Raw genomic sequence first — 71,757 nt, 5'->3', positions numbered from 1 at the left:
TTTGTCTTGTGCCGGGCGTGGTGGCGCACGCTTGTAATCCCAGCATTTGGGAGGCTGGGACTGGAGGATCATGGTTCGCGGACAGCCTCAGCTACTTAGTTAGGCCCTCTGCAACTCAGTGAGACCTGGTTTCAAAATAAAGAATAAAATAAAAATAGGGCAGGGGGTGTATCTTGGAGGGCAAATGCCCCTGGGTTCCATCCCCAAACCCACAACAAAAAAAGAAAGAAAAAGAAATTGTCTTTATAAAGTAGTATCAAATTCTACCTTAGGCCGGGTGTGGTGGCGCACACTTATAATCCCCACACTTGGGAGGCAGAGACAGAAGGATCATGAAGGTTCGAAGCCAGCCTCGCTGGCTTAGGAGACCCTGTTTCCAAATAAATATAAATATAAATATATATATATGTATATGTCTGGGAGTGTAGCCCAGAAGTAGAAGGGTTTCTAGGAACCCAGTACCACCAAAAAAAAAAAAAAAAAAAAATTCTACCTTAGTAAATTCCATCCCTATGCACATATATTATATCATTTTCCTACTACATCATGAGGAAAGTGTATCTAAAGTGTTTTGCTATGTGAAGCACTATGGCTTCTCAAGAAAAGCCATTTGTGCAATTTATAGTTTGAGTTACAAAGAAAACTATCTGCTTTTTAATTGTAGAATACTACATATTCTTAAAAAAATGACTTTTCGAGTATGATTTATCCAGACATGGGTATTTGGTAGACATTCCCCCAAAAAAGGAACAAAGTGAGTCTGTCATGTCGAGGAAGACAACTGACACTACTTGTTGCCAATGAAAAAATCTGAGGTTTCAAATGAATATTAGAATTCTGTAGGATATATCTGCCATGTGAGCTCAATAGTGTCTCAACACCTTTCTGATAAATTCAATGATAATAGTGTGATTTTTAATATTGTATGTGGAATTATGTCAATATTTGGGAATCTGTATAACTTAGATGACTTAGATCTGTATGATTAAATGAATATTTTCGAGATGATTTGTGTATAATCTTATAAAGAGTCATTCAAAGCACAGGATAGACCGGTGAATTTTAATGTCACAGAACATGACCAGCTCATCCGTGTGGTTCAGACCATGGCAGCTGTGACCTTGAATCAACTACTACTTGTTGAGTTCCAGGGTAATAGCAAAGAAGAACAGGGCTGGGGATGTAGCTTAGTGATAGAGTGCTTGCCTGGCATGTGTGAGGTCCTGCAAAAGACAAAAGAAAAATAAAGACTATCCAGAATTAGCTGAAAAGTCTGTTAACTATTACACCTTATTCCATTTACCTTTCCATGTGACTTGATTTTCTGTAGATTTCTAAGAAAGCAACATATATTGCAACAAATGCAGAAGCAAGCTGGGTGTGGTGACTCTCGCCTGTGGTGCCCAGTGCCGTATGCCACCTAACTGCACTGGTGATGGAGGGACCATCCAGTGAGTTCCTATATTTATAGCAGTATCATCTCTCAGAGAAAATCAAGAAGGGAAGCTGTGCTGTCAGGGCAATTTCTTCACCCCCTGACATTTCTTCTTTTGGTCTGTTTTGGACCAATCTAATGAAGGTTATTATTTGAGAACAGTCAAGGTCAACTTGAACCTACAGAGACTGGTATTGGAGACAAGAGCTCAACGCTAGGAAGGCATAGAATCAGTGTCTGTTTGTGGGGAGTGGTAATTTCTGAATCCTCTTTCCTGTGCCAGAGACTTATGCATGTTCTTCTACTTAATCGTCAGAATACCGTCAGTGAGGTAGGGGGTGATATCACCTTCCTATCATGAGGAAACAAAACATTGAAAAGCATTAATATGCAGGGTGGCTGGCTTCTAATGAGCCCATTGGCAGCTCCTGCTCCCTCCCCCGCTTCCGTCATCTACCTCCTAAGAACCTTTCATGACTTGCCCTACCTGCCTTATGTTTGATGTTCGTGGTATTGGTACCATGATAAGTGTTTATGGATTTCATGGTGACTGTTGCAACTGGAGGTTATGCAATCCACCACCATGACAGCTACATCTTAGCTATCCCTGTGGATGAGCTGTCACTCACATGGCTTGCTGATCTGCTTCCGAAGTCTCCCCAGTGGCTTTGATCTAAGAAACAGACAGCACCATCAATGTAATTATCTTAATTTTGTGTGGCAGCAGCTACCATTCTGCAGCTATCAATGTGGAAAACAGATGCAAGTAGTGTGTGTGTGTGTGTGTGTGTGTGTGTGTGTGTGTGTATGTGTGTGTGTGTGTGTTTTCTTTCTTTCTTTTTTTCTTCTTTTTATACTGGGATTGAATCCTGGGGCATTCTCCCTCTGAGCTGCCCCCAACCTTATTTCTATTTTATTTTTTATTTTGGAACAGGGTTTTGCTAAGTTTCTGAGGCCTGAGACTGGCCTTGAACTTGCCATCTTCCTGTCTCAGCCTCCCAAGTACTAGGATTACAGATATGAGTTTTGAGATGACTTGAGTGACAGTTTGCCAAAAGTGTATATGTAGATGTTGAATGTCACTGGGTTAGGGGTTCTGATGTATCTCAATCTTGTCCACTGGATGCTTATCAAGACGTAGGTGTGATGCCTTCTGCGAGAGGGAGAAGAAACGATATTTGAACTCCTTTATTTAAAAAAAAAATTTTTTGGGGGGTGGTACTGGGGTTCCTGGAAGCCCTTCTATCTCCAGGCTACACTCCCAGACCTATTTTATACTTTTTTATTTTTTTGGAAACAGGGTCTCTTAAGCCAGTGCAGCTGGCTTCAAACTAGCTCGATCCTCCTGTCTCCGCCTCCCAAGTGCAGGGATTACACAAACGTGTGCCACCACGCCCGGCTGAACTCCTTTATTTTAACTGTCAATATCTCACATTCTTACTTAGTTATCACAATATCCTTGCATGGTTGTGTATTTAATTCTATTTTGTAAGCAAGGAAGCAGATGCCCAGCATTTGAGAAGCTTTCTCAGTGTAGCTGTGTCAGGCCCAGGCCTGTCTACATTCTTGTCAAGAATCGCTTTCCTAAACAAGTAAAATCCCCTCACAAACAGGGGTTCTCTAGGCTAGCTCTGATCTCACTCCATAAACCTCTCACCATGATGTTTATTCATTTAGAAGATGTGTTTGGGCATCTATTTATGTGCCAAGCATTGGCAGGGGAGAAAAATATTTAGAATAAGACATAACCTCATCCTTGATCCTTCCGCCCTTGCCCTGCTGTACTGGGTATTGAACCCAGAGCCTTACAAATGCTAGGCAAGCACTCTACCTCTGAGCTACATCCCCAGCCCTTTATTTTATTTTAGTTATTATTTATTTTCTTTTACTTTATTTTATTTTTACTAGGATTACAGATGTGTACCACCACGCCTGGACACAACCTCTTTAAGATTATGGTACTTCTTTGCATCAGTTTCTCTGTAATTTCAGTGTAATTAGGTATCTGTAAAGGCTGTAGGATCCGAGTGGCTGTGACAAGATGTTGGATAGGTATTTTCCCAGATGAATGAAAGTAATGGATAAGAAATTTATGTCTGTAAACAAAAACAAGTTAGAAAGCATTGTTTATTCATTTAGAATAAATCTAGTAAGGAGTGCCTGGCAGAGAGAATGATGAGACAAGAATTAAAAAGTAAAGAGGCTTCATCCTACAGGAAGTAGGGATCCATGGGTTGCTGTTCTGTTTGTTTGTGGTACCTCTGAGCTACACCCTCAGCCTTATTTATTTTATTTTATTTTTTACTTTCTGCGGCACTACAGATGGAACCCAGTGGCATTCTACATCTGAGTGACACTCGTAGCCCTATTTTTTATTCTTTATTTTGAAACAGGGTCTCACTGAGTTGCAAAGGGTCTCACTAAGTTGCTAAGGCTGTCTGCACTGTGATCTTCCTGTTTCAGCCCCCCAAATGCTGGGATTACAAGCGTGTGCCACCACACCTGGCTCTTGTTTTCTATTTTGAAACAGGTTTGTATTGTGGCAGGCCTCACTAAGTTGCTGAGCCGGGCCATGAACCTGCAATACTGATGTCTCAGCTTCCCAAGTACTGGGATTACAGGCATGCACCACCATGCCTAGCTGTCTATTTTTTAAATGAAGTTTAAAATAATCTTTAAGTACTGTGATTTTTGTCTATAAAAATATTCACTTAAAAATTTGGAGACCACAAGAATACAAAATAAAAAAATCATTTATAATCACATATGGAAATAAACACTATTAATATTTTTATGTATCCTGGGTTCTAATTTGTTATTTGAGAATCATTTTTCTTATATTATAAGTTCTTAATAGACTTTCCAGTTTCTATAAAATTTCATGTATTAACCATTCTACTAAAGTTGAACAAATAGTCTTCTGTCAGTATTTTGCTATGATGGAATAACAGGCTAAAATATTTTTATTATACATAAAACTTTTGTTGCATTAAAAATTATTTTCTTAGTGTGGTGGCCACATGCTTGTAATCCCAGAATTCGGGAGTCTGAGACTGGAGGATCATGGTTCTCAGACAGCCTCAGCTACTTAGTGAGGCCCTCTGCAACTCAGTGAGACCCAGTTTCAAAATAAAGAATAAAAAATAGGGCTGGGGGTGTAGCTTGGAGGTCGAACACCCCTGGGTTCCATCCCCAGACCCACACACACACAAAAAAAATTATTTTCTTAGCTGGGTGTGGTGGTGCACTCTTGTAATCCCAGCAAATGGGAGGCTGAGACAGAAGGATAACGGTTTGAGGACAGCCTCAGCTACTACATAGTGAGGCCTTTGCAACTCAGTGAGACCCTGTTTTAAAAAGAATAAAACTGGGTGTGGTGGCGCAGGTTTGTAATCCCAGCAACTGGGAGGCTGAGACAGGAGGATCAGGGTTCGAAAACAACCTCAGCTACTTAGTGAGGCCCTCTGCAACTCAGTGAGAACCTGTTTAAAAATAAAAAATAAAAAATAGGGCTCAGGTTGAAGTTTGGAGGTAGAATGTCCCTGGGTTTCATCCTTAGTATTGAAAAAAAAAAAAGAATAAAAAATAGGGCTGGGTGTATAGCTTGGAAATAGAATGCCCCTGGGTTCTATCCCCAGTACCTTAAGAAAAAAAATTTTTTTCCCTGGGACAGATTGCTGGGATGGATTTCTAGGTGAGAGCATGAACATCCCTAAGGTTCTAGAGCCTTTTAAATGCTGTGCGCAAATCAATAACTCCACAAGTTCAATGAGCCCCCTGCATTTAGTGAATAGTAAACAATAACAACAGGTTTTTAACGATAACATTTGCCCACTTGAGAAGTTAAAAAGTATTATTTAATAATATTTGTTTTTCTGGTCGGGTGTGGTGGCTCATGCTTGTAATTCCCGCATTTGGGAGGCTAAGACAAGAGGATCATTGTTTGCAGACAGCTGCCCTTTGCAACTCAGTAAGACTCTGTTTCAAAATAAAGAATAAAAGGGCCCGGCGTGGTGGCGCACGCTTATAATCCCAGCATTCAGGAGGGGGAGACCAGAGGATCAAGGTTCGCAGACAGCCTCAGTTACTTAGTGAGGCCCTTCCCAACTCAGTGCAACCCTGTTTCAAAAAATAAAAGGACTAAAAAATAGGCCTGGGGGTGTAGCTCAGAGGTAGAATGCCCCTGGGCTCCATCCCTAGTACCACAAAAAACAAAAAAATAAATGAATAAATAAATAGATTTGCTTTTCTGATTATTGAGGTATAACGTTTACCCCCACATACTGCATTACATGACCCAAATTGTATTTAATATGTTGTATTTCATTATCTGATTTTGGGGGCATTGGGAATTAAACCCAGGAACATTCTACCTTTGAGCTATACCATGTATGTATGTATGTATGTATGTATGTATGTATATATGTATTTATTGCAGTACTGGCACTTGAACTCAGGGGCATTCTATCTCTGAGCTATACCCCCAAATCTATTTTTTATTATTTATCTTGAAACAGGGTCTCACTAAGTTATAGAGGGCCTTACTAAGTAGCTGAGGCTGGTTTCAAACCTATAATTCTTTTTTTTTTTTTTTTTGCGGTCTTGGGGATGGAATCCAGGGGTACTCTAACTCTGAGCTACACCCCCAGTCTTATTTTTATTTAATTAAATTAATTAATTAATTTATTAATTTATTTATTTTGGTGGTACTGGGGTTCCTGGAAGCCCTTCTACCCCCGGGCTACACTCCCAAACCTATTTTATATTTTTATTTGGAAACAGGGTCTCCTAAGCCAGCACGCGCGGCTGGCTTCCAACCTGAGCGATCCTCCTGTCTCTGCCTCCCAAGCGCGGGGATTACAAGCGTGAGCCACCACACCCGGCATTTTATTTTATTTTTTGCGGTACGGGGATGGAACCCAGGGGCATTCTACCTTTGAGCTACACCCCTAGCCCTATTTTTTATTCTTTATTTTGAAACAGGGATTCACTGAGTTACAAAGAACCTCACTAAATAGCTGAGGCTGTCCTCAAACTGTGATCCTCCTGTCTCAGCCTCCCAAATGCTGGGATTACAAGCATACACCACCACGCCCAACTATTCTTCATTTTGAAACAGGGCCTCACTGAGTTGCAAAGAGCCTCACTGAGTAGCTGAGGCTGTCTGGGAACCGCAATCCTGTGTCAGCCTCCCAAATGCTGGATTACAGCACGCACCACACCACACCTGGCTCAAACATATATTTCTTTTATCTCAACCTTCCAAGTACTGGTATTACAGCCATGTACCACCATGCCCAGCTTTATTATCATGATTGTTTACTTACGTTCTTCATGGACTAATAATAATAGTAAGTGGTGACCCATATGCAACAATTTCTATGAGCTCCTGCTTTGGGCACTTTAAGTACCAGCTTATTTAATCATACAGTTCTGTTAGACAGATTTTACTATTATTTCCATTTCACAGATGAAGAAACAAAGGCACAAAGACTTTATTTTTTATTATTTTTGCTTACAGTGTTAACTTTTTATTAGTACTATCAATTAACTTGCACAGTGATTTATCGTATAATGTATTTGTTGAATGTTCAGGTACATTTCTTTGCTTAAGTTTTACACATGCCTGCTGTAGCAAAAATTTGTGTGTGTAATTATGATTTCATTTATTTATTTTATTTTATTTTATTTTTATTTTTTTATTGAAAGTAAATGTTATACATTTAATCTGTATTTGGTGCCCTCTCCCCCCCTCGTTTCCCTTCCCCGCTCCCGACAATTAATACCCAGGCTAACCTTGCTATATTCGTACTTTTACACCTATTTGGAGGTAGCCCCTCATCAATCAAGTTCAGCCTCCTTCCTCTCTTAGTTTTCCATTCGAACTTTGCTGAGGTTTCCCTTCCATTATCTGGAGTCCCTCTGGTGTCCCCAGTGCTCGCTCGTTTGGGCATATTAGAGGAAACATATGTCCCTTCTCTTTCTGTGTTTGGCTGATCTCACTCAACATAATGCTTTCCAGCCCTTCCCATCTTCTTACGAATGATGTGACTTTGTTCTTCTTTATAGCTGAATAGAATTGCATTGTGTGTATTTCCCATAACTTTGCAAACCATTCTTCTGTTGATGGGGGCCTAGGTTGTTTCCAAATTTTGGCTATTACAAATTGTGCTGCTATGAACATGGGTATGCATATATTATTGTAGTTCTCTGATTTCAACCTCGTTGGCCAAATACCCAGGAGTGGTATAGCTGGATCGTATGGTAGATCTATTCCCAGTTTTCTAAGTAATCTCCACACTGATCTCCATAGCGGCTGAACTAGTTTGCACTCCCACCAACAGTGTAAAAGAGCTCCTCTTTCCCCACATCCTCACCAGCATTTGTTGTTGTTTGATTTCTTTATGCTTGCCAATCTGACTGGGGTTAGATGGAATCTCAGCGTAGTTTTGATTTGCATCTCCCTGATGGCTAACGATGAAGAACATCTTTTCATGAATCTATTGACCATTTGTATCTCTTCTTTCATAAAGTGTCTATTCATTTCAGTTGCCCATTTCTTGATTGGGTTGTTTGTTTTGCTAGTGCAGAGTCTTTTGAGCTCTTTGTATATTCTGGATATTAGCCCCCTATCGGAGTGGTGACTGGTAAAGATCTTCTCCCATTCTGTAGGCTTCCTCTTTAGGTTCTTGATGGCTTCCTTTGACGAGAAGCAGCTTTTTAGTTTGATGCTGTCCCACTTGTTGATTCTTGCTTTAATTTCCTGAGCTTTGGAGGTTTTGTTGAGAAAGTTACTGCCTGTGCCTATATGTTGTAGTGATGAGCCTATGTTCTCCTCTAATAACTTCACAGTCTCTGGTCTGATTTCTAAGTTTTGATTCATCTCAAGTTGATTCCTGTGCATGGTGAGATATAGGGGTTTAGTTCCATCTTTCTACAAATGGATAGCCAGTTCTCCCAGCACCATTTGTTGAAGAGGCTGTCTTTTCTCCAGCGTATGAGTTTGGCCCCTTTGTCAAAGATTAATTGACTATAGGTGTGTGGATTTGTTTCTGTATCTTCTATTCTGTTCCACTGGTCAGTGTACCTGTTATGGCACAAAGACTTTAGGTAACTTGTTCAAGGTCATACAAGCAGTAAGTTCAGAGTCAAAACTTGAAACTAAGGAATCTGGCTCCAGTGTCCCGGCTCCTAATCAATGCTGAACTGTTCTCTGATGTAATCTGTTAGTCATGGTGCTTCCCACTGACAACTCCTACACACACACACACACACACACACACACACACACACACACACACCCCAGGCTGTTTCTGCTTTCTAGAACTGCATTAGTACTGTTGTGGTACACACCTGTAATCCCTGTATTTGGGAGGCCTAGACAGGAGAATTGTAGGTTCGAGACCACCCTCAGCAATTTAGCAAGACTGTTAAAAAAAAACAAACAAAACATAGTACTGGGGATGTAACTCAAGGATAGAATGCCCTTGGGTTCAATCTCCATTACCAAAAAAGAAAAGAGGCCGGGCGTGGTGGCGCACGCTTGTAATCCCCGCACTTGGGAGGCTGAGACAGGAGGATCGTACGGGTTCGAACCCAGCCTCAGCTACTCAGTGAGGCTTTCAGCAACTTAGTGAGACCCTGTTTCCAAATAAAATATAAAAAATGGGTCTGGGAGTATAGCCCGGAAGGAGAAAGCCTCTGGGTTCCACCCTCAGTACCACCAAAAGGAAAAAAAAAAAAAAAAAAGAAAAGAGGAAGAAAGAACTGCTGCACTCCCTGCACCACCAGTGTGCGCCCTGCTCTTGTAGAAATGGACGAAAAGGAGGGAAGATTAGTGGTTGCATAGCATACATGGACAAATCTGCACACACTTCCTATATTCAAGTACATTTCAGTTTTTCAATAAATGCGAGGAGGGTGGGAAAGCTGATTGTCCATTTAAGAAAACAATTCACACATTTCATATCCAGATTTATTTATTTATTTATTTATTTATTTATTTATTTATTCGGCTCTGGGGATGGAACCCAGAGCATTTAACCTCCAAGCTACAACCTCTACCCTATTTTTTATTCTCTATTTTGAAACAGGGTCTCACTAAGTAGCTGAGGCTGTCCACAAACCACAGTCCTCCTGTCTCAGCCTCACGAATCCTGAGATTACAAGTGTGTGCCACCACACCCAGCGCATCAAGATTTATCTTAAATAGGAAGTAGAAAGTGTAATTCTGTATCCTGTAGACTTAGGCTCAAATCCATGCCAAAACGGAATAGTTCACTCTCTGGTTGAGTTGTTAGAATCAAATAGGATGATATCTGTAATACACCTAATGCAGTGTTTAATTAACTTCAATGTATTCTTCTTCAATGTATTTAGGCATGAAAAGAATATATATATATATATATATATATATATATATATATTTTTTTTTTTTTTTCAGTACTGGGGATTGAACCCAGGGGCATTCTACCTCTGAGTTGTACCCCCAGCCCTATTTCTTCTTTTTTTTTTTTTTTTTTTTTTTTTTTGCAGGTCTGGGGATGGAACCCCGGGACATTCAACCTCTGAGCTACATGCCCTGCCTTATTTTTTTTTTTTTATTCTTTATTTTGAAACAGGGTCTCACTAAGTTGCAGAGGGCCTCACTAAATAGCTGAGGCTGTCCTCAAACCGGGATCCTCCTGTCTTGGCTTCCCATGTACTGAGATTACAAGCGTATACCACCACACCTGCCATGAAATTTCAATTTGGTTTCTTTCAGGACAATATAAGTCTGTGTTTAATTGAAAGTCTACTCAGTTGTTAATTTTTTTATCCTTTCAACAAACATCTGCAGGCCTCCTTTTAATACACATGTGATATGCCCTGCCTTTCATGGGCTTCTTATGATCTGCTGTGGTCATTAGTCATACTCACCACAGGTGGATAGTTCTTGCTCCTCTGAGCCCTTGTTTCCTGTCGATAGCATGGTGATCTAATGAGGATACAGCTCAAATGCTTAGCTCCTGAGACATAGTCAGTGCAGTAGTAGCTGCTAACTAAAGTAGCCACTAAAAATGACTCACGGAGAGTTTTGATAACATGGGGAATTTTCTAAACTATACTGTTCAAAGGAAAAAGCAGAGTTTAAAATAGTTTTTGTAAAATAATCACATCTTGCTTTAAAAGCAGAGTTTAAAATAGTTTTTGTAAAATAATCACATCTTGCTTTAAAACACATAGGAAAATGGCAGGAAAATACACACTACTATGAATGTGTGTTTTCCTTGCAGTGTGATAGGCACTGAGGTAACAGGTGAATAAGATCTGATTCCTTGCCGGGCGTGGTGGCATACGCTTGTAATCACAGCATTCAGGAGGCTGAGACCGGAGGATCGCGATTCTTGGACAGCCTCAGCTACTTAGTGAGGCCCTCTGCAACTTAGTGAGACCTGGTTTCAAAATAAAAAGTAAAAAACAGGGCAGAGGGTATAGCTTGGAGGTCGAATGCCCCTGGGTCTCATCCCTAGACCCCCCCCCCAGAAAAAAAAAAAAGAAAAAAGATTTGATTCTTCCTCAAGAGAAAGTTTTAATAGGGAAGACAGTCACAATCTAGTAGAGGATTAAGTGGGGGAGAGCTCAAGGGTGCTATAGATTTTTGTCATGAAGAATAGATGGTGGTACCAGTCATGGAGAGAGGAGGTATGATTAAACTGGGGAAGGTGATAGCCTGTTTTTGGCCATGTCTTGATTGATGGGGGTATTGAGGCTGGTGAGTGTATTGATCTGAGTGAGCTGGAGATACAGGTTTGGGAAGGTTTCAGGCTTTTGAAATGAATAAGGAAATGCCGAGAAAGTACGTGGAGTGAAACAAGAGCCTTATCTTAATTGCATTCAGATGGCAAGATTCTGAAAGACTCTTTGTTCGATTTTTTCATTTCCTATAATATAAATGTGTTCCTATAATGTATGTGCTTTAGTTACATTGTCTGGCCACATGTGGTAGCAACCCCAGAATAAATATGGATTAAACTAGATAGAAGCATATTTCTCTCTTTTCCTACAAGAAATCTAGACAGCACTTTCCGTGCAGGGCTTCTGCGACCCTCCAGGGTTGCATCCGACATTGCATCCTCTTGTCCCTGTGTTCTGCAGTCCTCAGCATTTGTCTTCTGTCTTATGCTCCTCAATGGGTGCCCAAACTCTAGACCTCAGCTAGAAAGGTTGAAGAAAGGTGTGCCCTTTCCATTTAAGAACATTTCCTACAAGTTAAACATAATAGTTTGCTCATCTCCTATTAGCTAGAATTTAGTAACTTAGCTATATGTATGCCAGAAGGAGTCTGGAAAATGAGATCTTTGGAAGTTGTGTGCTCTGAAGTCCAGTGAGTGATGTTGATAACATCATGGTCTTGCCTTGGAACAGCTGCGACTGGTTCAACTGAAGAGATTAGCACAATAATATTCATGCAGAGCATACATTAGTCTTCAGTTTAAATCAAAAGTATTTTATAGGTGCAGTGGCTGCACGGCTCTAGTCCCAGCTACTTTGGAGGCTGAGGTGGGAGGGTCACTTGAGCCTCAGAGTTTAAGACCAGCCTGGCTCCATAGCAAGACCCCTGTTTCAAAAACTCTTTTGGGTGAGGTGCTGGGGGTGGAACCCAAGGGCCTTCTACCACGGGGCTACACTCCCAGACCTATTTTATACTTTATTTGGAAACAGGGTCTCACTAAGGTGCCAAGAGCCTCACTAAGTAGCTGAGGCTGGCTTTGAACCATTACTCTGTCTCAGCCTCCCAAGCACTGGGATTACAAGTGTGCGCCGCCACGCCCGGATCATAATATGGTCTTTATATGATGATGTGAGATGGGGAAATACTTTGCCACTTTAGAAATGCCAGGGGCTGAATAATGAGCTAGAGGCCTAGTGTACGTTTTACCTCTGAGGAAGAGGAAACTCACTTAATGGTTAACTTTGAACTCTGTCAGGACAGAAGGAAGTAGTCCAACCTTATTTCTTTCAACAAAGCCTCAGAGAGTTCCAGAGATTATTGTAAGATTATATTTAATTTTAATTTTTTAATTTTTTTTTTTTTTTTGGTGATACTGGGGGTGGAACCCAGAGGCTTCCTACCTCCGGGCTATACTCCCAGACCTATTTTATATTTTATTTGTAAACAGGGTCTCACTAAGTTGTTGAGAGCCTCACTAAGTAACTGAGGCTGGCTTCGAACCTGTGTGATCCTCCTGTCTCAGCCTCCCAAGCGCAGGGATTACAAGCGTGAGCCACCACGCCCGGCTTAATTTTAATTTTTTAAAAACTATTTTGCAGCACTGGGGATGGAATCTGGGGGCATTCTACCTCCATAATACATTCCCAGACTATTTTTATTCTTTATTTTGAAACAGGTTCTCACTAAGTAGCTGAGGCTGGCCGTGAACCTGCTATCCTCCTATCTCAGCCTCCCAAGTACTGGGATTCCAAGCATGCGCCACCACGACTGGCTTGCATTTTAATATTTTAAAAACTAAGCTGGGTGTGATGGCAAATACTTGGAATCCCAGCATTTGGGAGGCTGAGACAGAAGGATCACAGTTTGAGGCCAGCCTCAGCTACTTAGTGAGGTCCTTTGCAACTCAGTCAGACCCTGTTTCAAAACAAAGCCTAAAAAATAGGACTGGGGGTATAGTTTAGAGGTAGAATGTCCCTGGGTTCCATCCCCAGTACCAGAAATAACTTAATTTTTTAAAATTTACTTTGGTGCTGGGAATTGAACCCAGGGGCATTCTTCCTCTGAGCTATACCCCCAGACCTTTTTACTTTTATTTGGAAACAGGGTCTTGCTAAATTGCTAAGAATTTGGCTAAGTTGCTAAGGCTGGCTTTGAACCTGTGACTTGCCTTAGCCTTCCAAGTACTGGGATTACAGGCATGTGCTGCCACACCTGGCTCTAAATAAGTATTTTAAATCATAAATAAAAGCCAGGCGTGGTGGCACACGCTTTTAATCCCCGCACTTGGGAGGCTGAGACAGGAGGATCGCACAGGTTCAAAGCCAGCCTCAGCTACTTAGTGAGGCTCTGAACAACTTAGCGAGACCCTGTTTCCAAATAAAGTAAAAAATAGGTCTGGGAGTATAGCCCAGAGGTAGAAAAGCCCCTGGGTTCCACCCCCAGTACCACCAAAATAAATAATGAATAAATAAATCATAGATAAAAGAATTCATAAATATTTCGTGTAAAACTTGGAGGGTTTTTTTTTTTTAATTAATCTTGGGGGCAAATTTAGTCTTAATAGATCTCAGTGAGATCTTTCAGGTTCAAACTAGGGTCTAGATTATTAGCTACCAGCCAGGAAGACCCAGAGCCATGCCAGGCTTAACTCTGTGATTGTAACCCTCAACCAATGACTTGCAGTCATCCGCTGTCTAGAGCTTTGGCCCCTAGAGAAATTAGAGAGGGATGGGCCTCTTAATGTCAACTACTTAATAGTATTTAAGAAGTTAGAGGTTAATAATAATAAGCTATATACTCCTTTCATCTGTAGGATATAAAGCTGCTTACCACTATTAATTAATACTCACACAACCCCTTGGCTGGGGATGAGGGTGGCTCATCTCCAGTTTTAAAAGAGGAAGCTTTTGAGAGTTGACTGGAGTGGAGCCTGTAGCTCCCGGAGCACTTCTGGCCAGTGTTTTTCTACATTAAAAGCTTTCTCCTTTCTCTAGAACTGAAATGGGACACAGAATCCTAAAACAAACGGAGTGGAGAACGGGAGTATTTCTGCATGCATTAGTGTGTGCATTATGTATGTTCAGCACAAAATGCATGTACTAATCTTTAAAGACATTTCTCATGTTCCTCTACTCCTTTTAACAAGTTATTTAAATAAATGATGCTCTTCTTCTCCCAGAGAAAGCAAGGCCCTGAGCAGTGAGAACATGTTAACTGTGGAAATTGACATGCTTAGCTACAGACTGGCAACTAAAAGAAAGATGAATGCTATCCTTTGAGCAGTGTCTAGTGTAACACACTGTTGATGGTTGCTATGAATGACTAGTTTATGAAAGGAGAAACCCAAACTTAACCTCACCTCATGGATTTATACCATTCAAAAAGACATCATGATGCTAAGAACTCAGATATTGAAGACCTACCACATTCTTACTCCTCTGCATCTCTTTTCTCACCTAATTTCCACAACTACCACATAAGGTATAAATACTAAATTTCTCTCCACTTTACAGATGAATGAATTAAGGCACAGAGAGATAACACAGCTTGCTTAAGGGCACACATCTTCCCAGTAGAAGGGCCAGGTCATGTGACTTCAGAGCAGCTCCCATAAACTACTGTGCCAGACTGCTTGTCATAGGAAGCCAGGTGAGACTGTGGGGTTGAGAGGAGCCCTGGGCACACTGGAAGGCAGACCGCTTGGATGGTCCTAGACAGAGGACAGGGAGAGGGTGTTTAAGAGATATGGGGTCACTAAGATCATCTGGCATTGGAATGGGCTGTAGGGCTCTCCCAAGCGCAGGGATTACAAGCGTGCACCACCACGCCCAGCGCCTATTTTTTTATTTTTTGTTTTGAAACAGGGTCTCACTGAGTTACAAAGGGCCTCACAAAGTAGCTGAGACTGTCCGCAACCTGCGATCCTCCTGACTCAGCCTCCCGAATGCTGGGATTACAAGTGTGCGCCACCACTCCACTTCCTGAAAGTTTTTAGAGCGTTATTTCTACTCTCATTACGACCACCTTAATCATTCCTTAAGGTATAATTTGATCATCCCTTGATTTATGCATTCTTCCCCAGCTTCCCCACGCATATTTGCTTCTGCTCTGTGAACCCAGGGAGGCGTATGGACCTCCACCTTCGCTGTGTTCCAGGCCCTCTCCTAAGCCTGGACACCCCATGGTCTTGGCTTTCTCCCTGTTCCTCAGCTCCCTCTTTGCTGAGGAGCTTTGAGCCTTTTCTTCCTGTGCAGTCTGAGTGTGCTAGGGCTCCATCCCGGGCCGTCTTCATTTCCTGAACATGAACTCCTGGGTAACTTCATTCTGTGCCATAGTGTGGAGTTCATTTTATGTGTTGCCTTGCCCAGTGTCCACGATGGCTGCTCGCTTGTTTGGTCAAGCACTAGTCTAGATATTGGTGTGAAAGCAATTTTGAAGCATGACTAACACTGAAATCAGTAGACTTTGAGTAAAGCAGGCTATCCTCCATCATATGTGTGGGCTCTTTCCAATTAGTTGAAGACCTTAAAAGCTTGAGGTCTCCTGAGGAGAAAGCAGCTCTACCTGTAGACCACTGCTTGGATCCCCAGGCTGCGGGCCAACCTGTAGAGTTTAGACTTGTCAGGATTCACAGTCATGTGAGCTGGTTCTTTAAACATCTTTCTCTTTCTTTCCCCTATACAGACATGTACATACCCATACTCTAGTGAATCTGTTTTTATGGAAAACCCTAATATATATGGCATTAAATGTCTTTTATGTTTTTTATATTTGACACCAATTCTTTTTCTTTTTTAATCGTAAGGATTGAACCCAGGGCCATTCTTCCTCTGAGCTATATTCCAAGCCCTATTTTTTTTTTTTTTTTTTCGGGTCTAGGGATGGAACCCACGGGCATTCGACCTCTGAGCTACTCTAAGTTGCTGAGGCTGTCTTTGAACCTGCAATCCTCCCAACTCAGCCTCCCAAGTACTGGGATTACAGGAGTGTGACACTATACCTGGCTATTATTAGGTATTTGGGGACACAGAAGAGGGAAGGAACAATTAGCACTGGACGCAAATCATGGGAGCCCTCCCAGAAGAGGTGACTTCCAAATGTGCTTTGAAGGACCAGGCTTTCAGGGGAGGAAGATAATTTTAGGCAGGAAGAATAGCCTGAGCCCAGTTCAGAGATTTAAGATGTTTGATTAAAAAAAAAATTCTGAAGCCAGGCATAGTGGCATATGCTTGTAATCCCAGTACTTGGGAGGCTGAGACAGGAGGATCAAGGTTCAGGGACAGCCTCAGCTACTTAGTGAGGCCTTCTGCAACCTAGTGAGACCTTGTTTCAAAATAAAGAATAAAAATAGGACAGTGGGTGTTACTCAGAGATAGAATGCCCCTGGGTTCAATTCTCAGTATGCAAAAAAAAAAAAAAAAAAGAAAACAAAAGAATGAAGTGCTTATGACCCTGTTCAGGGGCTGTTATTGGTCGACTGAATGAGGTAAGGCCTGTGAAATGGTTAATACAGAGCGGCTCAGGAGAAGCCAGGAGTACATGCTTAGGCCCACCTTCCTCATTCTGCACTCCATAATAACATCATCTCCTGAACCTCCAGATGGTAAGCCCGGACTCTGTCCTAGGGACTCCGGAATCAGGCGAGCCATTCTTGTAAATACCATGCACAGGAAGAGCCGGTTTGGAGAGTGCAGTGCAATTTAGGCCGAGGCTAACCCGGGGCTAACCCGGGCTGACTTTCACCCTGGAAGGGGCTGGCTGGAGCAGCACTTGAGGTGGCGTGGCTTCTAGCAGAAGTTAGGAGCCACCAGCTCCTGCATCGCAGGGTCCTGTGATCTGCATTCTCCACACCAAGAAGTGGGAACGACAGGCATGCGTGCATGTATTTATTCAGCCACCTACTAGCAAAGGTGCTGAGTAAAAACATGAGTAAGAACAGGGCCACTGGAGAGGGCACGGCTCACTTTGGCAGCAGCAGGTGACTTGGCACAGTCTGGAGACACACTTTTTCCTAAAATAAGCAAGACAACCAGAAACCCGAGTGGAATAAGGAGGACATACTCTAGAGGTAAGTTTTGTGCTGGTGAGAATTTGTCACACTGTTTTCAGGATTAGTCAGGATGAACTAGCCGTTTCTTTAAAAAGCCAGATAACTTCCTTTAGGGAATTACCAAACTGACTAATCCATTGCCTTGGGCAGTGGGTCCCCAACTTCGCTGTCAACGAGGGCAAATCACTTTTGGAGTTTCTAAAGGATAGATGTCCAGGTCACACCCTTATCAAAGATGACAGGACGTCTGGGGCTGGAGCCAGGTTTCCGTGTTCCTAAAGGTCCTCACGTGATTTCACTGGACTGGAAAGTTCTGGAGCCAGTGCCTTAGGCATAGTCAGGTCTTTCAGTTCAAACACGCTCTTTTATTTTGGGTCCGGTTCCAAGCGTTCCTTAAATCGTTCCGGCCGCAGTCCAGGGCTGGGGGCGGCTCGGGCAGGCGGCCGCGGCGGCGCCCAGTTAGGAGCCCTCCCCGCCGAGCGACCGCACGGTCGCCGGGGCTGCACGAGGGTGGATTTTGCTTTGTCATCCTGACTCCGGCGTTCGCCCTCCCGCCGGAGCCGGGCGTGGCTTCTCTGGGCCATTAGGAGCCGGCGACGCGGAGGCCGCGCTCAGTTCCGCTCTTCCTCCGGGCGGAGGCGCGGCGGAGGGAGCCCGCAGCCCGTCTCGCCATCGTAAGCTCCGCGCCGGCCCTCGGGACGGGAGCGCGGCCTGGGCGGCGGGGAGGGGGAAGGGGATGCGGGTGGGGAAGGGGATGGGGAGCGGCTGCGGAGCCCGGCCCGGCCGGCGCCAGCCAGCGAGACGAGCTTCCCCTTGGCCGCGTGGCGCGGCCGGGGCCGGGGCCGGGGCCGGGGCGCAGGAAGCCCGGGCCGGTGCGGGCGAGGCTGGCCCCGGCGGCGACGCGTTCCTAGCTCGTCCTCTTGGTGGAAACAGTTCGCAAACCCTCCGAGAAAATGAGGTTTTTGTATCATTTCTAGAGCACGAGGCTTGAGGTGTAGTTGACAGTGATGAATAGACCGGCAGGCCTTGACAACACTGAGAAAGTACAACTGTGTGGGTACACCTTTCCAGGAATTTGACACCATTTAATCCTTGAATCCGGAGACGCTGGCAACGCGCATGTAATGTCCATGTTGTGACAAGTAACTTGCCCATCTCAACGGGCATTTAAATGGGGCCGTCAGGACGAACCCCGCTCCTCCCCTACTATTTGAGTTTGAATCCTGGATGCTGTTGACTGCTAGAGCTTGGGCAAGTTACTCGGCTTTTCTGTGTCTCGTTTTTCCTGTGTGTCAAATGGACCGGATAATCCTTCTAAAGTGCGGTGGAAACGATCAACTGTTAGCACGCACAGCTATAGAAATACCAGCAGGTGTTGTTAGTATAGCCTGTCCTCTTGAGTGCTGTGTAGTCTCTGCCCCTCTCAGGGGCCTGGTGTCAGGGAGTCTTGTTCTCAATTTACTCCCTTCTGAGCTCACCCTCTGTGAACCTCGTTAGTTCCCGTTCTCACCTGGAGTGTGGCTCTGTTGCTTCAAGATTGTTTTATAAAAGCCGCCAAAGCGGACAGTGTTCTTAATTTTGCCCTATGGTCTCAAATTTCAAGTCAAGTTGGAAGTTGGGTTTTGGCGTTCCCTGTGGGCGCACACTTCAAAGCCAGCTCAAGTTAGAAGGGAGGTGTTTTGTGAAAGCTGAGATCATTGTGTCTTAAGCTTCGGTTTTGAAGCTTTTCCGAGTTACGGATTTACTGGGAGAGCCGCTGGGCTGCGCTTTTGGCCAGCCAGGCCCTCGGCCGCGGCTGTGTGGGCGCCCGGGGGCGGGGAGCCGGGATCCCGCCCGCCCGCCCGCCGCAAGCCCCGCCCGCCCGGCCGCTTTGTGCCTGGAGGAGGCCGGGGCCTGCGAGCCCGAGGAGGACGGCGGGCCCCCGAGGAGGACGGCGGGCCCCCGAGGAGGACGGCGGGCCCCCGAGGAGGACGGCGGGCCCCCGAGGAGGACGGCGGGCCCCCGAGGAGGCCGGGGCCTGCGAGCCCGAGGAGGACGGCGGGCCCCCGAGGAGGACGGCGGGCCCCCGAGGAGGACGGCGGGCTAGAGAGGCCGAGAGAGGCGGCTGGCGCGACCCTGAGGGTAGGAGGGCCCTGCGTGCTCCAGCGCGCCCGGCCCCGCCGCCCCCCAAAGCCCGGGGCTGTGAAGGAACCTCCCGCCGAGCGCCGCCTTGCCGGGGAAGGGAGAACAAAGACGCACTGAGAACTTTTGAGTTTTTCGGCATTGGGAATTGGACGCAGGGACACTCTGCCGCTGAGCTACACCCCAACTTTGTATTTTGAGACTGGGTCTTGCTAAATTACCCGTCCTAGGCTCCTCCTGCCTGAGATTACAGGCGTGCACCAGCGTGCCCAATTGGCAAAGATAACTTTCTCCAAATGTCCTTTATATCCTGTTTTTCTTACCCAATTAGTGTAATAAATTTTGCTAAGTCTAAGTTGGTTAGGGAAATCTCAAAGTGGGAAGGGGATCACGGAATGCTTTACTTCACCGTCTATTCGATCCCTATCGCCTTCTTTAATTCTCTGAGGACTTAGGGCCCGGAAACCCCAGGCTGTGGCGAGCACTCGGGGAACCCCATCAGGTGGATCTTTCCGAGCTCAGAAAAGTTAGCAGTTGGGTGCATGGGAAGGAAGAAAGAAATCTTCCCTTAGGCTGCTGGCAAGCATGATGAACATCTTTCCTTAGGCCCGTCCATCGAGAGGCGGTGTATGGGTCATAGCCTGTAGTATTGGAAAAAATACTTGGAGGCTGGATACCTGTTGAGCCAGATAGGACAAGGTGATGTTCTTCTACATCTTCTGTGGTTACCATGTTAGAAAGCCTCCCATAATCCCAGCACCTTGATCACACCTGTTTTAATTTCTGCTGGTTATATTTTATCTTTAACCATTTGTGTCTCTGTAGCTTCCACCCCCCCCCAGGACTGGGAATCAAACCCAGGTGAGACCTTACACAAGGTAGGCAAATACTCTGCCTCTGAGCTCCATACCCAGTCCTTACTATTTTGAGAAAGAGCCTCACTAAGTTGCCCGTACTAGGCTCTAACTTTGAATCCTTCTGCTGCATAGTTGGGAGTATGTGTGCCACTGGGCCCAGTTTGTCTGTGGTTTTTGAGAAATGGAACTTAAATCTTGAACATTGTCTTCTTTGAAGTAAACCTGAAGCCTGCATTAAGGGTAAACTATATTTAGACATGTGCACTCTTAGGAAGAATGAATAATTTGTATTTTTATTTACTATCTTTTCTTCTAAAAGAGTCCTGTTTACCTTTTTGAAGAATGAGTATAGAATATGAAACTACACTTCAAAGACAGCAAATTAATGTAAAATGATTAAAGAAAATTAAGGCCATCAGCTTTAGTTAGAATAATTGTATTACTCAGACCTGTAGTTTGCAAATAAAGTGAGATGAAGGTCTATTAATATTTATTCCTGAGAATTTTTCCCCCTACATCATACCTTATATTTGTAGTTATATGGGCTTTTGATTTTTTATATAATCCTATTGATGTTCCCTGTTTTTAAATCAGTGGGAATAAGAAGAATCAGTTTTTATAAGCTTAACTCCATATGATACAGTTGAGACATTTGGAGGGTACAGTGCTATGGATGAAAAGTATACCACCCAAACATACTTATTCATTTAGCACATCTCTTAAGAAAATTTTAATATTCAACTGTGTCCTTGGTTTATTTTTGTTTTTCTTTTCTTTCTTTTTTTTTTTTTCTTTTTTTTTTTTTGCGGGTCTGGGGATGGAACACAGAGGCTTTTGACCTCCGAGCTACACCCCAGCCCAGTTTTTTATTCTTTATTTTGAAACAGGGTCTCACTGAGTTGCAGAGGGCCTCACTAAGTAGCTGAGACTGTCCTCGAACCATGATCCTCCTGTCTTAGCCACCCAACTGCTAGGATTACAAGCTTGTGCCACCATACCCCCGGCCTTTTGTACTTTTAAAAATAAGCCCCATCCCATGATTCTTGTGGGGAATAGCAAACTCGAGGTTCCTTTACTGTATAGTTTGATCAAGATTAGTTGACAAAATAATTATAATTGGGAAAACCAGAAAGAACTGCTGTTTAATATCCAGAAGATAATCACTAGAACTTCAAATGGGAACTGAACAAGAGAATACGTGTTTTTTTTTTTTGTTTGTTTTTTGTTTTTGGGTTTTTTTGTTTGTTTGTTTGTTTGTTTGTTTTGGTATGTGTGTGTGTGGTACTGGGAATGAGGCATTCTACTTCTAAGCTGTACCTGCCCCAGTCCTTTTTTATTTTGAAACAGGGTAATATTAGGTTGCTTAGGGCCTTGCTTAGTTGCTGAAGCTGACATCCTGTTTCAATCTCCTGAGCACTGAGTTATAGGCATGCGCCACCACATCTAGCAGAAAATAACACTTTTATTGACAATCTGGTGTGGAATAGAAAAATAAAGAAATGAGCTGTTTGTGGCTCGGACTTGTAAACCCATGTAAAACTGGGGGTAGGGAGCTACTTAATGCTGTTTTTTTTTTGTTTTTGTTTTTGCAGGTCTGGGGATGGAACCCAGGGACATTAGACCTCCGAGCTACAGCTCCTGCCCTATTTTTTATTCTTTGTTTTGAAACCAGGTCTGAGTTGCAGAGGGTCTCACTAAGTAGCTGAGGCTGTCCACAAACCGATCCTCCTGTCTCAGCCTCCTGAAAAAGCATGTGCCACCATGCCCGGCTTATTTTGTTTTGATATTGGAGGTTGGATTGAGAGGCATTCTACCTCTGAGTTATACTCCCAGTCCTGTTTTATGTTGAAACAGAGTCTCAGTAAGTTACTAAGGAGCCCTATGTGGGGTTTGGGGGCAAATCCTTGTAATCCCAGCATTTGGGAGGCTCAGTTACTTAGGCTTTTGCAACTCAGTGAGACCCTGTTTCAAAATAAAGAATAAAAAATAGGGCTAGGGGATGTAAGCTCAGAAGTAGAATTGCCCTGGGTTCCATTCCCAGTAATACGCGCGCGCACGCACAGACACACACACACACACACACACACACACACACACACACACACAATACAAATAATAGTCACTGAGGGACCTCACTAAGTTGCTGAGGCTGATCTTGAACCTGCATCCTCTTGTCTCATCCTCCCTAGTACTGGGATTACAGGTGTGTGCCACCAAGCCTTCCTGGGAACCACGAAAGTCTAAGAACTAGAATAGAGTTCTTACTGCTCTAAGACATCTGGCTTTCATAAGCATCTTGGTTTTAAGGCAAGATTACAAGAATTCCTGTAGGGTGCCTGCCTTGCATGTGAATCAACATTTCCAGGATTCCAGAGATTTGAATGCCTCTCAGTGATACTGAAAGGAAGAGCAAAGCAAATAAAAAAATACTTGCTATAATACTAAGAGTCAGACCTAGTCAGACCTAGTAACTTGAGGTGGTAATCTAGGATGATGAGACTAAAACTGGCAACATGGGACTTAACTTCTAAGGCAGTAATAGAAGAGGTGACAGGCAAAGCAAGAGGTTCACCATCCCAGAGCGTCCTGCACAGTTGGGGTAGGAGTGCAGATGTGAGGGCAGATGTGGTGGCCCCACAGTCCAGCCTTGATGGGTAGACACTGAGACGAAGGCTTGCCTCAAGCCTGCCTTCTAGTGTTCCCAGGGAGGGACTGTGCTGATGACCCTCCTGCATCTGCCAAGTGACGTGGAAGGTATCTTTTGCAGTGTCTGTTGATTTTACAGTTGTGTCACTGCTCTGCTTTCCAGGCTTGAGATTGCTCTTGCCTGTCCTGTCTGTCCACTCACCAGGGCCTTACTCTTCCCATACAGCTGCCTACCGCCTGTTAATTTTGCGTGAACCAGGGTACTCATTTCCTCTCGCCCACACCATTCAGCAGTCTCTAACTGGCCTCCCACTCCACTCCTCCCCAGCCTGGGTACCAGTGAAGGATGGAGTTGGCTTCCTGATCGCCACTTCCTCCCAGCCAGATCTGCCCCCAGGATACAGCACACACTCCTTAGCTTGGTGTTCTGTGGCTCCCGCCTCCAGTCTGCTTTTCTGGTTATGTCTTGCTCTCTGCTCTCACCTACCGCAGACTCCTGGGGTTCCTGAAGTTTCCCCTTTTTCATGTTTGCTATTTTGATTCCTGAGATCTTGTCCTGCCCAAAGCTACTTCAGATGTCCACCACTTCAGAGGAAAGACCAGATTTGGCCATGTCTTCCCTCTGTGTTCCCATAGCATCCCACAAATCTTCATCTCTGGCAAAGGAAGGTCCTGCCAATGATTATTTTTTGGTTTATATATCATGGGTGGAGCACTGGGCTTATTCTGTGTGCTATGCTTGCAAGTGCATGATAGTGCTCATGTCTCAGTGAAGGTGCCTATTAGTGAATGTAACATTTCTTGAATGTCTTTTATGTGCTACATTCTAAAGCTGCACAACAGTTTTCTGAAGGAAGTGGTTGTAATCAGTATTTCAGGTGAGAGCTGAAGGAGCATGCCCAGATGACACAGTGAGTGAGGGCAGAGAGGGCTGGACCCCAGGCCCACGTGCCCCCAGCCCAGGCTGGCGTCTCACGCTCTGCACCTCTGCCCAGTTGCCACCACTGCTGCCATAGTGCTGCCTCCTTGATGTGACGGCTGCTCGTGATTCATCATGGAGGTCCTAGCCAGTTCTGGCATACAGTAGATGCTCATTCATTAGAATGAAACTTCATTCCACTGTTCCACTGGATTAGGAAATGAATGATATTTCCTACTTTCCGTATGTTTTTTAAAACCTCATCTGCATTCAGTAAATGCTTGTTCAGTGAGTGAATGAATGTTAGGGACAGAAAGACTAGGAAGGACCCTAGCTATAGGTATTATGATTTCACTGAAGGTGGGCTCAGAAGTGAAGGTCATAAGTTAGAACAGATTCTCAGCAGCACATTGGGAAGCAGTTCAGAATTTTAAGAAGCTGTACTGCTTTCAGTATTTTATGCAGGTGTATCTAGGTGAGTGGGAAGACAGTCACAGCAAATCTTTTTTAGCTACTATATATGAAGCACCAGTATTGGCTTAAGTACTCTCTCTGTTAACTCTAACAAATCTGTAAGGCAGATTTAAAAATCTGCTTGTTGGGGCTGGGTTATAACTCAGCAATAGAACATGTGCCTAGCCTGCACCAGGCCCTGGGCTTGATCCCCAGCACCACAAAAATAAAGAAAAAAAGAAGAGGCAGGCGTGGTGGTGCATGCTTCTAATCCCAGCATTTGGGAAGCTGAGACGGGAGGATTGTGGTTCATGGCTAGCCTCAGCTACTTAGACCTGTTTCAAAATAAAGAATAAACATAGGGCTAGGAAGCTGGGCGTGGTGGCACACGCTTGTAATCCCCACGCTTGGGAGGCTGAGACAGGAGGATCGCACGAGTTTAAAGCCAGCCTCAGCTACTTAGTGAGGCTCTCAGCAATTTAGTGAGACCCTGTTTCCAAATAAAATATAAAAAAGGTCTAGGAGTATAGCCCGGAGGTAGAAAGCCTCTGGGTTCCACCCCCAGTACCACCAAAAAAAAAAAAAAAAAAATAGGGCTAGGGGTGAGCTCAGAGATAGAATGCCCCTGGGTTCCATCCTCAATACTGCAGAAAGAAAAAAAAAGAAAGAAAAGAAAAATAGAGGATATATATGGCATTTACACGTGTGTGTGATTTTTATGTTATTCATATATGTGTTTGTATATGATTTTTTAAAATAATCAAAACCACTCTATAAGGCAAATGAGATACTCAGACTAATTTATTTTATTTGTGGTACTGGGCTGAGGATGGAACCCAGGGGCATTCTATCTCCAGGCTATACCCCCAGCCCTATTTTTTATTCTTTATTTTGAAACAAGGTCTCACTGAGTTGCAAAGGGCCTCACTCCTGTCTCAGCCTCCCAAATGCTGTGATTACAAGCATGTGCCACTACGCCTGGCTCAGACTGATTTTTACAAACTAGAAAACTCAACTTCTCAAGACTGAAGAAAATAAGTGGACACTAAGAAGGCACATGTTTTTTATTTGGGCTCAGGCTTCCAGACCCACCTTATTTTATTTTATTGTGGTACTGGGGATGGAACTCAAGGGGCTACACTCCCAGGCCTATTTTATATTTTATTTGGAAACTGTCTCACGTATTGCTGAGAGCCTCACTAAGTAGCTGAGGCTGGTTTCGAACCTGTGTGATCCTTCTGTCCCAGCCTCCCCCCCAAAATTACAAGCAGACGCCACCATGCCTGGCTGACCTGCCTCCTTTAAAGGCTATCCAGTGGCCTGCCCCTCGAGCTATCAGAATGATTCTCCTCTCACTGCTGACCTAAAGGTTCTTAACGCCCCGTGATGCTCGGCACATCAGCCAGCACTGTGTGCTTTAAAAGTGTCATTAGCCTTGGATCAGGGTGGTGGTTTTAAATGCGTGTTTCTTCCAGTCTGGATGGTGGAGGACCCAAGGTTTCTTGAGTAAAAAACATACCCTGCACTCAATTTCGCTGGCATCAGGCTTTGCCGGCCCATACCCGCCGGTCCTGGCTCTGCTGTAAATTGTAGGGGATTTGGTTTTGAGGGCCTGCAAAGATTATTAACTTGATATACATTTGTATGAATTCCAAGCCGGACGTGGTTGATATTGTATATCATGATATTTAATTGGAATTCACCCATAAAATAATTTTTTTAAAAATTAAATCTGAGCCGGGTATGGTGGCGCATGCTTGTAATCCCATTATTTGGAAGGCTGAGACAGGAGGATCCGGTTCCTGAACAGCCTCAGCTACTTTGCGAGGCCCTTTGCAACTCAGAACCAGTTTCAAAATAAAGAATAAAAAATAAGGCTGGGGGTGTAGCTCAGAGGTAGAATGCCCCTGGGTTCCATCCTCAGTACTGAAGGGGAAAAAAAATTTTGTATGCATTCCAAACTACCACCTTGCAAATAAAATGAGATTTTGTCCTAACTGTATGGAGGTCATGGTCCTTGGCTTTTATGGGTAGTTTAGCCAGATTATTTCTCCAAAACAAAACAAAGCACCAAATATAACACTTCCTAATCCCAGCAAACTAGAAGCAGGTCAGCCTAACTGCAGTATATGTTAGTGAACTTTTTTTCTTCTTTTTGTGGTACTGGGGGTGGAACCCAGGGGCATTCTACCTCCGAACTACACCCCCAGCCCTCTTCTTTATTTTGAAGCAGGATCTTAACTGAATTGCAGAGGGCCTAGGTAGCTGAGGCTGTCCAGGAGCCGCTATCCTCCTGTCCCAGCTTCCCAAATGCTGGGATTACACGCGTGCGTCACCACGCCCGGCTGGCAGCGAACGTTTTAAAACGCAAGACCTAGCCGGGCATGGTGGCACACCAACTTATTGAGACCCTGTTTCAAAATTTAAAAATAGGGCTGGGGGGTGTATGTAGCTCAGAGGTAAAATGCTCTTGGGTACCATCCTCAGTATCCCAACGCAGGACCTTTAGTTCCACCCGTATTTTGTTAGAAGATAGTGTCTTTTAGGGTTGAAAAGTAGAATAATTATAGCTTGTACGAAAATTATTCCTTTACCGGCGTGGAGCCCTTTGTTGCGCGTGTTCCATACGTAGCGCGGGTTTCTCTGCAAACGCACGGGAAAGGGCGGGGCCGGTCCGCCTGCCGCGGGGTTCTCTGGGGGCGCGGCGGGGCGGGGCGCCGAGCTGGGGGCGGGGCCTACCTGCCGCGGGGTTCCTAGGGGCGTGGCGCCGAATTGGGGGCGGGGCCGGCCTGCCTGCCGCGGGGTTCTCTGGGGGCGCGGAGGGGGCGGGCCGGGCCGGCCGCAGTGCGCATGGGCGGGCGTCCCCCTCGGCCGTAACCGCTGCTTGGGCTTCCGCCGGCGTCGGAACGTTGGGAAGGCGGTTACTTGCGCGCTACCTCCTGCCGACATGTCTGAAGAAAAACGTTCCCTGAAGGGAAACGAGGAGAAAGGAGAGGAGCCGGTCGTGACGACCACCTCCAGTGAGTACTTGCTGAGGCCGGTGGCCGAGGAGGAAGAACGGAGGAAGATGTACGTGGCGGTGGGGGCTGAAGACGACTCCGACGACCTCAGCTCCGACCCTGACATAGACCCAAGCTTCCTGGAGAGGGTGGATGACGAGGAGAAATGTCGGAACATCCGCAAGCAGTACCGGCAGCTCATCTACACGGTCCAGCAGAACCGCGACGACATCGTCAACACCGCCAGCGACACCCTGACCGAGGCCCTCGAGGAGGCCAACGTCCTGTTTGATGAAGTGAGCCGAACAAGAGAAGCAGCCCTTGATGCCCAGTTTCTTGTTCTGGCCTCTGATTTGGGTAAAGAAAAGGCAAAGCAGTTAAATTCTGATATGAGCTATTTTAATCAAGCAGCATTTTGTGACTTTCTGTTCATATTTGTGGGCCTAAATTGGATGGAAGAGGAGCGCGAAGAATTGAGTCGTTGTGATGACAGTGTAGTTCTTAAGTTCTGGGGAGCAGTGCAAATGGAAGCAACATCCTGGATATTGCAAGCGGAAACATTCCACTTTCTTTTTGGTTCTTTTAAGTCAGAGCCTTCTGTCCGAAAGCCCCGATCTGAACATCACAAAAAAGTTCGCAAAATGGAAGGAAATGGAGATATGCCTACAAAATTAAGGAGGTTGGACCTGCATACGAATCAAGAGGCAACAGAAAAAGAAGTAGAAAGAATCTTGGGATTGTTGCAAACCTATTTTGAAAAGTATCCGGATACTCCTGTGTCTTATTTTGAGTTTGTGATCGACCCAAACTCTTTCTCTCGTACTGTGGAAAATATATTCTATGTTTCTTTTATTATAAGAGATGGTTTTGCAAGAATAAGGCTTGACCAAGATAGGCTGCCGATATTAGAGCCAATTAATATTAACCAAATGGGTGAAGGAAATGATCCCAGTTCTTTTGGAAGGAAACAAGGAATTATATCTTTGAGTTTACAGGACTGGAAAAATATTGTGGCAACTTTTGAAATTTCAGAGGCAATGATCACAAGTTCATACTAAAGATTTTTGTTCATAGCATATGAATCTATTTTGTTTTTCTGAAGTATCTTTAAAAAAAAAAAAACAGCAAAGTCTGTCCAGGGTACATACTGTATCTCTTGTTAAGAGATATTATCAAGAACATGAAGAATTGTTTTCCTGTGCAGTGTATTTTTCTTGGCAATTTATATGATCATTATCTGTTATTAAAAAGTTTCACTAGCATACTTTTGGGAAAGTTTTTTTTTTTAATGCCCTGTAAGTCTTTATTAATAAAAACACATGCAAACTAAAAGGTATTGGCCAACTTGGAAAAAAATAAGGTTGCTAAGAAATATACTGTATTGCTTCCTCTGTCACAGGGAACCAAGAGAATCCCTTAAGAGGCTCCTAACCAAGTTGGAGGAAGAGTAGGTGAAAAAGTTGGTCAAGTTGGTTACTTACCTGTAAGGCAGTAAATATGCAGTATTAACACTTAAAAAATGTCAGCTGCAGTTCTTTATTGCAGAGTGGGTATCCATGTTCTAAACAGTTTCTATAAGTGGACTTAACAAAAGTAGAGTCAGGATAGACTAAGGGCGGAAAGATGAGTAAAAATAAAAAGATGGGAACTGCATTGTAGGCAGGGAAATAAGTTCAAACAAATGGGTAGAATTGAGAGATTATGGCATGAGAGAGCCATCAGATTATGGGAAGACATTGAATTTAAATTTGGCAAGAATTGCATGACTTAATCTGTTAGTATCCAGTGGAGGGAGAGGTTTTTTTTTGTGTGTTATTGGGGATGGAACCAAGGCGCATTCTACCTTTGAGCTACACCCCCAGCCCTGTTTCTTATTCTTTATTTTGAAACAGGGTCTCACTGAGTTGCAAAGGGCCTCACTGAGTAGCTGAGGCTGGCTGCAAACCTGCGATCCTCCTAACCTCAGCTTCCCCAAAATGCTGGGATTACAAGCTTGTGCCACCATGCCTGGGTTTATAAAAGTTATTTTTGTCAACACATTTTTCTAACACCCATCTGTAAGATTTATCCACTTGGTTAGTTTCTTTTTTTGTTCTTCAGTTTCTCTTAGTAATATCTGCTAGTACAGACTGTCCTTCAGAATCAGTGATGTTTCTTCATGTATCAACTTTTGATATATATCCTAATTAATGTTGCATTTCTTACTGGGTTGAAATGTTCCTGTTTTAAGCTGTTAGTTTATCCAAATGTTCTTGGTATAAATCCATAATTGTTTCTTTTTGGTGCTTTCAGTTATTTTAATAATAGAAATTACAAGCCAGGTGTGGTTTCCTGTAATCAGTACTTGGGAGGCAGAGACAAAGATCTCATGGTGAAGACCAGCCTCCGCAATTTAGCAGAATGCCCCAGGGATCCATCCCTTATCACATTGCACACATATAACCTTATTTGGGGGTTACTGATGGAAATTTTTTTTTTTTTTTTCAGAACTGGGGATGGAACCCAGGGGCTTTCTACCTCAGAGCTACACTCCCAGCCCTGTTTTTTATTCTTTATTTTGAAATGGTCTCTCACTAAATTGAAAGGGCCTCCCTAAGTAGCTGAGGCTGGCCTTGAACTGTGCTTCTCCTGTCTCAGCCTCCCAAGAGCTGAGAAAAGTGTGCGCCACCACCACACCAGGCTTACTGATGAAAATTTGGGTCATTATGAAAACAAGGAACAGTAGGCACATTCCTAAGCTACTGTTCCTTATATTCCTAAGAATTTAATCTTTGATAGTGGCAGAATTTCACTAATTATTTGGCAAGTGGTTGTCTTGTTATACGTCATAATAATAATAAACTATACTGCGTGCTGTGGTACTGTTGAGATCGGCGCCCCGCGTGACAACCAAGGAGGACCCCAAGCCACTCTCTTCATGCAAAAGCAAAGGTTTTATTCTTCCAGCATGCTGGGGCTCAAAGCATGATCAGCAAAGCTGAACAGAGGCTGAGAGCCCCGAGCTTTGGGCGCAGGGGTTTTTATAGGTCTTACAAACAAAGGAATAAAGGTTTGGCAAACATTAGCAACCTTGTGGTTGTTTCAAGAATACAGTGATCCTTACACCGGATCCAGCTTCAAGCAGGTCTGCATCCTTAGTTTAGTCTCAAGGCTATCTCCAGGTTGTAACTGTTGAGGTCAGCCAGCTATGCAGCTGGAGCACAGTTCTCCCTTTGTTAACCACAAGTGTGGTGTCAGCACAAGCAGGATAAGGGGAGAGAAGTGGGGGAGAAACGGGAAAGATCCTGTCTTGCTGTCTTAGTTTGATCTCCCCTATTTCTTAGTCTGATTTTCCCTTTCAGTACAGGGAAGGGAAATCTAAAGACCAAAGAACACCAAGGTTGGGAGTATTCATATTTGTGTGAGGAAGGTTTTTCAGTAAAAGAATTTTAGAAAAGCAACTTTATCATGAAACTTGGCAAATTATTTTCTAAAGGATTGCTAACCCTTCCTATTTTCTGTCCCTGTTTGATTTAGGGAAGCATCATTTGGTTTTTGTTAATCATTACAGCAAGTCTTTAGACATGGGCTTTCCAGAGTTCACTTGGAAGAAAAGATACTGTTATTGGTAGCAGAAAAAGATCCTGACTCAGTTCTTTATTTAACATCAGGTTCTATTTAATGCTGATTGTCTTTATTAGTTTTTTTTTTTTTTTTTTTACATGTAGTTGTGACTTAAAAAGTATTGATAGGAAATATAGATTGGGAAGAAGTTTTGGGGGATATTTTTTAAAGTTAATATATGGACCAATAGGGCAGGGGGTGTAGCTCGGAGATCTAATGCCCCTGGATTCCATCCCCAGACCTGCAAAAAAAAAAAAAAAACCAAATTGCAAATCTGCTAATTTTCCACTAATCAAAGTTAAAGCATCTTAGCAATGTTGAACCATCCAGGCAGTGTACAAAGTAGCCATGAACCACCTGTCTCCACCCTTGCATCTGGTCAAGAGCAGTGCTGCTCCACGCATTTTGCAGGAAATATTTTTCATTTCCCATGTGTCCATTTTCCTTTAAAACCCTTGATCTGATTTCACCCACTTTTTAAGGCTCCTCTTTTTCTCCCTTTTTACGGCACTGTTGCTATGGCACTTTTCTATAACCTTTTCATTCCTGTGTACAGTAGCTTAAAATTGCAGTGATTGAGTATAACCAACTTGTTTGTATAAATTATTGAAATCCATTTGCACCCTCTAAGAATGGACTTAAAAGTACTACTGGGCATGTGTGCTGAAAGTACATTGATTGCTCGAATATAAGGAAATGGCCCAATGAACATGGTTGTGGGAGGGAAAGAGGAAACCGAGCTAGTCAGATATGAATTGTATCTGTTGTAATAAACATGTTAAACAAAAAAGTTAAAGCATCTTAAAATTTGACAGTTGAAGTCAGGGTGTGGTGGTGCACTGGGTGGTAATCCCAGTACTTGGGAGGCTGAGACTGGAGGGTTGCAGGACCAAGGCCAGTGGGTGGCAAATTATTAAGACCCTGTTCCCAAATAAATAGGGTATAGGGTGTAGCGCAGAGGTATATTATCCATCTCTTAAAATTGCTGTAGGGATTAAAGTAGAAAATGTTTATGACAAGTACTTTGAAATAAGAATTACCAGGTATAGAACAGTAGAAAACATACTTATAGACATAGGTTCAGTTTGTGCGGGGCAAGGCTCTTAACCTCTCAGTACTTCTCTATCTCTATGAAATGTGAATGACATCTGCATAGGAGGCTTGTGAGGATTAAATGGGAAACGGTATATAAATATCAAGCACAGTATCTCACATTAGGTCAGAGTCAACAGAAGCCACGGTACCACCTCTTCTGGGGACATTCTCTAGTGGTTCATTCACTAATTTCCCTGTTAGACCCCTTGCCTTTCTTTTGGGGGAATCCACGGCCAAGAGATTGGAATCTGCATATAGCTAATTGCATTATTTGAGTGCCTGCTGTGCCAAGCACTGCTCTTGGCACTAAAGAAAAAATGAAAGCCGGGTGTGGTGGCGCACGCTTATAATCCCAGCATTCGACAGCCTCAGCTACTTAGTGAGGCCCTCTGCAACTCAGTGAGAACCAGTTTCAAAATACAGAAAAATAGGGCAGGGGGTGTAGCTTGGAGGTCAAATGTCCCTGGGTTCCATCCCCAGACAAGAAAGAAAAGGGGGGGGAGGGGGAGGGAGAGAGAGAGAGAAAAGAAAAAAAGAAAGAAGGAAAGAAAGAAAGATTGATTTTTCATCTCTCACGGGACTTAGATTTTGGTAAGTCCCACAAAGGAAGACATAGCAACATTTTTGTTAATGACAGTTGTTTGAAGAAACACCCAACAGTGGTTGAGGTAATACCTCAGAAAGGTGGGAAAAAATGCCCTCAGAAAGAGGTAATTAAGATGGGATCTGTCATCACCAAAATACCCAGAGAAGGTGTTAAATATTACTGTGGCTTTAGATATTAAAGGCACATACTAGCTGAATGTCTATATAACTAGTCAAGGAAAATCAACTTCCGAAATTATCCTTAGAGGAATGTTAGTGCAGCAAGCATTTCTACTTCCTGAATAGCTAGACGATGCATTGATTTGGACTCACCTCAATATCAATTGTTATTTTCCACCTACTGCCACCCATTAACACAGACTCAAAAATTTCCTAGACCAGTGGTTGGTAATTTTTGTTTTTATGAAAAGCCAGATCTTATTTTAAGCTTTGAAGGACCATGTGTCCTTTTTTGTAACTAATCAACTCTGCTATTATTGAAGAAAAAAAGGGTATAATTTGGAAACAAATGGGTGTTGTTTTCCAATAAAACCATATTTATGGATCCTGAAATTTGAGCTTAATGGAATTTCCTGGGTCATCAATTATTACTCAAGTTTTCTCCTAGCCATTTAAAAATGTAAAAACTATACTTAGCTTAGAGGCTACAGAAAAACAGGCATGCTGTGTTTGCCCTGTAGGCTCTATCTTGCCAACCCATCATGGGCCTCTGGCCTAGTCTTCTGGAAAATCCTAGCACTAAACATATACTTTTGCTTTATTGGCTTATAATCAGAAGAAACCATATAAGAAACTTATAAGAAACTTATAAGCAGAAGAAACCAGAGACACAACTGCAGTTGGTGACTGCAGCATAAATCTATGACAGACTTGGGTTTCAAAGAAAACAAGCAATTGAATCTGCTATAGGTTATATAATCACTGCTGGCTTTTGTTAAGTCTGTGTTCTGGTAGGCTAGGCATGAACCTGTATAGCATGGGGAAAGTCTGGCTGTTTATTTTGCACACATGGTATAAAACATGAAATTCAAGCAGTTTAGCACATTTGAAATATGGGAATAATTCTTCTATAGCAGTGGCTCTAAATTTTATCTGCTGTTCAGTTCCCCAATTGCAACCTCTACTGCTTCTATATTTGTACCTTGTAATCCTTCTGTGTTGCTTTCAGGAAATATTACTGCTGTGTTTTACTATGTAGCTAATATAGTGAAGACTGCTGTCTGCTTCACCCAAAACACACACCTTAAGTGGTGTGAGGTGTGTGTTTTATTACCTTTGTAAACAAGAAACTGAGGCAGGAGAGCTCAGACATGTAGCTCAAGACCATATATAACTGGCAAAGTTGGGTTTAGATTTGGAGAGAACTGTACTCTTTCAAAGTGTTTTCTATGTTTTTAATTAACCATTATGGTAGGAGATTGAACCTAGGGGCATTCCACTTGTGAGCTATATTCCCAGCCCTATTTTATTTTTTATTTTGAAATGGTCTCACTAAGTGGCTGAGTCTGAACCTGGGCTCCTCCTGTCTCAGCCTCCTAAATACTGGGATTACAAGTGCACATACCACCATGCCCGTTCCCCCCCCCCCTTTTTTTTTTGGTGGTTCTGGGAGATGGAACCCAGGTACATACCTTCCTATGAGCTATACCCCAGCCCTATTTTTTATTCTTTATTTTGAACTAGGGTCTCATCGAGTTGCAAAGGGCCTCACTTAGTAGCTGAGGCGGTCCGTGAACCGCAATCGTCTTGTCTCAGCCTCCCGAATCCTGGGATTACAAGTGTACGCCACCATGCCTGGCTTCATGTTTTTAATTTTCTATGTGAGAATACTGAAACCCAGCCTCTTGGTGTACATAACAGAACTGGAACTAGTTTTCATGACTTTGATTCTAAAAATGCTTTTATTGTTTATTATTATTATTTTTTGTGGTACTGGGGATTGAAATCAGGGGCATTCTACCTCCAAGCTGCAACCCCAGCCCTATTTATTTTATTTTATTTTATTTTATTTTATTTTATTTTTACCAGGGATGGAACCCAGGGGCACTGTACCTCTGAAGTATACCCTCCGTCCTACTTTTTTTAGTCTTTTTTTTTTTTTTTAAACAGTATCACACTTTGTTGGGAAGGGCCTCACCAAATAGCTGAGGCTGTCTGTGAACCGTGATCCTCTGGTCTCCGCCTCCTGAATGGTGGAATTACAAGGGTGCGCCACCACGCCTGGCAGCCCAGCCCTAGTTTTTATTCTTTATTTGGAAACAGGGTCTCAACTATGTTCTAAAAATGCCTTTGAATATCTTGTACATGTACTGGCTAAGGATGCAAAGGGGAAGGACAAGATGAAGTGCCTGTCCAGTTGGTGGGATGGTGTGGTGGTGGCAGTGGTATTCCACAGGAGGAGCTTCCAGTTCAGCTGACTGTCAAGGATGAGCTTCCAGTTAGATCTTTAGGGAAATGAGGGGCTAAAGTGGGGAAAGAATATTCAAAGAGAGTGAATAATAACAGTCTGTGCTAAGTGCCTTGACAAAGTGTGTTACTGGATTTGCAGGAAAGAAACAAAATGTTTTTTGGGAACTTGAGGGGAAACTTGATGGAAAAAATGGGCCTTGTTTTGAGTTTTAGAGTGTTGCTAAAAGATCTCCCAGGTCCTGGTCCCAAGAAGATTTTTTTTTTTTTTTTTTTTGGTGGTGGTGGTACAGGAGATGGAACCCAGAGGCATTGTACCTCCAAGCTACACCCCCAGCCCTAGTTTTGTGAGTCTTTTTTATTGTGAATTGGGGTCTCACTGAGTTGCAAAGGTCCTCGCTAAGTGGCTGAGGCTGTCTGTGATCCTCTGGTCTCTACCTCCCGAATGCTGGGATTACAAGCCTGGCGCCCCAAGGGAATGTTTTAGAGGGGTAATATATATATATATATATATATATATATATATATATATATATATATATATATATATATATGTTAAATTAAAAAATGTGTGTCTATATATTGGACCAGGATTTGTAGGAAAAGGTGATTTCAGGTGGAATAGGTATAGTAGAGTTCAGGGGACACCTGTAATACACACTCCAGACTTGGCTTGATTTATCTCCAGGTAGTTTCCTTTCTACAGGAAGCAGAAAGTTAGTAACTTAAGGGATTCATTCCTACCAGCACCTTCTCCCTTCACCTCAGCAGTTGGATGAGGGCAAGGTGTCGCATAGCTACATGGATATCGATCGTAGTGTGGCTCTTAGTTTGATCTGGGCCCTTCCAGGGAGACTTCGAGGTGGAAGTTGTTTTCATAGGATGCTATTTGCCTTTTTCACTCTTAAGTCTCTTGCAAGTCGCCATGGAGTTTTTCAGAGGTTACATGACAGGTGATATTGGAGCAGATCACATGGAGAAAAATAGACAATGAGTTCTTGTTTGTTAAACCAAACATTAGAAAGAATGTGAAGACTTTTTAAAATACCATTCACTAATTTAGAAATTTATATTTTAATAATATTCGTGTTAACATATATGGGTATTTATTTATTTATCTATTTAGGTACTGGGGATTAAACCCAGGGACATTTTATCTGTGAGCTACATTCCTCCCCAGCACATTTATTTGGAAATGGTTCTTGCCAAGTTGCTTAGGTTGGTCTCAAACCTAGATCCTGTTAACCTCCAAGCACTGGGATTACAGGTGTACATCACACCTGGCCATACTACGTTAATAACTACCTTTAATGCTTCAGTTGCTAATGTAGTCATTGTTAATGGATAAGATCTTCATTGACAAGCCGGGTATGATGGCACATGCTTGTAATACTAGCATTTGGGAGGCTGAGACAGGAGGATCACTGTTCAAGGACAGCCTCAGCTACTTTTGCAACTCAATGAGACCCTGTTTCAAACTAAAGAATAGAAAATAGGACTAGGGGTGTAGCTCAGAGGTAGAAAGCCCCTGGGTTCAATCCCCAGTATTGCAAAAAAAAAAAAAATCCATATTAACAAAGTTCTTTGGGGTCCTAAATAATTTTCTATTATTGAGGGGTTCTACGAATAATGGTTTTTTTTTGTGTGTGTGTGGTGGTGGTGGTGGAGGTGGTGGTGGTGGTGGTGGTGGTACTGGGGTTCCTGGAAACCCTTCTACCTCCTGCCTACACTCCCAGACCTATTATTATTTATTTATTTATTCATTCATTCATTCATTCATTTTTATTTGGAAACAGGGTCTCTTAAGCCAGCATGGCTGGCTTAAACCTGCGCAATCCTGTCTCCACCTGCCAAGTGCAGAGATTATAAGCATGTGCTGCCACGCCTGGCAGAATAACAGGTTTTGAACTAGCGTATCAGCCCAAAAAGTCCGCAGCCATTGTTGGTAGTGGTGGTCCTTGGAAAGGGCACTGTCTCTTGTGTATGCAGCCTAGAGTCATGGTCTTATGCCATCTGTCTTACTTATATTTCAGGTGAGATACCATTTACTTGGAACTGAATGACCAATAATAACAATTTTAAATTCAGTTAAAACTTAAAAATATAATGTTCAGTTCTCTGGTCAGCTGAGTGTTTTCATTTTTTATGACTCACCAACTTTACCTTGCTAGAGTTAAAAATGTTGAGGTTCACTCAGTGCTTTCTTTGTAAAAATCTGTGCACAGATTGATATCATTTGACTTTTCTTTTTGGCCGTACTGGGGATGGAACCCAAGGGCATTCTACCTCCAAGATAACTCCCCCTCCCCCCGCCCTATTTTTTATTCTTTATTTTGAAACCTGGTCTCACTGAGTTGCAGAGGGCCTCACTAAATAGCTGAGGATGGTCCTTGAACCTCCCTCTCAGCCTCCCAAATGCTGGGATTACAGGTGTGTACCACCAACCCGGCTCTATATCATTTGACTGTAAGCCTGAATTTTAAGAACTTAGGTCAGATACAGAATTTTAGTAGTAAACATATTTATAAATATTGGTGAGCAAGTGGTACAAATTTTCAGCATGAGACCATATTTTCTTCTATTCTACCAGGTATGATGGAAGAACTGATGATTTTCATTTAGACATTCGATAATTGTATTCTCTCAACCATTTTTGTTAATATATGCAGATAAAATGAGGTTGGGATTTAATCATTTTTCAAGAATCTCTAGTCTGTTTATTTGCTAACCCTTTTAAAACAAGTTATCCTCATGCTCTTTGAGATCAACGAGGGAATGACACTAGTTATCTGAAGCTCATTCTGTCCTTTGATCTGAATGGTATTATTACCACCTTGTTTTTCCCCTGCAGTGCCCTGCTTTGAAGGTGGAGCCTCAGCCATAATGCCAGTTGATGAATACTGGCTGTGTGTACCAGCCTCTCACCTGAGCCCTTTTGTGCAGACTGTCAGGGTGATGAGGCCTTGTCCCTGCTGTTGCTGGGTTCCAGGTGTTCTCTCTGTAGTCTCTGGGCCACCTTGCGCTCCTGTAGTGCCGCTGAGGAACACCCACAGGGCTGTGCCGCCTCCTCCACGTGCCTCCACTGCACCCCCTTCCACATCCCAAGAATCTTGTTCTGCTCACCCCAATTCCTGCCTTTCATCCCCTACACCTGATTGTAGGCAGGAGAAAAATGTGCAGTCTGGGCCGGTAAGTTTGGCGGCTTTTTAGCTATTAAGATTAAAGCTTGATTGAAAAAAACCATTTTGTTTTGCTTGTTAACTTTTTCAATCATGGTATTTATTTATTTATTTATTGTACTGGGGATTGAACCCAGGAGCATTCTACCTCTGAGCTATACCCCAACCCCATTTTATTTTTTTATTTTGAAACAGGATCTCACTAAGTTGCAAAGGGCCTCCCTAAGTTGCTGATGCTGTCTGTGAACCTGTGATCTTCCTGCCTCCCAAATTCTGGAATTACAGTCATGTATCACTGTGCCTGGATCAGATTTTTATTTTAATAGAAAGTAGTATTAAATATATCACCAAAACAGCATTCCAAACCAATATGAAATAAAAACTAGTGGCATGATAGAGTTTTTTTAAATTGAAAGTCAAATACCTTAATTTTATAAGCCCGTTGCGTGCCAAGTATATGGAAACTAAATTCTAAAAATAATACAGTAGCTGGGTGCGGTAGCACATGCTTGTATTCCCTGCACTTGGGAGACTGAAACAGGAGGATCGCACAGGTACCACCAAAAAATAATAATACAGGAGACTTCAAGCATAAGAGTGAATTTAATGGAATTGTACTTATTTACAATGCCTTGCAAGGGCTGGGCATGGCACGCAGTAGTAGAGTTCTTGCCTAGCACATCATATATTAGGTTCTTGGGTTCCACTGGAAAAACAAAATGCCAACAAAAGCAGAGACCTTGACATTGAAGTAAATGTAAATGATTTCCCCCTGAACTTCTAAATTTTTATTGTTGTATAGGGGGAAATCAATCAATCCCCAGGAGGATTCTACCTCTGCCCCCCACCAGCCTTTCTGTTTTGAAACAGAGTCCCCTTAAGTTTCCCTGCCTGACTGGCCTCAAACCTGTGACTCTCCTATCTCAGCCCCCCAAGTATTGAGATTATAGGTGTGTACCATTGTGTTTGGCTGAACTTTAAGATTTTTAATGCTTCAGATAACCAGGGTAGAAAAGTTTTTAAGTATTTGACTGACTTTACTTCCGGGCTTGACTGACTTTAAAATAGCTAGATTGAGATTAATTTTAATTAAATACCCCTACTTTATTAGGCCTCTATCTTAGCTCTACCTTTGACTTAGAAAGTAAAGATGATTGCTATATTGATGGCTCCATTAAAACTATACTGTACAAATAATTTTAAAAGCTTAATTAGGCAAACAGCCACAAATACAGGAGAAGTGGGAATGGGAGAGGAAGAGAATGGGCATGAGATCTCTCAGTCTACCTTTCACAGCGGTGTGATTTTTGAGCCATGTAAATGCTTACATATCAAAAATAGAACAAATCACAAAGGATTAAAAACAACTTATAACAGTTTAAAAATTCTAGGAAAAAAAGGGCTGATGATCAAACTTAGCTTAGGCCTGAAGTGATTTTGTTGTGCTCAGGACCTTCCATATGTGGAAGTACTATGTGAATACATCAAAGTAGATGGGTGGTGTGAGAAGGTATCACAACCCAGTCATCAGGGATCATGACCTAAAAGAAAGCAAGTGCTGATCACCACTTGAAGGAAGGAAGCTGGATGTTCTCATTTATAAGCTTTCAGTCAAATAACAGATTTTCTTTGAAGATTCTTTTGCTTTCCTTTAAAGAAAGATTTTCTTAAAGATTTTGGACATTGCTGCTTTTAAGTTACTTTTCATTGTTTTTCTTTAGGCTTATCATGAAAGTGGACTTCAACAGACAGTAAAAATGAATGGGTCAGAGGATCTTCCTGAGTCCTATGACTTTGACCTGATCATCATTGGGGGAGGCTCAGGAGGACTGGCAGCTGCGAAGGCAAGATTCTTTGTGTTAACGTGTTATCTGAATTGTGGTTAGAATGTTCCCATCCCTAACAGAGTTCTCCAAGTTCTCTGTGGAATTTATTTGATATTAACTCTTGTGTTTTCACATTAATTTGGGCTGGACATGTTAAGGGGCCACTTTGTAAATGATTTTTTCCGAACTAAAATATATGTTCTTGATATAAAAAAAAATTAGAGGTCCCAGTGTTTTGGAACACAATTTTATTTATTATAAGTGTGATTGTTTTTTCATTCTCAATAAGGGTGTTCTGTGAAAATGTTTAAAAATTAAACAAATACATTTTTTATCTTTGTAATACTATTATTTGATATTTCCTCTCTGATGTCTAACTTCTTTATAACCCTTTCTGTTGTCAATGGAAGAATAAAGAACAGTTAGGTTTCCTAAACTTACTTAGCAAAAATGATTGGCCTCTTCTGCATATGAGGTGGCCCAAGAGATTAATTACCAGCTCTGTGTCCTGGACATGACTGGGAAGAGGTTGTGTAGATAAGGAAAGGTTAGGAGTGAGGGCTGCTGGTCCTGTCAGGTATACTGACCATGTGAGGAGCCCTTAGGCCTGCCATTCTTCCCAACAGGATCTTTAAAAGATGAACGGTTGAGTTTGGCATGGTGGTGCACGCTTGTAATCCCAGCATTTGGGAGGCTGAGACAGGAGGATCGTGGTTCACTGACAGCCTCAGCTACTTAGTGAGGCCCTTTGCAACTCAGTGAGACCCTGTTTCAAAATAAAGAATAAGAAAAAAATTGGGCTGGGGTGTAGTTCGGAGGTAGAATGCCCCTGGGTTCCATCCCAATACCACACACACAAAAAGAAGATGAACAGTATTTATTTCCCTAAGCTGTAGCTGTGGTCAGTCAGTAAAGGTGGGTTCACATGAACATGCCCAAATTAGGAGCAGGCCCATGTGTAGCATGGAGCCCCGCATTGAGAGTACTCGGGGACAGTGCCTAATGTGTTATGTTTTACTCTAGTGAGAGACGCACGGCTCAGCCCCCTCGACTGTGGAGGTCTAGTTGCCTGTACATCAGCTTTTCCCTGGGAAGATAGTGCCATACAAAATAAGGCTGATCGTTGTCTTTGCTCTCCTAAAATAGATTTGCATAGATACCATCCACTTTTTTTTTTTTTCCCCTGCAGCACTGGGGATGGAACCCAGGGACATTCTACCTCCGAGCTACACCCCCAGCCCTATTTTTTATTCTTTATTTTGAAACAGGGTCTCACTGAGTTGCAAAGGGCCTCACTAAGCAGCTGAAGTTGTCCATGAACTGTGATCCTCCTGTCTCAGCGTCCCGAATGCTGAGATTGCAAGTGTGCGTCACCATGCCTGGCTACCATCAACTTTTTCATGGGCTTCTTAAATGAACATTTTAGGAAATCTGACAGTTTTAGAAGGAAAAAAAAAAAAAAAAACCTTTCTAGTATTCTTCCTTAGAAACCAAAGTGGGAAGAACTTAGAAATGCTTTTAAAGACTGTAAGGTTCGCCAGGCGTGGTGGCGCACACTTGTAATCCTAGCACTTGGATCCTCCTGTGACAGGAGGATCGCGCAGGTTCGAAGCCACCCTCAGCAGGAAGGCTCTCAGCAAGTTAGTGAGACTGTTTCCAAATAAAATATAAAATAGGTCTGGGAGTATAGCCCAGAGATAGAAAGCTCCTGGATTTCATCTCCAGTACCATTAAAAAAAAGACTGTAAGATCCAAGTTGGGTCAAGGGCTGAAAGCTGTACCATTTATCTACTTGTTTCAAGTGGCCATATTTATTTATTTATTCATTCATTTATTTGCAGATTATTGCTTAATCTGTTATTGTTTGGGTGAAATTAAGGATTCTAAGGTTTCTAGCCTATTGTAACAATTTTATAACTAATCTGCAAAATTTTAAAGCTAAATTTTTACTTTGGAGTCATGGTATATGAAATTTCCAGGTATCAGTAACTGGTTATGTCTGGGGCATTATATAAGCTTAATAAAAATAGCATGAATGTTAGACCATTTCCAGTCTATTAAGGTAACTTTTTAAACTCATTTTAATAACTTTTTCTTTCCAGGAAGCAGCCAAATATGGCAAGAAGATTATGGTCTTAGATTTTGTCACTCCAACTCCTCTTGGAACTAGATGGGGTAAGCTTCTAAAGCATTTTAGAAATGAATTTGTAGGAGCAGGTGTTCCCTCTAACAATGATCTAAATGGCTTCTAAAATCCAATAGCGTAGCTCTTCCATATGATATAAGTTCAAATGGACTCAGGTTAAATGCTTAAAAATTAAGGTTCTAGCCAGGTGTGGTGGCGCACGCTTGTAATTCCAGCATTGGGGAGGCTGAGACAGGAGGATCGCAGTTCACAGACAGTCTCAACTACTTAGTGAGGCCCTACACAACTTAGTGAGACCCTGTCTCAAAATAAAGAATAAAAAATAGGGCTGGGGTTTAGCTTGGAAGTAGAATGCTCCTGGGTTCCATCCCCAGACCCCCCCCCCCAAAAAAAAAAAAAACGTTCTTTGGCACAGTCAAAACAGTGCAAACTTATACACAAGCTGATTTATAGCAGATATTTAGGGACTCAATAACTGAAAATGAAACACTTTAAAACTTTGTTTTAAATCCGTCTCTTGTAAGCAACAAAATAGAATCAAATACTTTAATGGATAATCCTTGCTGTTCCTGGGTTTTGGTGAAATATACAGTAATTGTTCATTTGTTCAACAAATATTTATTGGTCACTTAAGACCCAGGATCCTAGGGATATAGCAGTGAACATTGTATGAAAGATCTTCCCCTTTTGGAACTTATATTCTGGTGTGGAGACAAAAAAGATAAGTAAATTGTTAAGTGGTACTGAAAAAGTGATGCAGAGGGATAGAGGGGCTGACTAAAGGAAAGAGAAGATCATAAATGACTTAGAGAGCCGGGCGTGGTGGGCACGCGTGTGATCCCAGCATTCGGGAGGCTGAGGATCGCGGTTCGTGGACAGCCTCAGCTACTCAGTGAGGCCCTCTGCAACTCAGTGAGACCCGGTTTCAAAATAAAGAATAAAAAAATATAGGGCAGGGGGTATAGCCCGGGAGGTTGAATGCCCCTGGGTTCCATCCCCAGACTTGCAAAAACAACAACAACAACAACTTGGAGAAGATGGAGGAAGGCTCTGAAGAGGTGGCATTTAGGAGTCCTAGAGCGGAGAGCAAGCCAACTCTGCGGAGGCTGAGGAGAGTCTGCAGGCAGCTTCTCTTCACCTCCTGAGGGATCGTGCCTGTAAGAGCCTGGGAGGGTGCCCCCCAGTGCTGCGGCATGGGCAGTAGAAGCTAAAGGAGTATGCCTGGAGAGGAAGGCCGGCCACATTGCAGCGCTTTGTAGCAAAGTGAGAAGCCATTGTGGAGTTTAAGGCAGGAGAGGGATGTGACAGGTCAGATAAGGCGGTGGCACAGTTCCAATTCATCCATTCGACAAATACCTGTCAAGTGTCAGCTCTGTGCTAGGTAAGTCCCCTGCCCTGTGGGTCTGGCGCTCCACCGACCCTGGCCGGACTCTAGAGGGACATGCCTTTGAGCTGTGAGGTCCACTGCCATCTCGCAGTCTGCCTCCTGCCACTTTGTCTTCCTCTCCACCTGCCTGTGTCTTAGTCTACTAAAAACAAGCTTTCACAATGTTGTTTAAGCTTAGGATGCTGGGCCTTTTTGGAGGAGGAAAATGGGACATGAGCCCTTTGGAGAATTGCGTAAAAGCTATAGACTACCTCCTTAAAAAAATGCACGAAGCCGGGCCTGGTGGCACATGCTTGTAATCCCCGCGCTTGGGAGGCTGAGACAGGAGGATCACACAGGTTCGAAGCCAGCCTCAGCTACTCAGTGAGGCTCTCAGCAACTTAGTGAGACCCTGTTTCCAAATAAAATAGAAAATATGTCTGGGAGTATAGCCCAGAGGTAGAAGGTCCCTGGATTTCATCCCCAGCACCACGGGGCGGGGGTGGGGGGGTGGGGAGCACATAAGGATGATCACGGTTCACAGACACCACCCTCATCTACTTAATGAGGCTCTTTGCAACTCATGAGACCCTGTTTCAAAATAAAGAATAAAAAATAGTGCTGGAGGTATAGCTCAGAGGTAGAATTCCTCTGGGTTCCATCCCCAGTACCTTAAAAAAAGAAAAAGCACAGAAATAAATTTCAGTATCGTTTCAGACCTACTACAGTTCAGCCATGCTCAGCATATCCACTCTGTTACGAGTTCTGTATGTAGATTGACTGGCAAGTACAAGGTTGTGTACACATAGTGAAGTTTCAAGTTTCTGGCATTGTTACCAATAATCAAATAATTTTGAATCTTGTAAGTATATGAGAAGTTGAGAAATAAACTATTTTAGGATGATATTACTGTGTTCACTATATAAAGCTCTTTAAACTTAGAAATTTAATGAGATTTAGGAATAAATTTATGAGTAGTATTTGCCACATTTCACAAAATATCTCATTGAATTGTAATAATTGATTTTTTATTCTTGGAAATTCTGTAAAGCAGGATGTAAACTAATTTATCAATGTTGTTACAGGTCTTGGAGGAACATGTGTGAATGTGGGCTGCATACCTAAAAAACTGATGCACCAAGCAGCTTTGTTAGGACAAGCCCTACGAGACTCTCGCAACTATGGCTGGAACGTCGAGGACACTGGTATGGGCGGGGAAAGCTGCTCTCCACTTGAGGGTTTGAGTTATAATATTGTAGTGTGCACCATCTGTTTTTCTGAGTCTAGCAAATACCCTAGAAGTTTTTTTTTAATATATTTTTTTGCAGTACTGGGGATGGAACCCAGGGGCATTCTACCTTTGAGCTATACTCTCAGCCCTATTCTATAGTCTTTTTGCTTCCTTTCTTTCTTTCTCCTTTCTTTCTTTGGCTGCAGTACTGGAGATGGAACCCAGGGACATTCTTCTGAGCCACACTCATAGCCCTATTTTTTTCTTTCTTTCTTTCTTTTTTTTTTTTTTTTTTTTTGAAACAGTGTCTCACTGAGTTGCGGAGGTCCTAGGTAGCTGAGGTTGTCCGCACACTGTGATCCTCCAGTCTCAGCCTTCCAAATGCTGGGATTACAAGCGTGTGCTACCACGCCCGGCTAGGAGTTATTTTTATTGTTTACATTTTTATGGATAAAATCACTGCAGTTATCTTTTGTTAGGTAGCTATGTGGATATTATGGTAAGAACAAATATTGTACTTGAGTATGCCATTTCTAAATAGAAATCCAGAATTCTTTCAAATGAATTCTCATATATTATGTTTAAGAAATCATACGGTGGCCGGGCGTGGTGGCGCACGCTTGTAATCCCCGCTCTTGGGAGGCAGAGACAGGAGGATCGTGCAGGTTCGAAGCCAGCCGCGCGCGCTGGCTTAGGAGACCCTGTTTCCAAATAAAAATATAAAACTAGGTCTGGGAGTGTAGCCCAGAGGTAGAAGGGTTTCCAGGAACCCCAATACCACCAAAAAAGAAAAGAAAAAAAAGAAATCATACAGTGTTTGTAATTTGAAGAAAGTGAAAATTGTATTTGCTTTCTTTTGAAGTTGTTGCATTTTTCCCTAAAGAAGTTTGTTTTATTGGCAGGTATTGGGGAATGGTATTGTTTGTTGAAGAGAGAGTGTTTAGAGCTTATTGGACTGAAAATAGAGTTCTCTAGATACCGTAGACAAGTTGAAGAAGGAATCTATGACCTTAGAAAGTAATTGCATTATCTGCTGGAAGAATAAAGTGAGGGCTGATGTGGATACATAACTAGTGGGTGATTTATAGATAGTCATTCGGTCATTAAAGAGCAAAACTCCAACCCCTATCTAGTTGCAATTTGAGATTTATAGCATGTGGACAATTTGAAGGATCTTCCATCCAGGAGCTAGGGTAAACTATTTGTGCCTTTTTTTGAGTTATAATTAATAGTTGTATTAAGTATAGAAATAAGTTATAAATAGATGCTTTTAAAATTTTTGCTTCCACTCAAATTAGTGATGCTTTCTTTGTTGACACTGTTACTCCTCATTAAAATTAAAATTAACAGTATTTTTTCCCAAGTCTGGAATCCTAGAAAATCCATATTTTTGTTTCATTCGTTTGTTTGCAGTACTGGGGATTGAACCTAGGGGCATTCTACCTCCAAGCTACACCCCCAGCCCTATTTTTATTTACTGTGTTTGAAACAGGGTCTCACTGAGTTGCCGAAGGCCTCACTAGGTAGCTGAGGCTGGCCTGCAAACCTGTGATTTTCCTGTCTCAGCTTCCCAAGTACTGGAATTACAAACATGCACCACCACAGCCGGCTCAAATCAGTTTTAACAGTCTTATGTTAGGATCACATCAATTTCCTCAGACCCTTCCAAGGCTGCTTTCTGTCTGTGAGCTTTGGAGGCCTGAGGCTATACTTGAGTTTTCAAAAACTATTTGATTCTTAGCCTCATCTCATTTCCTTTGCAAAATGATAAATGTGTTGAATAAACTCAACTGACCAAGGAAGCATGAGTCTAATATGTAATCTACCATGCTTTCTACCTCTCCTTCCCTTCACGTTACTTAGTCTCTGTGTCCCCTTCTTAGCCTGCTCCTTCTGGAAGACTGCTGTTAATGCACCCATTTACAACATTAGGTTTCTTATTTGACATTTTAGAAATTCTTTGAAGGACATAAAATATTTATCTGGAAAGGTCTAGAATTTGTTGGAAAAAGTAGGACTGTTCCAGGCAGATTTTTTTTCCAGGCAGATTTTGATTTGTGTAGCTTTCTCATTTCCATTTGCTGTCTCCTTCCTAGAGAATGTCAGTGGCTCCTGAATCCAAGCAAGTAACAGTGCTGGAACAGTGTAACACGTACCCATTAGGACCCCATTGTCCTTACATAGAAAGCAAGAGCAATTGTTCACAGCTGGGGTTGTGAAGAGTGTTTCAGACAAGGTCTCGCTCACTTGTGGCGGGCCTCACTCAAGTGCTGAGGCTGGCCGAGAATCTGTGATGCTCCCGTCTCAGCCTCCAAGGTACTGGGATTACAAGCGTGCGCCACCAGGCCTGGCTAGGACCTGACCTTTTAGATTAGAGCCTTTGTGCTTTGTATTTCATGTGAGTAGCATCTGTTTTGGGCAGTTGAAGAGCTAAATGTTTCGTCTTACTTTCTTATGCAGTTAAACATGACTGGGAAAAAATGACAGAAGCCGTACAGAATCACATCGGCTCTCTGAACTGGGGCTACCGAGTAGCTCTCCGGGAGAAGAAGGTCGTCTATGAGAATGCTTACGGGCAGTTCATTGGTCCTCATAGGATTAAGGTAATTGTAAAAATATGCCGTTTCTTTTTTGTTGCTGTTATTTTTTGTTTTGCTTTTGTTTTTGCAGGTCTGGGAATGGAACCCAGGGGCATTCTACCTCTGAGCTGCACCCCCAGCCCTTTTTTTATTCTTTAATTTGAAACAGGGTCTCACTGACTTGCAAAGGGCCTCACTAAGCAGCTGAGACTGTCCGTGAACCGCGATCCTCTGGTCTCAGCCTCCCAGATGCTGGGATTACAAGCATGCGCCACCACACCTGGCCAGAAACTGCAATTTTTTTTTTTTAAACTTTGGTTAGTAAGAGGAGAGAAAAAAATGTTTTAAAATATGGTATTAAAAGTCAAAGCCACTGTGACCCAGACTCTCCAGTTTGGTGACTTGACCCTCATGCCTTCCTGTGTGGCTCCTTCGGGGTGGGGTGGATTGGAAGCTCATCTACTAGACTGCCTGGGTTTCGGGCTTGGCTCTGCTGCTTACTAGCATTGTGACACCTGAGCAAGTCACTTTACTGTTCATCTTTTATTTCTCTTACTGAATTACCAAGTTTTTATGACACTCAAACGAGATACTGGTGAACTACAGAATTCATAACTATAAAATTTTCAATTCAGCTGAGCGTGGTGGTGCACACTTGTAATCCCCACGCTTGGTAGGTGGAGACAGGAGGATCACGCAGGTTTGAAGCCAGCCGTGCTGGCTTAAGAGACCCTGTTTCCAAATAAAAATATAAAAAATAGGTGTCTGGGAGTGTAATTAGGACTGGGTTGTACCTCAGAGGTAGAATGCCCCTGGGCTCCATTCCCAATACCACAAACAGAAAAAAGACTAACGGATAATTATTACAGTTGACATATTTGTTCCTTTGCAGGCAACAAATAATAAAGGCAAAGAAAAAATTTATTCAGCAGAGCGATTTCTCATTGCCACTGGTGAGAGGCCGCGTTACTTGGGCATCCCTGGTGACAAAGAATACTGCATCAGCAGGTAAGGAAAAAGCAGGCAGGAAAAGAAAAGCATAGTATGCATTTCTCCTTTTGCCTTTACCTGCTTAGCTCGTTTCTTGACCCCAGGCAGTTTTTTGCCTTCATTAAGGATTGGAAGAAAGAGAAAGAGGAAAGATAATTTTAAATAAGAGAATATTTTAAAATTTAAAACTAAAAACATTGGTCATCCTACCACTCAGTGTTAACTGCTAACTTGCATATGGAAACATACTTACATTTGTGTTGGACAATTATGCATATGTGAAATGTGAGTACATCATAAAATTAGATGGGTGTTCACAAACATTTTATAAAATAAGTGTGTTAAGTATATATGTACATTTGCATTTCACAAAACTAGACATGTTATTCTTTTAACAGTTGCAAAGTGGACACTAAAAGATTGAGGATGGCAGTCCCTTTAGATTCATGAGGTGCTGCTCACCATCCTCTGGGGATGGTTGCAGCATCCTGTACTGCTGTCTAAAATAGGCCCTAAAGGGAGGTTTTGCTGTGGTTCACTTTTGCCCAAGTGACAACACTGCTGACATTTAGGAGTTTTGAATTAGGAAGTAATTAAGACAGATTGTTGGCATATATGCCCTGTTGGGTGCTTTTTGCCCAGGAGTTTTCTGATTGTCTTACAAGTTACTCTTCTTCAGGCTCCCTTGTTTGGTAATAATGATTTTATTTATTTATTTATTTATTTATTTATTTTCGGGTCTGGGGATGGAAGGGACCCAAGGGCATTCTACCTCTGATCTACACTTCCCGCCCTATTTTTTATTCTTTATTTTGAAACCGGGTCTCACTGAGTTGCAGAGGACCTCACTAAGTAGCTGAGGCTGTCTGCGAACCGCGATCCTCCAGGTCTCAGCCTCCCGAATGCTGGGATTACAAGCGTGCGCCACCACCCCTGGCTGATTTTATTCTTTGTGACTCAAACAGGAACAGTTTAGCTAGTAGCTCTTGTCATTGCTGTCTTGAATGTACTCTTAGTCTGTTTGGGCTACCATGACAAAATTTCATAATCTGTGTAGCTTATAAATAACACATTTATTTCTGACAATTCTGGAAATTAGGGAAGTCAGGATCAAGGCAATGGCAAAGTCGGTGTCTGTTGAGGTCCTGTATCCTAGGTCAGAGACAGTAGCCTTCTTGCTGGGGCTTCTTTTATCCTGATGAGAGCTCCGCCTTGAGGTTAATCATATCTTGATAATGGATATTTCAGGTGAGAAGCAACACAGGTTTATCATCTTGAAGAGAAACTGGGCAGAGGGATGAGGATGGAGGTTTGAGTTTTAACTGAATGGGGTATTCCAAATAGTTAAATCATTTTGTGTGACTGGATTAGACTGGTGTCAGAAGTTACATGGCTTTCTGTTTTGAGCAGCTGGTAGTAGCTCAAAACTACTGAGTGGCTACAAAGGGTTATTACCTATAGAAACTTCACATAAAATTATATGTGTTTATATTATTAAAGCTTTCTTGAGCTGGGCATGGTGGCGCACACTTGTAATCTTAGTACTCCGGAGGCTGAGACAGGAGAGTTGCAGATTCTTGGCCAACCTCAGCTATTTAGTGAGCTCCTCTCCAACTTAGTGAGACCCTATTTCCAGATAAAAAAATATAAAATAGGTCTGGGAGTGTAGCCTAGAGGTGGAAAGTCCCTGGGTCCCATCTCCAGTACCACCAAGACAAAAAAACGAACATATTTTCCTTTACTAATTTCTTCCCCTTTTCATTTTAGTGATGATCTTTTCTCCTTACCTTACTGCCCGGGCAAGACCCTGGTGGTTGGAGCATCCTACGTCGCTTTGGAATGTGCTGGGTTTCTTGCTGGTATTGGTTTAGACGTCACTGTTATGGTACGGTCCATTCTCCTTAGAGGATTTGACCAGGACATGGCCAACAAAATTGGTGAACACATGGAAGAACATGGTGTCAAATTTATAAGACAATTTGTACCGATTAAAGTAAGTGGGGTTGTCTGTAGGTTTGTTGATTCTGTCCTCATAATAAAAGGCAAGAGGGTTAGGGTTGGTGATAGAAAGATCCTATGAATAACATAAGACATTTTAACAGCAAAGATTTTTTTCTCAGTAGATTCAAAAGAGATTTAACTAAATAAGGAAATGAAATCTACAAGGAAATCTTTACTGTTTATTTTTTATTTTACTTTTATTTTATTTTTTTTATTTTTGGTGGTACTGGGGTTCCTGGAAGCCCTTCTACCTCCGGGCTACACTCCCATACCTATTTTTACATTTTTATTTGGAAACAGGGTCTCCTAAGCCAGCGCGCGTGGCTGGCTTCGAACCTGCACGATCCTCCTGTCTCTGCCTCCCAAGCGCGGGGATTACAAGCGTGCGCCATCACGCCCAGCCTACTGTTTATTAATATAAAAAATAAAATGACCTTTAACGGCGTTCTCAATACGCTGATTATATGTTATACGTAGAGGAGAAATTAAAGTTGATCTTCTTGATTTTCCCCAATAAATATTACAAGAAACTGAATTGGCTGTTAATCAGAGACAAAGGTTAACTTGAGAAAGCTTCCAAGTAGATTGTAGGTCATTGTTACCCAGTCCATGGCTTATCATCGACACCTATATGTAGTGGGTTGGTATGTTCAGTGGTACTGGGGTTCCTAGAAACCCTTCTACCTCCGGGCTACACTCCCAGACCTATTTTTTTATATATATATTTTAAATTTGGAAACAGGGTCTCCTAAGCCAGCGGTGCTGGCTTTGAACCTGTGCAATCTACTGTCTCCACCTCCCAAGCACGGGGATTACAAGCGTGCGCCACCACGCCCGGCTTATGTTCAGTTTCTTAACTGTAGCACCAAATACCAGGGCTTGTTCATTCTTTTTTTTTTTTTTTTGGTGGTACTGAGGTTCCTGGCAATCCTTTTGCCTCCAGGCTACAATCCTAGACCTATTTTTTATATTTTCTATTTAGAAACAGAGTCTCTTAAGCCAGCCAGTGAGACTGGCTTCGAACCTGCACGATCCTCCTGTCTCTACCTCCCAAGTGCCAGGATTAGAAGTGTGCGCCACCATGCCTGGCCTCTGCATTCCTTTTTTTTACTTCTGGTATTAGAGATTGAATCGAGAGGGGTTGGGGGTTCTATTATCTCTGAGATTCACTTCCAGCTTTAAAAAACAATTTTTTTTTGAAGTAGGGCCTTGCTAAGTTTCTGAGGCTACCCTCAAACCTGCTCTTCTCCTGTGTCAGCCTCCCAAGTACTGAGATTACAGATGTGTACCACCACTGCCTGAGTTCTCTGCATTCTTCACAACCACTGAACTTTTGCTCATGATAAGCACATACACCTTCATTATGTTTTTAGTGCTTTCCACCTATCATTGACCTTCCATATGCTATCAATACATGCTGATGATCGGGGTCAAAAGGCAATCTCTGAATTTGGAGAGCAGTGGGTCAGGTGCTAAGTAGTAAGGAACCTGGGACAACAGTTAGTGACTGGTTTGGTCCTACGGCTTGTGCTTCCTCACTGTTCTCTCTGAATCTTCTTGTCTAAAAACTATTTGAAAACATGTGCCTCTAGTAAGCAACATTAACCAGTGAGAAGGGGATAAATAAGAGAATCATGTAGCATCCTGATGATATTAAGACATGGGAGGTAGACCCTAAGACCTTTTAAGCCAGATTTATGTTTGAACTTTGAGTTAACCTGATAGAAAAGGAAGACAGTTATTCTCCCTTATAATGTTGATATCAGGGCAAATACTTTCTTAATTTTTTAGGTTGAACAAATTGAAGCTGGAACACCAGGCCGACTCAGAGTGGTAGCTCAGTCCACCCATAGTGAAGAAACTATCGAAGGAGAGTATAACACGGTAAGCAGTGGGCCTGGATGACTGCTATTTCTGATATTTGTTTTTGGCACAAGAATGGCATCAGATTTTTTCTACAGTTGGTGTTGATTTTAAATACTGTTTGTCAAATGACTGTATTGTTTGTTGAATAAATATAAAAAAGCACCGAAAGTTTTTAATGAAATAGAATTTCTTTTGTCTTATGGTCTCCTCATCTCCCCAGCCCATTATTTGAAAAATAATAGCTGGATGTGGTGGCACACAGTTTTGCAGCCAGCCTCAGCTACTTAGGCTCTCAGCAACTTAGTGAGACCCTGCTTCAAAATAAAGAATAAAGAGCCAGGTGTGGTGGCGCACGCTTGTAGTCCCCGCGCTTGGGAGGCTGAGACCGGAGGATCGCACGAGTTCAAAGCCAGCCTCAGCTACTTAGTGAGGCTTTCAGCAACTTTGTGAGACCCTGTTTCCAAATAAAGTGTAAAATAGGTCTGGGAGTATAGCCTGGAGGTAGAAAGCCTCTGGGTTCCACCCCCAGTACCAACAACAACAAGAAAGAACAAAAAGCTCGGAGGTAGAATGTCCCTGGGTTCAACTCACAGTTTTGCGGAAAAAAAAGAATTAATTCATAGGATATGCTGTTGTCTCTAAACTTGGCTAGGTTTAACTTCCTTTATTTCTGCTATGTCATGCTCAAAGGTTTTTGTTTATTTAAACTCTTGAATTTTTTTTTTTCCCCTGTGGTACTCGGGGTAGAACCCAAGGGCATCATCCTTCCTCAGAGCTACACCTCCGGCCCTCTTTTTTTTATTCTTAATTTTGAAGCAGGGTCTCACTGAGTTGCAGAGGGCCTCACTAAGCTGAGGCTGTCCACGAACCGCGATCCTCCAGTCTCAGCCTCCCGAATGCTGGGATTGCAAGCGTGCGCCACCATGCCCAGCCCTGAGTTATTTTCTTAATGAAATATTTATTTCCAGGTCTGGAAAAATGAGATTAGTTCAATAATTGGAAAAATATGAAATAATATATACGGAGCTTTTATATGTTATTTTTCAGGTATTGCTGGCAATAGGAAGAGATGCTTGTACAAGAACTATTGGCTTAGAAACCGTGGGAGTGAAGATAAATGAAAAGTAAGGAAAAAATCCTATGTAATAGTATTATTTCGGTTACCTACTGTTTTTTTGTTTGTTTGTTTGTTTGGCTTTTTTTTTTTTTTTTTTTTTTTTTTTAGCCATAGTTGGAGATTTCCTTTTTGGCTAAGAAAACTCTTAATGTGCTACTCACATTAGTATTTTCTGTGTTTGCTTTGCTTTGTTGGTTATTAAAATTTTAGAGTTTTTGCTCTTAACCACTTTATTGTTTACTTTTTGTTGCTGTTCTTTTTTTGAGCTCCTGGGGATTGAACCCAGGGCCTTAGAGATAGTAGGCAAGCACGCTACTCCTGAGCGGCATCTATAGCCCGTCTTTGGTTTATTTTGAGACAGTGTCTTGCTAAATTGCCCAGGTTTGCCTTGAACTTGTAATCTTCTGCTTGGCCTCCTTAGCACCTGGGATTATATGCATTTTCTGTTTGTTTGGTTTTTCAAAATGATGACCAGGATTATCACTTAGCATTCTGGTTCCTCTGAGCTGTTTTGTTTAATACGTTAGAATATTGTTTTCCGTCAGAGTGAGTTTGCACTTTCTTTGGGAGGAAGGGGGTTTAGTTCTATTTAGTTAATAGTGGTAATTGGTGCTGTTTTTTAACTGAATGAATTTACAGGACTGGAAAAATACCTGTGACAGATGAAGAGCAGACCAACGTGCCTTATATCTATGCCATTGGGGACATCCTGGAGGGGAAGCTGGAGCTCACCCCGGTAGCCATCCAGGCAGGCAGGTTGCTGGCTCAGAGGCTTTATGCTGGCTCCACTGTCAAGGTGGGCGCTGTGGCTGTCGCCACTGAGATACACTTTTAGTAATACTGCCAGTGAGGGGCAGGTGGGAAGTTTCCAAGGTTTAAATAATTCAGACCTATTTGTGCTTTATTAGCTGTATTCCAGATAATACATTAAGATTATTGTACATTTGTAGCATTGTTATGAAAATTGCCACTCTTAGAATCACACTAACAATAAAAAGTTTATCATGTTCTATATAATTAGCAATAGTATAGCATTTTCCATCATTTTTATTATTACCACTGTAAGTATAATTTTTAAAGTTCTTTTGGGCACCTATCTAAGGCTATAAAAGGATATGGGGATTTAGGCAAAGGTTTCAATTTTAGAATGGCTTAAACCATGATTCAGGCTTTATTCCCCTGTCGATAAAAAAAATGTCTTTTGTTCTTAAAATGTTGAGTTTGTTATTCTAATGTCAATGATTTAAAGTAACTTTTTTTAAAAGACTGTAGGAAATTGAAACTCTTCATTATGTAAGAAAGGACAAAGTGGCCAGAAAAAAATAATACTCCCTAATTATTTTTAAAAGAGTTCTGGAAGACAGGTGTGATGGTGCACACTTGTAATCCCAGTACTTTGGAGACTGAGACAGGAGGATCATAGGTTCATAGCCGGCCTCAGCAACTTAGTGAGACCCTGTTTCAAAATAAAGAATGAAAGTAGGGCTGAGGATGTAGCTCAGAGGTCAAATGTCCCTGGGTTCAATCCCGTTTTGAAAAAAAAAAAAAAAAGTTCTATAAAGACTAATTGTGAAAGATTTAGTTACGGCACAATTTTCTTGAGTATAAACAATCATGGTTTGCTTTTGGTTGGTTACAATAATGTAAATGTCACAGAATGATGCTAGCAAAATTTATTTGTGACCTGAAGCTATTTTGGTTTATGTCATAATAAAATCTTAAAATTTAAAATGAACAAGCCGGGCGTGGTGGCGCATGCTTGTAATCCCCGCGCTTGGGAGGCTGAGACAGGAGGATCGCACATGTTCGAAGCCAGCCTCAGCTACTTAGTGAGGCTCTCAGCAACCTAGTGAGACCCTGTTTCCAAAAAAAAAAAAAAAAAAAGGGTCTGGGAGTATAGCCCGGAGGTAGAAAGCCTCTGGGTTCCACCCCCAGTACCACCAAAAAATTTAAAATGAACAGAGTAGGAGTGGAAAGGGGTTTGGATGTGAGAGTGTCCAGAAGTCCTAGTTGGTTAATGTTTCTATTTGGAATAAATTTAAGGAGACTACTCTTGGAATCTTACATTCTTACGTTCATTGTTACAGTTGATATTCAGTACAGCAAGAAAGGGCTTTTTATTTATTAATTTTTGCAGTACTAGGGATTGAACCCAGGGGCATTCTACCTCTGAGAAGCCACACTCATCGTGTCTTTTTTATTCTTTATTTTTTAAACAGGATCTCATTAAATTGCAGAGGGCCTCACTAATTAGCTGGAGCTGACCATAAACTGGTGATCCTCTTGTCTCAGCCTCCCAAGTACTGGGATTGCAAACCTGCACCACCATGCCCATCAAGTAAGGACATCTGAGAGGACAGGTTGAGTTCATTCAGTTGTATTCAGTTCTTTTTTTTTTTTTTTTTTTTGGTGGTACTGGGGTTCCTGGAAGCCCTTCTACCTCTGGGCTACACTCCCAGACCTATTTTTACATTTTCGTTTTGGAAACAGGGTCTCCTAAGCCAGCGCGCGCGGCTGGCTTCGAACCTGCGCGATCCTCCTGTCTCTGCCTCCCAAGCGTGGGGATTTCAAGCGTGCGCCACCACGCCCGGCACATCAGTTCTTAATTTTATATTTTGTGGTTCCTGAAGCGAAAAATATTTTTCTATACTAGCAATAACCAAAGGATGAACATGGAAAGGGTTTCACCTAAGTAAGTTTGGTAAACACTATCAAAACAGTAAATATAATCGTGGTGGCGCACGCTTGGAATCCCAGTACTTGGGAGGCTGAGACGGGAGGGTCCAGGTTCTCGGATCCAGCCTCAGCTATTTAGTGAGGCAGGTTAGATGCTTGATCCAAAGGTATGAAATCCTGTAGTGTGTATGACCTAACTGATGTTTCAAAGAATCGTGCTAATTTTGAGATTGTCAGTGTTGGGCACATCTGTGTTGTTTTTGCTGTTTTATTAAGGGCACAGAGTGTGGTTGTTGAAGTACAACCTCTTTTTGGTAAGTTGCATTTTACCTACCATAATTTTTTTTGTCCATTTTGAAACAGTGTGACTATGAAAATGTCCCAACGACCGTATTTACGCCTTTGGAATATGGTGCTTGTGGCCTTTCTGAAGAGAAAGCTGTGGAGAAGTTTGGAGAAGAAAACATTGAAGTAAATTCTCTTTTTGCTATTTTCTTAGGTTCACCAAAAGTTTAAAGTAATCTCAAGTGTACAAGAAAGTTAATAGTTTAAAGAGCTTTCTTATAGCTCTTATCCAGAGTCACTACTACACTACTACACTTGGTCCATTTATTTTACCTACTTTTCATTTTCTCTTTATGTGTCTGTGTGTATGTGTATTTTTTCCTCTTAACCATTTGAGATTAAATTGAATGCCACCTATTACCTCTTTATGTTTTAGTATATTTACTATGAATTAGGGCATTTCTTTACATAACTTCAATATAGTTAACATTTTTAGGAAATTTAGTATTGATACTTTTATCTGATTTGCCTTTCATTTTCTAGTTCTGCACTGACCCAATCGTTTCTTCTGCTTTTAAACTACACTTATTGTTTTGACTATTAAAACAATATTGTGGAGATATGAGAAATACAGCAAAGTGAGAATAGGTTTGTGGATAAAAGTCAATTTTATGGTATAAAGGCGATTTTAAACATCTCATGTAATATCTTGGTCTGTTAGGAACACTAGTGTTTTTGTTTTTTTGCGGGTCTGGGGATGAAACCCCAGGGACATTTGACCTCTGAGCTACACCCACTGCCCAATTTTTTATTCTTTATTTTAAAACTGGGTCTCACTGAATTACAGAGCTGAGCTATCCGCAAACCGCGATCCTCTGGTCTTAGCCTCCCAAATGCTGGGATTACAAGCATGTGCCACCATGCCGGGCTTATTATGAATACATTATTAACAGTTTTTCTGATTTTAAAAATATTGTATTTTGCTGGGCATGGTGGCACATGCTTGTATTCCCTGTGCTTGGGAGGCAGAGACAGGAGGATCGTGCAGGTTCGAAGCCAGCCGCGCTGGCTTAAGAGACCCTGTTTCCAAATAAAAATGTATAAAATAGTTCTGGGAGTGTAGCCTAGAGGTAGAAGGGCTTCCAGGAACTCTAGTACCACCAAAAAGAAAAAAAAAAAAAAAAACCTTGTATTTTAAGTCCAGTGTGGTAATCCCAGCATTCTGGAGACTGAGAAGGTAGGATTGCAGTTTGTGGCCAGCCTCAGCTATACTTAGCCCTTTGCAACTCAGTGAAACACTGTTTCAAAATAAAGAATAAAAAAATCAGGCTGGGTGTGTAGCTTGGAGGTAGAATGCTCCTGGATTCCATCCCCAGTATTGCCCCCCCCCCCATAAAAAAAACAAAAAACACTAAATATTGGGCCGGGATGTAGCTCGGGGGCAAAGTACCTGCTTTGCAGGTGTGGTGCTCTGGGTGCCATCCCCGGTTCCCAAAAATAGGACCCCCTTTAAAAAAAGACTATATCTTTATTATTAGAGAGTTTAAAAAATTAGTAAACCATCAAAAAGAAATTTTAATTTATTAGTTAATGTTTTTGTATATTTCCTTCTAGACTCTTTTTCTCTAAGTAATTAAACAGGTCGAATCTCTCTTACCTATTTCCAGATTTGGATTTTTTCCTTTTCTTTTTTTGGCTATCTATTTTATATGTGTGTGGTATAAAATGAAATGTTGAGATTGGACCCAAAAAACATGAGCTTCATTTATGTTTCACATACACCTTGTACAAGCACATAGTCGGAAGGTGTTTTTGTTTTGTTTTGTTTTTCCAGTACTAGGGATGAAACCCAGGGGCATGTTACCTCTGAGCCACACCCCAACCCTTTTTTTTTTTTTTTTTTGGTGGTATCTGGGGTTCCTGGAAGCCCTTCTACCTCCGACCTACACTCCCAGACCCATTTTATATTTTTATTTGGAAACAGGGTCTCTTAAGCCAGCTGGGCTGGCTTCGAACCTGCGCGATCCTTCTGTCTCCGCCTCCCAAGCGCGGGGATTACAAGCATGCGCCACCACGCCCGGTGCCCTCAACCCTATTGTTTTCTCTCTCTCTCTCTTTTTTTCTGGTGGTACTGGAGTTCCTGGAAGCCCTTCTGCCTCCGGGCTACACTCCCAGACCTATTTTATATTTTTATTTGGAAACAGGGTCTCTTAAGCCACCCAGGCTGGCTGTGATCCTCCTGTCTCTGCTTCCCAAGCGCAGGGATTACAAGCGTGCGCCACAGTACCTGGCCTGTTTTCTCTATTTTGAAGCAGGGTCTTACTGAGTTTCAGAGGGCCTCATTAAGTAGCTGAGGCTGTCCGTGAACTGCAATCCTCCTGTCTCAGCCTCCTGAATGCTGGGATTACAAGTGTGCACCACCAAGCTTTAAATAAAAGGTCATTTTATACGATATTTTTAATGTACCTACATTTTGACTGTGACTGTTACATGAGGTTAATTGTAGGATATTCCACTTGGGGGCATCATTTTGGCACTCGTCAAAAGATTTTTGAGCATTTTGTATTTCAGACTTTGAATTCAGGGATGTTTAACCCATTTGTATTTTTACGTTGTGGTGTGTGTGTGTGTGTGTGTGTGTATTTTGTGTAGGTATTGAAGTGTAGTTAGCCTACAGTTTTCTACATTAATATATGTCCTGGGCATTTTCCCTTGGTTTTCAATCTAAAAATAACATTTTTAAAATGTGTAGTAGTTCTTTTTAGGGATGTTGAGCCATTGTTTTGGTTGCTAATTGTTTTTACAATTAAAAATAAATTTGAGCATCTTTTTTAGTTTTAATTTTGCTATTTTTATTACAAAAGGAATGGATTTGAGTTGAAGAAATTTTGAAAAATTGAAATAGGACACAATACTCATGAATTACATCTGTAACACAGCACTTATTATAAATTAGGGGTAACTTCTTTAATATTTTTTACATAATCATTCTGATATCATGATATATATAGTCAGTTTTGTTACCGCCATTTAAAAAAAAAAAAGATTTACATTACACAGTAGAATACCATGTCCTCATAATCAATGTGCTTTAAAATAAAAAAAAGCAGATTATGCACATTTTGAATTAAGGCACTAACAGTTGGAGGAGAAAATCTGTAGTCATCCAGGAATTAATTAGTGGGGATGTCTGTCTCAGCTCTCTCCCTCCCCTCTCTGCTCTTGTCTTTTGAACCATGAAGCAAGGGATACAGATAATTGCTGTAACTTGTTCCTGGTACATTATTGTTTCTTGCCTCAAGTTGTCATTCCTATAAGGTAACAAGATGGCACTGGGTTTTCAAGTTGTTTCTGTTACATGAGGCTTCTCTTGAGGTGAGGTGTGATTATGAGAAGAGCTTATAGCGAAATGTGCCTGACCGCCAGAGTCTCCGTCTCTCCACCAGGCCTTATGTACTCCATGAACTGTATTGTTTAATGAAAGTCTAATTATTAGATATCCTTCACTGTCATTCACCATATCTAATGTCTAACAACATTGCTACTTAAGATAATAAATCTAAGTTGTACTTTTATCTTCTTAGGTTTACCATAGTTTCTTCTGGCCATTGGAATGGACAGTCCCATCAAGAGATAACAACAAATGTTATGCAAAAGTAATCTGTAATCTTAAAGACAATGTAAGTACAATTCTTAATGCTTTCCAGTAATTTGGGCTCTTAAAATGTAGCTTATTTCTGTTACTGAGAATCAAAGGTGTCACCACTTGACTTCACTAAAATTCAGACAACAGAGGTTGGTGAAGGAAAATGGCTTATCCAAAGCTAGCCTTGAGGAAAATTAGAGGAAACCCTTTTGGTCTCAAATCTGCATCTTTGGAGGGTTCAGGGGCATGAACATCTTTTCCAAGCAAAAGGGATACAGTGGTATAAGAGATGGGAAGTAGACATATATAGATTTAGTTAGGTTAAGATTCAGTTCCTTGGCCTCCAGCCCAGGCCGCCAGGGTTTCTCAGTTTCCTTTTTCAGCAGAAGGAAACTCCAGATGCAGAAAAGCAGTTATCAGGAAGTTGCCTTTAATTAAGTTGCCTTTAATTAAGTTGACCCCTGTGGAATGGAAGAGTCTTTGAAATCGCAGAAGTTTCATTCATGCCAAGCTAGTGTATTTTAACTACGGCTGACTATTTTGTGCTGATTTTGACTGTTCTATTATTTATTCAAATAGCATTGCTTTTATAATACAACAGAATTTCACTTTAATGAATCTTTGTCCTAAATCTATTGAAATCATAGTATTTTCATAAACAAAGATAGTAAAGGAGATATGTACTTGTCTTGCAAGCCCTTTTATCAGGGTGACTTTTTTTTTTTTTTTTTTTTTTTTTTTTACGGGTTTGGGGATGGAACCAGGGGCATTCGACCTCCAAGCTACACCCCTTGCCCTATTTTTTATTCCTTATTTTGAAACCGGGTCTCACTGAGTTGCAGAGGGCCTCACTAAGTAGCTTGAGGCTATCCACGAACCGCGATCCTCCAGTCTCAGCCTCCCAAATGCTGGGATTACAAGCATGCACCACCACGCCCGGCTTGACTTTTTTTTTTTTACCAGAGTAATCTGGTAGAAAATCATGCTTCTAAAACTTTGGACTAACCTTGCTACTGGCAGAGGTAACCTGAATTGAGAATTTAGAATTTATCCAAAATAATTCTCAAGAAGATATTTTAAGAGTTGCCAGGCATTTTCCTTTTGCTTTCAAAATTTTTCATACTGAAGCCAGCTGTGGTAGAGCATACTTTTAATCCCAGTACTTGGGAGGCTGAGACAGGAGGATGACAGGTTTGTAGCCAGACTCAGCTACTTAGGCCCTCCTCCACTTAGTGAGACCCTATTTCAAAATAAAAAATAAAAAATAGGGCTCCGTGTGTAGCTTGAAGGTAGAATGCCCCTAGGTTCAATCTCTTGTATTGCAAAAATATATAATAATAAATGGAATAATAATATATATTAATAATTGGAAGGGTCTAATTGCTCTTGCTACTTCCCAAACTTTAGTTAAGTGGTTTTTGGATTTGAAGGACTGCTTTTAAGTCTCAGAGTTTCTACAGGTGGTTTAGGTAGTGGGCAACCAGTTAGAGGCCACGAGGACACCGCTGCCCTCTGTCATGCTTGCTGGAGTGTCTGGTGTTAGGGGCTCTTTTGTTTATCTGCCACTCATAGCTACTTTTCCTTCTTACTTGATGTGACTGTCATGCTCCCTGTATAGTCTCATGTTAAGGGAGTCCTTGGCCTAAATAACTTTTTGCCCAGTATCAATATCAATCTGTGGCTATTTCTGAGATTCTTAGAACAGACCGGGAAAGTACTCATGACTGCATAAGAAAAGGAGAAAAACCAGCTTACTTGATCTATTTTTTGTCTCAGGAACGTGTTGTGGGCTTTCACGTACTGGGTCCAAATGCTGGAGAAGTTACACAGGGCTTTGCAGCTGCACTCAAATGTGGACTGACCAAAAGGCAGCTAGACAGCACGATCGGAATCCACCCCGTCTGTGCAGAGGTGAGTCGCCGGGCTCCCCGTCCCACTCGAACGCGCACACCTGCGCCGGCTCAGAAGGCCAAGCCTGGGACTCGGCAGTAGGGTTTGTACTCTGACTGAGCTGAGCCACTTCTGTATATATGCGACCTTTTGATAACGATTGAAAATGTTTAAAAAAGAAAACCTGGTCTCTCAAAATGAGTTTTCGTTTTTCAAATATTTATTGCCAAAATGCAGACTTCTGTCATGGTATAAAATAGTAAAAATAATGAGAGTAACTTGTAGAAATATGTGTTTAATCTTTTATAGCTCCTGAATTATTCTTAAGACAATCAGTTAATGCCATTCAAACCCTGAAAGAGTTCTTTGTTGCCCAGAGCTACTTGAAGGCTGATGTTGTCAGCCTCTTTAATTTTGTTATTAAAGAATGAGGTTGGAAGCTGGGCGTGATGGCGAACACTTGTAATCCCAGTACTTGGGAGGCTGAGACAGGAGGGTCGCAGGTGGAAGGCCAGCCTCAGCTACTTAGTGAGGCCCTCCGCAACTTAGTGAGACTCTGTTTCAAAATAAAGAATAAAAAATAAGCTGGTATATAGCTCAAAGGTAGAATCCCCCTGGGTTCAATCCCCAGTTTCTCAGAGAGAGAGAGAGAGAAAGAGAGAGTGAGAGAGAGAGAGAGAGAGAGAGAGAGAGAGAGAGAGAGAGAGGTTATAAAAAATCAGCAAAGTGGGGCACTGTGGCACACACCTGTACTCTAGCACTTGGGAGAGGCTGACAGGCAGGTTGCAGGTTCAAAACTAGCCTCAGCAATTTGATGAGGTCCTGTTTCAAAATAAAAAGAATTATATAGGGTTGGGGGTCTAGCTCAGAGGTAGAACACCCCTGGTATCTCGTAATGAAAAAGAAGGAGAAGAAGAGAATAATAATCAAGCAGGAGTGTGAAACTGGAAGTTGACCAGTGTCGACTCTGGGTGTCAGAGCTTCTTCACTGTCCGTGATCGTCCCGAGATTGGACATCATCATACTTCGTACTGCAGAGGATGGGAAACCAAAAACGTATTTACATTGGAGAGCTTGGTCGGGAAGTGGGGGCTGAGCTGTGAAGCCAAAATTTCAGCTATTATTTGTGAACCGCAGCCAGTGCTTTCCAGGCTGTACACTGTGTGTACAAACACGACACCAGTCATTGAATTAGGGCCCACTATTGTCCAACATGGCCTCATTGTAACTTCATTGTATCTACAAAGACTCTTTCAATTAAGATCATGATCATAGGTTATAGGGGTTTGGGACTTGATCATATCTTGTGGGGGGAGGGATACAGTTTAAATCACAACAGTGAGAAAATGTAGATTTTCCTTATCAGCCGCAACAGTCATCCCTGGATGAAGAGATTTCCCAGTTTGCATATAAGAGTATCTGGTTTTTTGGTCTGAATTCAGCTCTCTGGCTGGTGAAAGGACTGCCACATGCTGACCTCTGCTTCTGCCCCCGTGGTTACCCATGCCGGGACGCACAGCAGCCTTTGGCAGGTGGCTGCCGGCCAGGCAGAGATGCAGTGATGAGCCGGCGGCCAGCCCAAGGCCGCTCTGCTTGTGCCCAACACATTTGCTGCAGGCACCTTCCTCTGTGGGGCCCAAGACTGAGCGTTCTGGGGCTTTATTTTTCCCAAGTTGGTGACTGATGAATAAGATAGAGACCTGGGTGCCGTCACACTCTGTGCGCCTTTGTGGTGAAGTCACGTGCAGAGCACCATGTCAGCCATGGGAGGCAGCTGGGGCTGTGACATGGTTCAGGGCGAGGAGTCCAGGATCCGAGTGAATAAGAGTGCTGGGGCGCCCGAGTGGGGCCTCTGTGGTTTTTGTTCACATAACCTATTTTTTACCCACAGAACACTTCTAACAAATTTTCCTTACACAGCAACCACTTCTGTATTTTTTCAGGTGTCAGCCTAATACTTACAGTGCAATTGAGTTTTGACACTAACTACCTGGAGTTAGGTAATCTCCCAGGAGCACAAGACCACCCCAGCTTCAGATGCCAGCCTAAGTCTGGGCTTCCCAATCAGTCCAGGGCTTCCTGAGAGCCTGTCCTCAGGCTTGAAAAATTGTTAGAATGTTTCACAAAACTCAGGAAGACACTTAAACTTACTGGGCAAGTAGAAGAGATGTGCCAGGCAAGGGAAACGGGGAGCGATGCAGAGCTTCCCAGCATGTTGATCTAAACCAACCAGAGTATCTCCAGGCCCTTCCAGTTGCCCTATGGAAAATGGACCAGAAGAGCAGGCGCAGCAGCAAATCCAGGCATATGGCTGTCAAGATAGATGAGGGAGGAGACTGTGGTGGTGGCTAGACTGGGCCGTGGCAGTGGAAATAGACATTGATGTGTGTGGCAGGGATGGATGGTACTGGCAGCTGACTGGAAATGGGAAGAGGGAAGAATTGAGGATGGCTCAGCTTTTTGGCTTGAAGTAGGAAGAAGTGGTCCAGGGAAGTAGCAGTGGCAGGCGGGATGTTGGTCATGAGGGTGTGCTATGCGCCAGGCACGTGTGTGCTCTTCCTTCATCCTTATGTGAGGAAGTTGGGTGGCATCTCCACCTGACAGATGAGGAAACAGGACAGAGGTTGAGGGCCATGCCATGGCAACCCAGCCTGGGGTGGAGAGCTGGATCGTGACCCAGGCAGCCTGGCTCCTGAGACGCTGCTGCACGGATGATGCTGTGCCTCTGCTGCTCCTCCTGAAGTACGGGGGCCCTCTGCAACTCAGTGAGACCCTATTTGGTGGTGGTACTGGGGTTTCTGGAAGCCCTTCTACCTCCGGGCTACACTCCCAGACCTATTTTTTTTTTTTAATTTTTTTAAATTTGGAAACAGGGTCTCTTAAGCCAGCGTGGCTGGCTTTGAACCTGCGCGATCCTCCTGTCTCCGCCTCCCAAGCCCGGTAGTGAGACCCTATTTGAAGATAAAAAATAAAAAATAGGGCTGGGATGTAGCTCAGAGGTAGAATGCCCCTGGATTTCATCCCCAGTACTGCAAAAGGAAAAGAAAAGAGAGAGAAGAAAGACTCCTTTGACATGTCTTCAAAAGAATCTCAGTACCAGTCTTCTAAAGTTTTGGCCTTAGGCAGGCGTGGTGGCACATGCTTTTGTAATATCTATTCAGGAGGCTGATTAGTGAGCCCCTCTGCAATTTAGTGAGACCCTGTTCAAAATAAAGAATAAAAGTAATAGGGCAGGGGGTGTAGCTCAGAAGTGAAATGCCCCTGAGTTCCATCCCCAGTCCTGCAAAAGAAAAATTTTGGCCTTTTGCTTCAAAAATTAACATAATCCCAATGGAGGGGTTCTGAGGCCAGAAGCCTTGGGGGGCTGGATTGGGAGTGTGTGAGGTAATAGCACTTGACCTTTGTAGTGTCCTGTGTTTTCAGGAGGCTGCCTCTCCATGTTCACTTTTAAAAACAATACATATTTTTACTAAAATGCTAGAGCAGCCATGTATGAAAGGATTCTTGGTAAAAATTGACCACATCTATCTTTTTATTTATTTATTTACTTATTTTTGCAGTACCTGGGATGGAACCCAGGGCATTCTACCTCTGAGTTAAACCCCCAACCCTATTTTTTTATTCTTTATTTTGAAACAGGGTCTCACTGAGTTGCAAAGGGCCTCACTAAGTAGCTGAGGCTGTCCATGAACCACAATCCTCCTGTCTCAGCCTCCCGAATGCTGGGATTACAAGGGTGTGCCACCACGCCAGGCTTTCTGTTTATTTCAGCTCATCAACAATGACAGCCTGCCTTCCCCCATCTCTTTAATCATCAGTGTAAGAAATGTAAATACAGCTTCTTTGTTATCTGCTCCCATATCTTGATGGGTTTAGTTCTGTCTCTAAATCTATTTCTAAATTGTGCTTGCAAATTCAAAAGCCTAGGGTTTGTATAAGCAAAGAGGAATTTGTATTCACTTGTTTTTATTTTCCTCCCATTGTAAAAATTGAGAAGAAAGCCTGTTTGTTGGTGTTTTAAATTGCACATAATACTGTCCTCCTGCTAAGACAGCAATTTTCATCATCACATATTGTCTCCCTGTCCTCATCCATAGACGCGCGTTCCTTAACAAGGAAATGCTATTGCTTTTCAGTACCACTAGTTTACAGCACCATCCACACCGAATGCAAGAGTCCTAAATGAGAACGCTGCAAAATGCAGTGTGAATATGTTTTTTCTACAGTAAGTGCAAAAGAGCTATCTCAAGGATTTTTACATACGCTTGCAAACAAGGACGAACTTACTGTTTATTATTTTGGGATGCAAATCGTCCATAATTCCTAATGGGTTCATATTTTAAGATATTGAGCATAAGTATTTAGGTTTGAATTTTTTATAGTGCTTGTGGTATATTGATATATAGGAAGGAAAAAATGACCTTATCTCTGCTCTAAGGCTAAAATGGACCATTGACTTCCCAGTATTGTTTCTCCTCCTTTATACCCAGACATTTTTGCCATTTGTTTATTTATTTATTTATTTATTTTATTTTATTTTTGTGGGTCTGGGGATGGAACCCAAGGACATTCGACCTCTTGAGCTACAGCCCCTGCCCCCTTTTTTTTTTTTTTTTTTTTTTTTTTTTTTTTTTAATTCTTTATTTTGAAACTGGGTCTCACTGAGTTGCAGAGGGCCTCATTAAGTAGCTGAGGCTGTCTACGAACTGCAATCCTCTGGTCTCAGCCTCCTGAATGCTGGGATTACAAGCGTGTGCCACCATGCCCGGCTTATTTTTATTTTTTATTTTTGGTGGTACTGGAGGTGGAACCTCTACCTCTGGACTATACTCCCAGAACTATTTCATATTTTATTTGGAAACAGGGTCTCACTAAGTAGCTGAGGCTGGCTTCAAACCTGTGTGTGATCCTCCTGTCTCAGCCTCCCAAGCCCAGGGATTACAAACATATGCCACCACGCCAGGCTTTTTTTTTTTTTTTTCCCCTGAAACACAGTCTCACTGAGTTGCAAAGGGCGTCATGGAGTAGCTGAGGCTGCCCATAAACACAGATCCTCCTGTCTCAGCCTCCCAGATGCTGGGATTACCAGCGTGCTCCACCACGCCCGGCTTCTCCTTTTATTCAAAAGTGGTTTTGATGCCACTTCCAGTTGGTTTGACCTGTATACGTCAAAATGGCCGTAATTTTCTCTTTGCCTTTTTTCTATTAGAAACCAGTTGTTTTGCCAGGCGTGGTGGCGCACGCTTGTAATCCCCGTGCTTGGGAGGCAGAGACAGGAGGATCGCGCAGGTTTGAAGCCAGCCCTGCTGGCTTAAGAGACCCTGTTTTCCAAATAAAAAAAGTATAAAAATAGGTCTGGGAGTGTAGCCCAGAGGTAGAAGGGAACCCCAGTACCACCAAAAAAAAAAAAAAAAAAAAAACAGTTCTTTTTCAATCTATTAGTAAAGAGGACAGTTGGCCAAAAAGTTTGTCCAGGTGTTCCAAAAAGGAGACGGGCATGAACTCTTAAGTCTGCTTCCCTGGGGCACTCCCACAAGTAATCCATGACTTGAGTTTTAGGAAGGCCTGCTTGGGCATGAACCCTGTAGGATCTTACCAATATGGATATGTTTGAGGGACACCAGGGCTTCGTGTGTTGAAATTCACTCCTTTTGTGAGCATTAAAAATGGAAATTTTGCCACTGATGAGATTACTTGGGAAGTTGAGAAAGGAGATTCACAGGCTCAAGGCAGCACATGAAAACTTAGGGAAACCCTGTTCCAAACTTAAAACAATAAAATAGGGCTTGGCGTACAGCTCAGAGGTCGAGCAGAAGTCCAGCCAAGTGGAAGTCACCTACCTCTCAAGCCTGTGTCTGTGCCTCTAGCTCTGTGTGCAAAGAGACACTGGGAGGTCCCAGCAGGAGGAGCTTGGAAAAGTGACTTGGGAAACCTTCACTGTCTAATTGAAATCTGCAGTACAGTAATTGAATAGAACTTAAATTCAGTGACTCATAGAAGCCTTATATGTGGTGTGGGTGAATTGCAACAGTTACAGTATAGAGCCAAGGAAGCAGGCAGCAGAATCATGCACACACCATCTTGCCCATGCCTGTGTAAGTTAAAAAAAGAAGAAAAAAACTACAAAAGAAATGCACAGAAATGATAAGTAGATTGGAGGGAGGCAGGGAAGAGGACAAAGGTCATCAGGGAGGGTCCCTCCTGGGCTCTAACATGTTCATAAAGCCCCTCCAGCAGGCTGAGCTCATGGGTGTTAGAGATGGTATACCTGATGCATTTGTATATATCCCAGGATTTCATTGATGAGTTTTAGAGTTGACAAGCAGCCAGTGAAATAGTTGAACTAGTTTGCTTTAATCCCTTCTTGGTACCAAAATTCTTTTTTGTAAGTAGTCAACCTAAGTAACCTACGTCTTTTTTTTTTTTTTTTTTTTCCCCTGGTACTGGGGATGGAACCCAGGGGCATTCTACTTCTGAGCTATACCATTAGTACTATTTTTTATTTTGTAAAAGGGTCTCACTGCATTTTAGGGCCTCACTAAGTAGCTGGGGCTGTTTCCTAAGTAGCCGAGGCTGTCCATGAACTGGATCCTCTGTCTTAGCCTCCCAAATGCTGGGGTTACAGTGGAGCCACCACGCCTGGCTACCTAAGTCTTTTTTTTTTTTTCCCGGGTCTGGGGATGGAACCCAGGGGCATTTGGCCTCCGAACTCCACCCCCTGCCCTCGTTTTTATTCTTTATTTGGAAACAGGGTCTCACTAAGTTGCAGAGGGCGTCGTGAAGTAGCTGAGGCTGTCCGCGAACCGCGATCCTCCAGTCTCAGCCTCCCGAATGCTGGGATTACAAGCGTGCGCCACCATGCCCGGCTCCTAAGTCATTTTTAATGCCTATGATGTATTTTAACTCACTTGCTCTGGGATCTGAAAGTGTGCTTTTTTTTTCCCCCTGCTGCAGGTATTCACCACGCTGTCGGTGACCAAGCGCTCTGGGGGCGACATCCTCCAGGCTGGTTGCTGAGGTTAAGCTCCCAGTGTAGATGCTGTTGCCAGGACTATAGACCACTGACTTGCTCCCTTATCCACATCCAAAGCGGACTCCTCAGGAAGGCTCTTGGGCTCTCGGCAGCTGTTAGAGGTGCTGTGCTCCCAACTGCCCAAGGCCTCCTTGGATCATGGGAGGGTGGTGAGTGGAAGGCACGCAGCATCACACTGGGGCGACCAGCACGACTCGACCCTGACACCCGGCAGTGCATCCGAGGGTGCGTCCATGAAGTCACCAGCCTCAAGCCCAAGCGGTGGGCAGTGATGGAACAACTGCCGGCGTCTGTGTCTGTATGACCTTTGCTCTCTCTGTGGGTTTTCTTATTCTCGTTCTCAAGATGTCTAACGTTGATTATACTTCTTTCTTCTCTTTAGGGTTAATGATACTAGAGATGAAAATGTTTTCAATTTGTGATCAGAAGCAAGCCATGACTAGCGTACACATGCAGTGTCACGCTGCGTGGAAAACTTGGCTCACTTGGAATCTATGTAGTTTGTTCATGAAAGAGAAACTACCCTGTGACCAAAATGTGCTGTTGTGTTTTACCGACCTGCTTAGCATTGTCTCCTTTAATAAGATCCATGTCCCAAACTAGCAAGACCGGAATTGAGTCTTGCCAAAGCTGCTCCCATCCTACGTCACTCACCATTATTATTTTAAGTTCTGTTTAGGAAGGGGAATTGCTGCTCAGCCGACCTGTTGGAATAATACTCCACTGGCGCGGGACCTGGCAGCAAAGCACAGTCCCCACCATCGCGTGTCGTAGAGGCAGAGCACCCTAGGAGGGGGAAGCAGCAAGCATCTTATTTGGCTTAATTGACTGTGTTGGTCTAAGTGAGCTGAGGTCGTTTACAGTGGAAAATGCTTCACTTGCTTAAAACTCTTTGTTTTTGTTTAGTGGATTTAGCTTTAAGCTAAAAACACCCAGAGAATCAAGGCTTTATTTTGAGTGTGTGTATATCTATTCCTTCCTAAAATCTACATTCAGAGGAAAGAAAGCCTTTCCACACATTTAAATCTTGTGAGGTAATTGCTTTTTAAAGGAAGCTGTTAATATTGTAAGTTATTTTTGTTTTTGAACACAGGTGGATGTGAAGGATTTTCATTTAAGAGCCAAGTCATTTTGACTCTGTTGAGTGAACAGCTATACCCGGGGAGCTGGCAGGCGTGCTCTGCTGGCATTCCAAGACATTGACCCCTGCCCTGCGGATAGATGTGTGTCCTTAGGCCAGCTCTTCTCGCCCCACGGTGGGCTGGAGCCTGTGCCGGGACATCGGGCCTTGCCAGCAGTTCTTGTCGCTCCTTTTTCCTTCCCTTCCCTCGACCTGTATTGACCTGTAGCACTGAGTGGTTGCTTCAAAGAACATTTCTGGGCCGCCTCAGGGACCCCAAGCATCTGCCTGGCGCTCCGTCGGCAGAACACCTGCCCCTGTCCACACGCTCTGCCTCACGTCCTCATCCCGTCTACCCACGAAGGCGGTGGGCAAAAGGAAAGGGGAGGGTGCCTGACTGTGTTCACTTTTATTTATTTATTTTTTTAATCCCCCCCAAGTCTGCCAGTCTCTGAGATTAGAACAGTAGGCAGTGTGAGATGATCGTGCCTAATCATGTTGTCATTCTGTCTTAGTGGAATGGAATGTGCTTTCCCTAAAAGAAGGATTACACTTCATAGACGTGTCTTGTTTAGATTCTGTTAATTGCCCAGTATACTGTGACTTGTATTAAATTCCATGTATTTTTGTTACAAATCTTGTGAAAAGAAAAAAATGAGACATTAAAAGGTGTTAACACACATGCCTCATGGTGGTAAGCTGGGATTCTTTGAGTGTCTTATAGACCCTGTTTTGTGTGGGAGGTGGTTGGAAACCAGCTGCTGAGCGGGAAGCTCGCGTTCTGAACGGTGGCGGTGGCATCTCCAGCTGTTTCTCAGCTTCCTCTGAGTTGACCCATCGGCCTCGGCCTTGAGGGGAGGCAGACTTCCTCTCCTCGAGCTCACTGTGGGTGACCCGGCACTCCGCGCGTCCAGCCTGCTGGCTTACTCCCCACGCAGCGCCGTGAGCATGTGTGGACTTTGTTCCTCTCTGGGCCGAGCAGCCCTGGAAGTACCGGCACATAGGTCTTCAGTAAAACCCATAGAAGTGTTCACTGCCATGCTCAGACTATTGGTTCACATGCACTGAATCTTATGGAGTACTTGTTACACAGAAACTCCCGTTTTGTGTTAATTATTGCCAAAAATCTCCAACATGTATTGCCTTTCCGTCCTGAGTGACTGCAGGCCGCTCTCAACAGCTGGGTGTTTCCTGCGGCCTGTGCCAGCACCATGCCGGACACGTCGTCAGCTGGCTTAGTTCTTGCAACGCCCTGTTGGGAAGATGTTCCTGTGCTATTTATAGATGCCAGAGCAGCCAGGAGGTGCCAGCTGCTTGCTCAGCATTACAATTTGCGGCGCATGGAGTTAGAGGCCGGAGCGAGGCCTGTTACTCCTAAGGCCTGGCCTCCGTCGCCCTGCTGAACTGGATCCCATCTCTCCCTGACAGGTGGGAGCTTTCAGGGCTGCAGCCTTGTTCTCGGGACACCAGGTTTTCCACAGGCCCTCAGACAGTGCTTATCTGCACTCTAATCTTGCCTGTGCCTTCTGACACTTCCTAAGTGGTATTTCCTCTGCCAGTTTGCTTCCACCTTACAGTCAGGATTCTATTGCCCAAACATCCCTTGCCTCAAGCCCTTCAAACAAGAAATTAGAACGGTCTTGCAGTATAACTCAAAAGAAGAATGCCCCTGGGTTCAATCCCCAGGACCACTGAAGGGGAAAGCGCAAGTCACCAGCTCCGGGCCCAGCCTTCATTCGCTACGCTCCTGAGCCCCTGGAGTTACTTGCATAGCTGTCTGCCTGTCTCCTCAGTGCACGCTGAGGGTTCTGTGCCATTTCAGGACCTATCAACATGGCCACCTGGGGATCCTGTTAGTCTAGTCCTGTTGTTAGGAGCCATTGGCTCAAATGCTCCTACTGA

At 42.9% G+C, this 71,757-nt stretch overlaps 2 protein-coding genes across 3 annotated transcripts; both read left to right on the top strand.

Moving 5' to 3' along the window:
* Positions 1 to 27,069: 27,069 nt before the first annotated feature.
* EID3 (EP300 interacting inhibitor of differentiation 3) lies at positions 27,070 to 28,252 on the top strand (the record flags this gene model as incomplete). The annotated part of the gene is made up of 1 exon (XM_080705068.1): positions 27,070 to 28,252. Exon 1 carries the CDS (start codon positions 27,143 to 27,145, stop codon positions 28,250 to 28,252), a length of 1,110 nt encoding a protein of 369 aa, XP_080561194.1. The 5' UTR covers positions 27,070 to 27,142.
* A 9,535-nt stretch (positions 28,253 to 37,787) lies between these two features.
* Positions 37,788 to 68,719, top strand: TXNRD1 (thioredoxin reductase 1; the record flags this gene model as incomplete). 2 transcript variants are annotated; one of them, XM_080705066.1, is made up of 14 exons in its annotated part: positions 37,788 to 38,093; positions 39,805 to 39,927; positions 42,012 to 42,084; positions 44,507 to 44,626; positions 47,113 to 47,255; positions 48,124 to 48,239; positions 49,989 to 50,214; positions 52,014 to 52,106; positions 53,136 to 53,212; positions 53,845 to 54,001; positions 56,245 to 56,352; positions 59,751 to 59,846; positions 61,589 to 61,723; positions 68,657 to 68,719. In XM_080705066.1, the coding sequence occupies 14 exons, from the start codon at positions 37,788 to 37,790 to the stop codon at positions 68,717 to 68,719; spliced, it is 1,836 nt and encodes a 611-aa protein (XP_080561192.1). The 2 variants fall into 2 exon arrangements, with proteins under 2 accessions (XP_080561192.1, XP_080561193.1); XM_080705067.1 differs by having other exon boundaries at positions 37,995 to 38,078.
* Positions 68,720 to 71,757: the final 3,038 nt, after the last annotated feature.

This window comes from Muscardinus avellanarius, assembly GCF_963383645.1.
Source record: "Muscardinus avellanarius genome assembly, chromosome: 11".
NCBI lineage: Eukaryota > Metazoa > Chordata > Mammalia > Rodentia > Gliridae > Muscardinus > Muscardinus avellanarius.
Note: the sequence above shows the minus strand (reverse complement) of the source record. Positions and strands in the feature narration are given on the sequence as shown.